Genomic DNA, 72,089 nt, shown 5'->3' on the forward strand with positions numbered 1-72,089 from the left:
AGTGGCAGTACAGTGAGTGAGAGGCAGTGCAGGGAGTGAGCGGCAGTGCAGGGATTGAGTGGCAGTTCAGGGAGTGAGTGGCAGTACAGTGAGAGGCAGTACAGGGAGTGAGTGGCAGTGCAGGGATTGAGCAGCAGTGCAGGAAGTGAGTGTCAGTACAGTGAGTGGCAGTGCAGGGAGTCAGTGGCAGTGCAGTGAGAGCCAGTGCAGGGAGTGAGTTGCAGTACAGGAAGGGAGTGAGTGAGTGGCAGTGCAGGGATTGAGTGGCAGGGAGTGAGTGAGTGGCAGTGCAGGGTGTGAGTGGCAGTACAGTTAGTGGCAGTGCGGGGAGTGAGTGGCAGTGCAGGGAGGGAGTGGCAGTGCAGGGTGTGAGAGGCAGTGCAGGATGTGAGTGGCAGTGCAGGGAGTGAGGGGCAGGGAGGGAGTGAGAGGCAGAGCGGGGAGTGAGTGGCAGTAAAGGGAGTGAGGGGCAGGGCAGGGAGTGAGGGGCAGGGAGTGAGTGGCAGGGCAGGGTGTGAGTGGCAGTAAAGGGAGTGAGTGTCAGGGCAGGGAGTGAGTATCAGGGCAGGGAGTCAGTGGCAGGGCAGGGAATGAGTGGCAGTGCAGGGTGTGAGAGGCAGTGCAGGGAGTGAGGGGCAGGGCAGGGAATGAGTGGCAGTAAAGGGAGTGAGGGGCAGGGCAGGGAATGAGTGGCAGTGCAGGGTGTGAGTGGCAGTAAAGGGAGTGAGTGTCAGGGCAGGGAGTGAGTATCAGGGCAGGGAGTCAGTGGCAGTGCAGGAAGTGGGTGGCAGTGCAGGGAGTGAGGGGCAGGGCAGGGAGTGAGGGGCAGGGAGTGAGTGGCAGGGCAGGGAATGAGTGGCAGGGCAGGGCAGGGAGTGAGTGGCAGTCCTGCAAGGAAGGCACTGATTTCCTCTGGGAATGTTCCTGCTCCCTTGGTTTCTGGTTCAGTTTTTTATTTTGTATAAATAACAAATGTGGTCTTATCGTGTTTTTCTTTTCATTTCTTGAGTTTTCTGCCTCTTCCTTATGGGGGCACCTTATGCCTGGTCCTGAAGCTCTGGAGGGGGCTGATGTCTGGTGTTTGCGTCTCTGACCTTTTCCGTGTCCTGCGACTTGAGGCCCAAACAAGGGATCCTTCTCATCCTCCGACCACTGGGGCAGTCAGCGCATGTGCAAGAGAGTAGTGTCAGTCCACTTCCGGCAACTACGGAAGTCTGTGCATGTCACGTCGGTGACAAGGGTAGTCTACGCATGTGCGAGAGAGTAGTGTTTATCAATTACAGCATGTTTGGGGCTGTCTGTGCCCGTGCGAGAAATAGTGTGTCTACTTCCGGTGACTGGTGTGGTCTGCGCATGTGCGGAAAAGTAGTAGGTGATAAGGTTGGATGGCAGAGTAAAGGTGTCACTTTCCGGGTCAGCAGCGGCAGTGTCAGCATTAGCACCGGATGTTCACTGCACTTACGGCCTATCCTTCTGTATTCAGCCTGCTGCAGAGGAGGAAGAGCCCCTGAGGGTCTGTACGGTTACCTTTATCTTCAGACCCTCACAGACCCCCCCTGACACCCCAGAGCTGCACCTGCCCCCCCCAGCCCCAGGGGGAGGAGAGAGCCTGGAAATGTCTGCACAGGTTTCTGCTCAGGTAGGAGATTGTCAGCACCTTCTGCTGTGTTTGTAGAAATAGACTGAATAATCCTGGAGGAAATCTCTGCCAGGAGCCGGGCTGAGCTGGGGTCTTCTATCCGGGGACCTCTGGGGGGCTTTCCTTCCGGCCCTGGGGGTGTTTGTGTCATCATTTATGTTAAAGAGGAGATATGTGCACTGCACTGCATCTTACTGCACTGTGAGGAATCTGTACACTGTATCTTACTGCACTGTGAGGAATCTCTGCCAGGAGCCGGGCTGAGCTGGGCTCTTCTATCCGGGGACCTCTGGGGGGCTTTCCTTCCGGTCCTGGGGGTGTTTGTGGTCATCATTTGTGTTAAAGAGGGGATCTGTGCACTGCACTGCATCTTACTGCACTGAGGGATCTGTGCACTGCATCTTACTGCACTGTGTGGAATCTGTGCACTGCAGCTTACTGCACTGAGGGATCCGTACACTGCATCTTACCACACTGAGAGGAATCTGTGCACAGTACTGCCTCTTACTGCACTATGAGAATTCTGTGCACTGCATCTTACTGCACTATTAGGAATCTGTGTACGCTGCACTGCATCTTACTTCACCGTGAGGAATCTGTGCACTGCATCTTACTGCACTGATGAATCTGTGCACTGCATCTTACGGCACTGTGAGGGATCTGTGCACTGCATTTTACTGCACTGTGAAGAATCTGTGCACTGCATCTTACTGCTCTATGAGGAATCTGTGTACGCTGCACTGCATCTTACTTCACCGTGAGGAATCTGTGCACTGCATCTTACTGCACTGAGGAATCTGTGCACTGCATCTTACTTCACTGGGAGGAATCTGACCACTGCATCTTACTGCACTGAGAGATCTGTGCACTGCATCTTACTGCACTATGAGAGATCTGTGCACTGCATCTTACTGTACTGTGAGGAATTTGTGAACTGCACTGCATCTTACTGCACTGTGAGGAATCTGCACTGCATCTTACTGCACTGTGAGGAATCTGTGCACTGCACTTCATCTTACTGCATTGTGAGGAATCTGTGCACTGCATCTTACTGCACTATAAGGAATCTGTGCATGCTGCACTGCATCGTATTGCACTGTGAGGAATATGTGCACTGTACTGCGTCTTACTGCACTGTGAGGACTCTGTGCACTGTAACAGAATCTTATTGCTCTATGAGGAATCTGTGCTTGCTGCAATGCACACTACAGCACTATGGGGAATCTGGCACTTCATTTTACTGCACTGTGAGAAATCTGTGCCCACTGCACTGCATCTTACTGCACTGAGATATATGTGCATGGTGCACTACATCTTACTGCACTATGAGGAATTTGTACACACTGCACTGCATCTTACTGCACTATGATGAATTTGTCCACTATACTGCATCTTACAGCACTATGAGAAGTCTGTGTGTATGGAGGAAAGTACCATCTTGCCTGGCATGTTACCCCCATATTTCACTGTATATATGTTGTTTTAGTTGTATGTGTCACTGGGACCCTGCCAGCCAGGGCCCCAGTGCTCATAAGTGTGCCCTGTATGTGTTCCCTGTGTGATGACTAATTGTCTCACTGAGGCTCTGCTAACCAGAACCTCAGTGGTTATGCTCTCTCTTTGCTTTCCAAATTGTCAATAACAGGCTAGTGACCAATTTCACCAATTCACATTGGCATACTGGAACACCCTTATAATTCCCTAGTATATGGTACTGAGGTATCCGGGTATTGGGGTTCCAGGAGATCCCTATGGGCTGCAGCATTTCTTTTGCCACCCATAGGGAGCTCTGACAATTCTTACACAGGCCTGCCCTTGCAGCCTGAGTGAAATAACATCCACGTTATTTCACAGCCATTTACCACTGCACTTAGGTAACTTATAAGTCATCTATATGTCTAACCTTTACCTGGTAAAGGTTGGGTGCTAAGTTACTTAGTGTGTGGGCACCCTGGCACTAGCCAAGGTGCCCCCACATTGTTCAGGGCAAATTCCCCGGACTTTGTGAGTGCGGGGACACCATTACACGCGTGCACTGTACATAGGTCACTACCTATGTACAGCGTCACAATGGTAACTCCGAACATGGCCATGTAACATGTCTAAGATCATGGAATTGTCACCCCAATGCCATTCTGGCATTGGGGAGACAATTCCACGATCCCCCGAGTCTCTAGCACAGACCCGGGTACTGCCAAACTACCTTTCCCGGGGTTTCACTGCAGCTGCTGCTGCTGCCAACCCCTCAGACAGGTTTCTTCCCTCCTGGGGTCCAGCCAGGCTTGTCCCAGGATGGCAGAACAAAGGACTTCCTCAGAGAGAGGGTGTTACACCCTCTCCCTTTGGAAAAAGGTGTCAGGGCTGGGGAGGAGTAGCCTCCCCCAGCCTCTGGAAATGCTTTGATGGGCACAGATGGTGCCCATCTCTGCATAAGCCAGTCTACACTGGTTCAGGGATCCCCCAGCCCTGCCCTGGCTCGAAACTGGACAAAGGAAAGGGGAGTGACCACTCCCCTGACCTGCACCTCCCCTGGGAGGTGCCCAGAGCTCCTCCAGTGTGCTCCAGACCTCTGCCATCTTGGAAACAGAGGTGCTGCTGGCACACTGGACTGCTCTGAGTGGCCAGTGCCAGCAGGTGACGTCAGAGACTCCTTTTGATAGGCTCTTACCTGTGTTGCTAGCCTATCCTCCTTCCTAAGTAGCCAGACCTCCTTTTCTGGCTCTTTAGGGTCTCTGCTTTGGGGATAACGAATGCAAGAGCTCATCAGAGTTCCTCTGCATCTCTCTCTTCACCTTCTGCCAAGGAATCTACCGCTGACTGCTCTGGATGCCTGCAAAACCGCAACAAAGTAGCAAAGACGACTACTGCAACCTTGTATCGCTGATCCAGCCGCCTTCTCGACTGTTTTCCTGGTGGTGCATGCTGTGGGGGTAGTCTGCCTCCTCTCTGCACTAGAAGCTCTGAAGAAATCTCCCGTGGGTCGATGGAATCTTCCCCCTGCAACCGCAGGCACCAAAAGACTGCATCACCGGTCCTCTGGGTCCCCTCTCAGCACGACGAGCGTGGTCCCTGTAACTCAGCAACTCTGTCCAAGTGACTCCCACAGTCCAGTGACTCTTCAGTCCAAGTTTGGTGGAGGTAAGTCCTTGCCTCCCCACGCTAGACTGCATTGCTGGATACTGCGTGATTTGCAGCTGCTCCAGCTCCTGTGCCCTCTTCCAGGATTTCCTTTGTGCACAGCCAAGCCTGGGTCCCCGACACTCTAACCTGCAGTGCACGACCTCCTGAGTTGTCCTCCGGCGTCGTGGGACCTTCTTTTGTGACTTCGGGTGAGCTCCGGTTCACTCTTCTTCGTAGTGCATGTTCCGGCACTTCTGCAGGTGCTGCTTGCTTCTGAGTGGGCTCTTTGTCTTGCTGGATGCCCCCTCTGTCTCCTCACGCAATTGGTGACATCCTGGTCCCTCCTAGGCCACAGCAGCATCCAAAAGCCGTAACCGCGACCCTTGCAGCTAGCAAGAGTTGTTTGTGGTCTTTCTGCATGGAAACACCTCTGCAAGCTTCTTCACGACGTGGGACATCCATCCTCCAAAGGGGAAGTTCCTAGTCCTCTTCGTTCTTGCAGAATCCACAGCTTCTACCATCCGGTGGCAGCTTCTTTGCAACCTCAGCTGGCATTTCTCGGGTATCTGCGCACTCCCGACTTGAGTGTGACTCTTGGACTTGGTCCCCTTGTTCCACAGGTACTCTTGTCTGGAAATCCATCGTTGTTGCATTGCTGGTGTTGGTCTTCCTTGCAGAATTCCCCTATCACGACTTCTGTGCTCTCTGGGGAACGTAGGTGCACTTTACACCTACTTTTCAGGGTCTTGGGGTGGGCTATTTTTCTAACCCTCACTGTTTTCTTACAGTCCCAGCGACCCTCTACAAGCTCACATAGGTTTGGGGTCCATTTGTGGTTCGCATTCCACTTCTAGAGTATATGGTTTATGTTGCCCCTATACCTATGTGCTCTCATTGCAATCTATTGTGACTGTACATTGCTTGCATTGCTTTCTATTGCTATTACTGCATAATTTTGGTATTGTGTACATATATCTTGTGTATATTTGCTATCCTCATACTGAGGGTACTCACTGAGATACTTATGGCATATTGTCATAAAAATAAAGTACCTTTATTTTTAGTATATCTGTGTATTGTGTTTTCTTATGATATTGTGCATATGACACTAGTGGTACTCTAGGAGCTTCACTCGTCTCCTAGTTCAGCCTAAACTGCTCTGCTAAGCTACCTTTTCTATCAGCCTAAGCTGCTAGACACCCTATACACTAATAAGGGATAACTGGGCCTGGTGCAAGGTGTAAGTACCCCTTGGTACCCACTACAAACCAGGCCAGCCTCCTACAGTGTACTGCACTGCATCTTAATATACTATAAAGGAATATGTGCCACTGCACTTCCTCTTACTGTACTATGAGGAATCTGTGCACCGTACTGCATCTTACTGCACTGTGAGGAATCTGTGCTACTGCACTATGAGGAATGTGTGCATGCTTGTAGGAGGCTGGACTGGCTTGTAGTGAGTACCAAGGGGTACTTATACCTTGCACCAGGCCCAGTTATCCCTTATTAGTGTATAGGGTGTCTAGCAGCATAGGCTGATAGATAATGGTAGCTTAGCAGAGCAGCTTAGGCTGAACTAGGAGACGAGTGAAGCTCCTACAGTACCACTTAGTGTCATATGCACAATATCATAAGAAAACACAATACACAGATATACTAAAAATAAAGGTACTTTATTTTTATGACAATATGCCAAAGTATCTCAGAGTGTACCCTCAGTATGAGGATAGCAAATATACACAAGATATATGCACACAATACCAAAAATATGCAGTATAGTCTTAGAAAACAGTGCAAACAATGTATAGTTACAATAGGATGCAATGGGGACACATAGGGATAGGGGCAACACAAACCATATACTCCAAAAGTGGAATGCGAACCACGAATGGACCCCAAACCTATGTGACCTTGTAGAGGGTCGCTGGGACTATTAGAAAATAGTAAGGGTTAGAAAAATAGCCCACCCCAAGACCCTGAAAAGTGAGTGCAAAGTGCACTAAAGTTCCCCAAAGGACATAGAAGTCGTGATAGGGGAATTCTGCAGGAAAGACACAAACCAGCAATGCAACAATGATGGATTTCCAGTCGAGGGTACCTGTGGAACAAGGGGACCAAGTCACAGGCAAGTCGGAGATGGGCAGATGCCCAGGAAATGCCAGCTGTGGATGCAAAGAAGCTAATACTGGACAGTAGAAGCTGAAGGTTCTGCAGGAATGACAAGGGCTAGAGACTTCCCCTTTGGAGGATGGATCCCCCACGCCGTGGAGAGTCGTGCAGAAGTGTTTTCCTGAAGAAAGACTGCCAACAAGCCTTGCTAGCTGCAAATCGTGCAGGTAGGGTTTTTGGATGCTGCTGTGGCCCAGGAGGGACCAGGATGTCGCCAATTGCGTCTGAGGACAGAGGGGGCGTCGAGCAAGACAAGGAGCCCTCTCAGAAGCAGGCAGCACCCGCAGAAGTGCCGGAACAGGCACTATGAAGATGCGTGAAACAGTGCTCACCCGAAGTCGCACAAAGGAGTCCCACGTCGCCGGAGGACAACTTAGGAAGTCGTGCAATGCAGGTTAGAGTGCCGTGGACCCAGGCTGGACTGTGCACAAAGGATTTCCGCTGGAAGTGCACGGAGGTCGGAGTAGCTGCAAAAGTCGCGGTTCCCAGCAATGCAGTCTGGCGTGGGGAGGCAAGGACTTACCTCCACCAAACTTGGACTGAAGAGTCACTGGACTGTGGGAGTCACTTGGACAGAGTTGCTGGATTCAAGGAACCTCGCTCGTCGTGCTGAGAGGAGACCCAGGGTACCGGTGATGCAGTTCTTTGGTGCCTGCGGTTGCAGGGGGACGATTCCGTCGACCCACAGGAGATTTCTTCGGAGCATCTAGTGCAGAGAGGAGGCAGACTACCCCCACAGCATGCACCACCAGGAAAACAGTCAAGAAGGCGGCAGGATCAGCGTTACAGAGTTGCAGTAGTTGTCTTTGCTACTTTGTTGCAGTTTTGCAGGCTTCCAGCGCGGTCAGCAGTCGATTCCTTGGCAGAAGGTGAAGAGAGAGATGCAGAGGAACTCGGATGAGCTCTTGCATTCGTTATCTAAGGAATCCCCAGAGACAGAGACCCTAAATAGCCAGAAAAGAGGGTTTGGCTACCTAGGAGAGAGGATAGGCTAGCAACACCTGAAGGAGCCTATCAGAAGGAGTCTCTGACGTCACCTGGTGGCACTGGCCACTCAGAGCAGTCCAGTGTGCCAGCAGCACCTCTGTTTCCAAGATGGCAGAGGTCTGGAGCACACTGGAGGAGCTCTGGGCACCTCCCAGGGGAGGTGCAGGTCAGGGGAGTGGTCACTCCCCTTTCCTTTGTCCAGTTTTGCACCAGAGTAGGGCTAAGGGGTCCCTGAACCGGTGTAGACTGGCTTATGCAGAAATGGGCACCATGTGTGCCCATGAAAGCATTTCCAGAGGCTGGGGGAGGCTACTCCTCCCCTGCCTTCACACCATTTTCCAAAGGGAGAGGGTGTAACACCCTCTCTCAGAGGAAGTCCTTTGTTCTGCCATCTTGGGCCAAGCCTGGCTGGACCCCAGGAGGGCAGAAACCTGTCTGAGGGGTTGGCAGCAGCAGCAGCTGCAGTGAAACCCCGGGAAAGGCAGTTTGGCAGTACCAGGGTCTGTGCTACAGACCACTGGGATCATGGGATTGTGCCAACTATGCCAGGATGGCATAGAGGGGGCAATTCCATGATCATAGACCTGTTACATGGCCATATTCGGAGTTACCATTGTGAAGCTACATATAGGTAGTGACCTATATGTAGTGCACGCGTGTAATGGTGTCCCCGCACTCACAAAGTCCGGGGAATTGGCCCTGAACAATGTGGGGGCACCTTGGCTAGTGCCAGGGTGCCCTCACACTAAGTAACTTTGCACCTAACCTTTACCAGGTAAAGGTTAGACATATAGGTGACTTATAAGTTACTTAAGTGCAGTGTAAAATGGCTGTGAAATAACGTGGACGTTATTTCACTCAGGCTGCAGTGGCAGGCCTGTGTAAGAATTGTCAGAGCTCCCTATGGGTGGCAAAAGAAATGCTGCAGCCCATAGGGATCTCCTGGAACCCCAATACCCTGGGTACCTCAGTACCATATACTAGGGAATTATAAGGGTGTTCCAGTAAGCCAATGTAAATTGGTAAAATTGGTCACTAGCCTGTTAGTGACAATTTGAAAGAAATGAGAGAGCATAACCACTGATGTTCTGGTTAGCAGAGCCTCAGTGAGACAGTTAGTCATAACACAAGTAACACATTTAGGCACACTTATGAGCACTGGGGCCCTGGCTGGCAGGGTCCCAGTGACACATACAACTAAAACAACATATATACAGTGAAAAATGGGGGTAACATGCCAGGCAAGATGGTACTTTCCTACAATGTTGTACTGCATCTTACTACAGTGTGAGGATTCTGTGCACTGCATTGCATCTTACCGCACTATGAGGAATATGTGCACTGCACTGCATTTTACTGCACTGTGAGGAATCTGTGCTACTGCACTATGAGGAATGTGTGCATGCTGTACTGCATCTTACTACAGTGTGAGGATTCTGTGCACTGCATTGCATCTTACCGCACTATGAGGAATATGTGCACTGCACTGCATTTTACTGCACTGTGATGAATCTGTGCCACTGCATTGTATCTTTCTACACTGTGAGAAAGATGCACTGCATGTTACAGCACTATGAGACATCTGTGCGCAATGCACTTCATCCTGCTGCACTATTTATTAGAAACTTTGCATACTACACTGCATCTTACTACACTATAAGAAGCTTGCACTACACTGCATCCTACTACACTATGAGGAGTCTGTTCCACTGCATTGCATCTTCACTGCACTATGAGAAATCTGTATGCACTGCACCACATCTTACTGCAGTATGAAGAATCTGTGCACACACTTCACCTTACTGCACTATGAGGATTCTATTTCCACTGCACTGCTTTGTACTATACTATGAGGGTTGTTTACAGAGACAGTGTATGCAGTGGTGTTTACTGCAGTATGTAGTATCCGTGCACACAAGCACTTGCTTAATCATTCATTTATCTGCTCTCTCATCCATTCTGAGTCATTGATCTATGAACTCTGAGTTTGCAAATGATCCATTCATCAATTTACTCATTCATTCATCATTTCATATAGTCAACCTTTCATCTATCCACTCACCCATTCATTCACATTGTCCACTTCTTCATTTGTCTATATTATCACTTAGGTGTGCATTCATGCATCTATCGCTGCACTCACTCATCCATCCATTTAGTTACCCATTGACTTCTGCACGTAGTTACCCACTCACCCTTCTAAACACCCCCACACACAAGATTGCCAATAAACAAATACACACTTTTGTTAATAAAAAAGCACACTTAGATTTTTGACTTTATCATTTCTTTATCTTTCTTAGAGCATGGATCTGAAGGGGCTATTATAATTCCTGGAGGTAAGGTCCTCCTAGGAAATTCTGATACCATGGCGTTTTGTTTTTTGTCACCTCCCCATTCCTATCATTTCCCAGGCCCTCAGAAAGGAATCCATAGTTATTGGATCTTAGCATTGAGAAAGACGGCACACATTCCAATTGAACACACAGAGCTTATTCATACTATTGCAAATGCAACAGACACAGAGGCTTCAGCCGGATGCTGCTCTCTAACAGTTTGTCTATGAAAGTCATTGATAAGTATAATACACATGTACAGGGAACACATTGGGAATCTGACTCAATTGCCTAAAATGTTTCATCAGGTCACGTACATCTGACTGTTTCTGAATTCATTTGATGTCACATGCTCTCACACAGGCACCATGAGCTCTGTGACGTGTGGCATGTATTTAAACATACCAAGAATTTACTCACACTGCTAACCAGCCCATCTCCTTAATCAATTATATATAGTGAAGAAAGGTAATAAATCGACCATCAGTAAGTGGATGAAAGAAACAACTGCCTCGAAGCACAGACGGGTATCTAATAAACTCATAAGGATAAATTGTGTTGAATTGATCCAACATATCTAGACTCATTGCAAGAACACAGTGATAGCTCTTCCTCCTAAAGGCGACATTGAATAGAAATTGAACACTGCGTGACACTCTACACCTGGCCCATATCTTGTCATCATTAGGGTATTACCTTTCCACACTCAGACCCAGCTCTGGTGGTTAGCCCTTCTACATCACTCCTAATGCGTGCAGTTACGCATCAGAACCTCCTCACCACTTCTCACTGACTGGCAAGAAGCTGACAACCTGGCTCTTCTATTAGTCCCTGACTTTTTTTTTATCTCTAATGAACCACTTAAGTGAGCGCTATATTCTGGAATCCCAACACCAAGACCCTTATCAAATGCATCTCAGAATTCAGTTTCTGTTCTGGGTCAAACTCCTGTAAATCACCCTCATGACTCAAGGACAAGTGATTGGGCTCCTGTCGGAATCATTCGCTCTAGAAATGAGATCCAGTCTGGGATGTCCCCTCTGTCTGTTGCTCTTTGCAGTAATAGAAGAAACTTTACCAAACTAGATAACAGTAGATGCATTGATAGAGCCCACAATGGGACAATATAGCTGTACGCAGACAGGATCCTTCCGGTCATCGCAGACCTCGCCACATGTATTGTCAATATGGGAAATAAACCTGGATTCAGCATTAATTCGCATAAATAGCAATATATCCTCTTTGAACCTAGGATCAAAGAGCAGGCTATGCCTCTCCCGTCCCAGCAAGTGACAGATACACATATCGGGTCTTCTACGTCAGTAAAAATGTGGAAGAATTTTATGAGTGTAATCAGTGCGACGCCTTCTCTGAGTTCCAGAGAGATGTTCAACTCTGGTGATTGCTTTCCCCTCATGTTTGCGAGGCATCCATACTTCAGAATGTGTCATATTGGGCACCTGAGATTTGTTTCTAGAGGCTTGATGCAACGAGGGTCCTCCACAAGCTGCTGTAGATTCATTGACACATGGAATGCATGATGGGTGAATAACACTGCCAGACATACAGCAGGATTGTCGCATGGGCAATCTTTTGGTAAGAAAGGCCTTGGGTGTGGTAGAGGCCGGCTACCAAACAGAGCAGTTATGGCACCACAGCACCAGAGTGTTTGCTGCAAGACACAGCCACAGCGATACAAGTGAAGAGGATGGCCTCCTGGAAGAGAGGGTGAGACATTAAATAACAGGTTATATACCCTCTGGACAAGGAGCGGACTGGGGTAATTGTGATATTAGTGTGGTTATTATGGTTTGGCATGTAAGAAATTGGGTTGTTTGTTAGCTGGGGTGCGAGCCCTGGTCATGCGGCGACCACAGTCCTTATCAGGGTGAGGCACAAGTCAACCATAAGTTAACCTGTGGTCAATCCTCTGGTAGCTTGGCACAGAACAGTCAGACTTAAATAGGAGGCAATGTGTAAAGTATTTGTGCAACACTTACCACACAAAAGGAATCCCACACCAAGTTAGAAAAATATTGGTAGTCGAATATGGATTGGCGTGTGCTTAAGGAAAAAGTTGCATATGACGTTAGACTCTGCCCTACAAAACACAAGAAAATCTTGGAACCCTGAATTAAATACAGAGAAAATACTAGGAGAAATGGCTGGAGATATTGCTTCTACTGCCTGCCGCAGTATGATTGTTCACTGGTAGCAAGGTTTGATTGTCCTTATTGTTCGGTTATGCCAGCAAAATGGTAGATGTGCCCGAAAAGGAATGCAGTCATTCAAATCTTATGCTTTTGTCTCAATGCTATTTGTTTGAAGAACCCATCCTTCTTTTGTAATTATTTCATGATTGTGTAAAAAATGACGAATTCTACGCCCTAAACCTAGGAGGGAAGAGAATTGATAACTAAGGGCCAGATGTAGCAAACTTTTGCGAGTCGCAAATGGCACGAATCGCTATTTGCGACTCTGCAAATTCGGAAATGGGATGCAAAAATCCCATTTCCGACTCGCAAAATGCGATGCGAGACGTTACCAACTCGCAAAATTTGCGACCCCATATTGCGACCCGCTAATAGGAAGTCGCAATTTGCGAGTCGCAAACCATATGCAATAGCAACTCGCAAATTGCGACTAGTCGCAAAAAGCCCAGTTTGCATGTCCCATTTACCACTAACTCAGAGCAGGTGGTAATCATTACCAAAGTATAAAAGGAGACCCAGAAGGCATCTGGGTTACACAAGATGGCGGAGATATACCTGATAGGAGTGAGGAGGAGAGCCCACGCCGCCCAGCAGAGGAGGAGGAGGGGCCACAGACAGGAAAAGATATATAGAACAAGGCAGACTCTTTTCCAGCAAACTGAGGAGGAATTGTATGACAAATACAGACTTAGCAGCGCAGCTATACTAGATCTAATAGAATTACTCAAAGCACAGCTAGAACGCAAGACTGTGCGCAGCTGCGCCATCCCTACACATGTGCAAGTGCTATGCTCACTGCACCTCTTGGCCTCGGGGAGCTATCAGGGGGTCATTGCTGTGGCAGGTGGGGTATCCCAAAGTGCACTATCAAGGTTCCTCAGGGTATTCCTAGATGCCTTACTCACACACATGTCCCGATACATATACCTACCCAGGAATGAGACAGAAATTAACAGCACCAAGTTAGACTTTTACCGAATTGCCAACTTTCCCCATGTCATAGGGTGTGTAGATGGGACACATATTCAAATCTGCCCTCCTGCAAACCTGGAATATCTGTTCCGCAATAGAAAGTGTACCCACTCACTCAATATTCAGGTGGTATGTGACGCCCATTATGTCATCACTGACATGGTTGCTAAATTTCCAGGCAGTACTCATGACTCCTGCATTTTTAGGCACAGTGGGATACACCAATGCCTGGAACGTGGGGAGTTTGGAGACGGATACCTCCTAGGTAGAGCTGCATGCACCTTGTAGACATGCACACAGATCAATTTGCAAACCAACCACGACTTGCTAACAGTGTACGTTTTGTGCCCAACAGGTGACAGTGCATATGCACTACGGCCATGGATAGTGACTCCTTACTTAACACCCAGCAATGAATGTGAGAGGCGATACAACAGTGCACATAAAAGGACCAGGAACTTGATTGAAAGAACCTTCGGACTGCTGAAAGCACGGTTCAGATGCCTCCACCGAAGTGGAGGTGCCCTCCAGTATACCCCCATAACGGCTTTCAAAATAGTTGTTGCATGCGCTATCCTGCACAACATTGCCACCCGACGTGGCCTACCTCTCACCCCTGCAGACCCAGATTCGGAGGATGAAGAGCAAGAGCAACCACATCGCCATCATGGAGATAGGAGCATCGCAAATCAAGGCAGACTGAGACGGGAACACATTGCAACCCAATACTTTGGAAGGTACGTGCCAACTTCTACCATACTCACCAATAGAACAAACACTCCGGGCCATATTTATACTCTGTTTGTGCCGGATTTGCGTTGTTTTTTTTTTACGCAAATCCGACGCAAAACGAACTCCATATTTATACTCTGGCGTTAGACGCGTCTAGCGTCAAAGTTCATGGAGTTTGCGTCATTTTTTAGCGTGGACACCTTCCTTGCGTTAATGATATGCAAGGTAGGCGTTCCCTACTAAAAAATGACTCCGAGGCATGTGCGTCGTATTTATACTCCCGGGCAAAAATGACGCCCGGGAGTGGGCGGGTCAAAAAAAATGACGTCCAGCCGTGTTTGCATCATTTTTTAACGCCTGCTCAGGGCAGGCGTTAAGGGACCTGTGGGCTCGGAAGGAGCCCAGAGGTGCCCTCCCCTGCCCCCAGGGACACCGCCTGCCACCCTTGCCCACCCCAGGAGGACGCCCAAGGATGGAGGGACCCATCCCAGGGAAGTTAAGGTAAGTTCAGGTAAGTATTTTTTTAAAAAAATAATTGTGGCATAGGGGGGCCTGATTTGTGCCCCCCTACATGCCACTATGCCCAATGACCATGCCCAGGGGATATAAGTCCCCTGGGCATGGCCATTGGGCAAGGGGGCATGACTCCTGTCTTTGCTAAGACAGGAGTCATTTCAATGGGGGTTGGGAGTAAAAAAAAACGGCGCAATTCGGGTTGAGGCGAAAATTTTGCCTCAGCCTGACTTGCCCCATTTTTTGACGCCCAAGCTCCATATTCCCCTACGCCGGCGCTGCCTGGTGTAAGTCATTTTTTTTTACGCACACCAGGCAGCTCCGCCGGCTAACACCGGCTAACGTCATTGAATAAATACGGCGCCCGCATGGCGCTTCAGAATGGCATTAGCCGGCGTTAAATTTTTTGACGCACAACTGCGTTGGCGCAGTTGTGCGTCGAAAAGTATAAATATGGCCCTCCATGTGTTAAGTGTAACGAACAAATGATTTAATATGTGCAAAAACCAAACTATATACAAGTAAAAACTGTTCAGGAACTTCAAATGACCACCTGGCATGGGACACATTGCCATCATGTGCCCCAACATCAGGGACAGTGTTTAGCTCACAGCCTACGGCGGGCTCGGCCAGCCTGGCTGGTACCAGGTTGCTCAGCAGTGCTCTGCCTTGTACTCCCACTCCGTAGCACCCTGGTGTCACCAGCAGACACACTGCTGACAGTGGAGCCCTCCTCACTGTCTTGTGGGGTGTCACCTGTACCCCTGGACACCTGCTGTGCCTCCATAAGGTCTATTGCATGGGTGATCCGGCCCAGTCCCCGTGCCACATGACCCGCAAAGTGGCCCATGTCAACCTGGAGGCTGACTGTTCTCCTTGACAGCCCAGTTGTGTTCACTGCCAGTCTGACAATAGAGGAGGCCATCCTGTCCAGCCTTTGGAGCAGCTGCGCACCCTCACTCTGCGTTAGCAGTCCAGCCACCAGTTCGCGCATTGACAGGGCTAGGTCACCAGTGTTGTTCCCAATGACCTCCAGTTATGCATGCACCTGCTGCATGCTGTTGGCATGGTTCCTCTTGAGGCGCTGCAGAACCCCACTAATCCGCCTTAACTGTTGATTTTGCAGGCGCTGACCCCGTAGCAGCTGGGCCTCCATTGGTGTTGTGGATGAAAGACCTGACTCTGCCTGCTGCCCTGCTCTCCTCATTCTGCGTCACCTGCGCAGCGGTGGAGTCCCTGTGATGTCTGATGTGGCACTCCGGATTGTACCTGGTGCAGGCTCCAAGACCACTGTTGCAACAGGTGTTGCCAGAGAGGGGATGGTGTTGGTGGTGCAGGTGTGAGTGATGGCTGGTCCTGTTGTCTCCTCTTGGGACTGGCTGACCATTGGCACCTGGCTACTTTGGCTGGTGGGGGTGTCTTGTGGGAGACCTGTGGGACATGGGGAAAACACTGTCAGTGTCTACTATCTGTTAAACACTTCCTAATAAACATTTGCTTATGAAGTGCCTACTTGACTACATTGCCTATAATGCATCATTCTGGTGTTTGCTACCATGAAATTGAGCTATCTTGGTTGTGCATGCCCCTGTGTACATGGTGGAGGTATGGCATTGATGGGGGTACAGGCATATCGCATGGTACTCACCGGTTGTCCAGGTCTCCAATTCCAGTAACAGCCTCTGCTCCAGGGTCTCCTCAACCCCTTCCTCCAGGGGTGTGGGTGGTGGTATGGAAGATGGTCCCCCTCCTGTGCCTCTCATCTCCCGGAGCCTTTCTGCCACCCTCTCCTTGGTCCGGGAGCGGAGGTCGTACCACCTCTTCTTTAGTTCATCCACACTCCTGTGGCTGACCCCCAGGGAGTTTACCTTCTCCTGGATTTCCTGCCAAATTCTTTTTTGTCAGAGTCTGGCACATTGAGGGTTGCCTTCCCAAAAAGCTCATCATGGTGCTGACAGCACTCATCTGTGAGCACCTCCAGCTCCTTCTCTGAAAACTTGAGCTTTCTCTTCCTGGGAGTGTCAGCCATGGTTGCTGGTACTCTGTTAGCTGTGCTGCAGTTAAAAAAGGGTGTGGTCCTCCCTCCTCCCAGGTGTATTTGTAAACTTCCTGGCTGTGATGTCATCATCATGTGCCAGGAAGTGTTTTCCTGAGTGTTCTGGAGTGTTCTGCAGCACCTGCTTTCAATTTTCAGCACAGTTGCTATTTGTGACACCCACTCGCAAATTGCGAGTCCGTTTTTTGCGCGGTCGCAAAAAGCGACCTCGCAAACAGCGGACTCGCTATCTGCGGTGCGACTCCGGGTGCGAGTCGCAATTTGTCTGCGCACTTTCTACCTGCATTCCAGTTAGCGACACGCAAATTGCGAGTCGCACATGCTCGCAAATTGCGAGTCGCTAATTTTTTTGTACCTACATCTGGCCCTTACCTTCTTGAAAGAAAGAGTTGCTGAATTTACACAAACGTTTCCATGTGGAAAGTGTCCTCTGTGACCCCGACTTCTGGACTAAAAGAAGAGAGCGCTCCTTTGATTGTCATTCCCGGTGCTTCTGCGACGGGGAAATCCTTTGTATAGTCTGGTAGGACAAAGGGCCCCTCCCAGCCCTAGTGAAAAGGTCGGGTTGGAAAACTTTGTTCAGAGCTGACTGAGCCTTATCCAAAGAAGTAACTATGTTGACAAATCTAGTTACTTCTTTTACAAAAGGATCTCCGAACAGGAGGCCTCCCCTTGTAGGGCTGGCACCATCAATTGCTAGATCACAAAGACTGGGATTAATACATAAAAATATAGATCTACAGCATTCAGCCAGTAGGGTTAATTGACGTTGCCAAAGTAACAAACGGCTCTTTGAGCCCAACCTTCTATAATTTGACTGAGTGTTCAGGGTATTGGAGAGGTAGTGGTGGGTGGGACTGGCCGAGCTCAGTGTCTAACACACAGTTAAAATTGCCATCAATTATCCATGGGAGTTGAAATCAGCGAACCAGTTGCACCGCCAGCTCTGACAGGAATTGCAACTGGTCTGTATTTGGTGAGTAGACACTTCCTAGTAATATAGCTGTGTCATATAAGATCCCTTCCACAAACAAGTAGCGCCCCTGTGCTATGGTATCCATGCATTTGAAGAGGCCCTGGGGTCTAATCCACGACCACCTCACGTAGCCTCCCTCATATAGGCAAAGTAGGTCATGCAGTAGTTCTGACCCTGCCAGTGTCTCTGTTATCTATGGTCTTCCCCCTTACCAGTGTGCGTTTCCTGTAGGAAGACGATGTGTGCCCCGGTACATTTGAGGTATGCATGTACCGAGCCACCCTGGGCGTTTACTATCCCATAACAAGGTTCGTAGGTCCCCCTCTATTGCTGGTGAAGGTCTCAGGGGGGATCAGGTAGTATGCTTGTTGGAGGGCATAAAGTAGCTTGGGTAATGATACCATCTTACACAAAGCTGCCCTCCCTAGCAGTGTAAGGGGCAGTCCACGCCATCTCTCCATGTCCCCTCTGCAGATACGAATAACTCGCCAAAAGTTATGTTAAAAACATACCCCTTTATGTAGCGTTAGAAATATTATCAGGTATTTAAACCCCAGTGTAGTATGAGTCAACCGATGTGGGAGAGGGGGAACCACAGCCGCTTTCTGCGGAAGATATAGTAAGGAGTTATCCCAGTTAATGCAATATCCCGAGCAGCCCCATATTCCTCCAACAGCTGGAAAAGCAAAGAGAGATACATAGAGGGTTGGATGATGTAAAGGTGGACATTGTCTGTGTATAGTGCGTTCTCCTCCTGAAGGCCGCCTCGCCCGTGATGTGAAATCCCCTGATGTCCAGGTGGTCGTGGACCCTACAAGCCAATGATTCTATAGTAAGGGTGAACAGGAAGGGGGAAAAGGGAGACCCCTGTCTCGTACCCCTACCAATCAAAAATTCTGAGGGCATCACTCCATTTACCCTGACGAAAGCTACTGGGGCCAGATATAGCAATCTTACTCATTGCCTAAAATGGGGATCAAATCTAAATTTCACCAGGGTATTCTCTAAGAAGGGCCAGTGGACCACGGCAAACGATTCTGCAGTGTTGAGTGTTAACAAAAGATGTGGATCTGGCTGATCTTTTATTTCATGTAGCAAGTTATGTGTGCATCTTAGATTGTAGTGGGTAGACCTTACAGGCATAAAGCCTGATTGGTTACTTGTATAAGCCTAGTAGCTAAAATCGTGGCCGGTATTTTTACCTCAGTATTCAACAGGGAAATTGGGTGCTAGGAACTACAGTGTTTCCTGGGTTTACCGTCTTTGTGTATCACTATTATGGATGCCCGCATGAGGTCAGGGGGAAGAGCCCCCATCTGGCCTGCTTCCAAGAACATGTTCAGGAGATGGGGTCCCAGGAGGTCCATATATTCCTTTTAGAATTCTGCAGGAATTCTGTTGAGACCTCGGGTCCTATTAGATTTAAGTATGGACATGGTAGCTTGGACTTCCTCCAATGTTATCTCCGCATCAAGCGCTTCCTGGGCCTTAGCATCTAAGGCAGGGGTTGTGATCGATTCCAGATATCCTGCTATCTGGGGCAATGGTTGCAGCGTCTGCAATTCTGCTGATTCCAGTACCTCTCCTTCAGGCCCCACCATCTGATGCAGTTTCTGGGAGTGAGTGACAGTGGTCTCTCTTTACTCACAGGTATTGAGAACTGGACTTTCATTGGTTTACAAAACCTTCAATGCAAAACATGCCAGGACAGACAGAGCTCTGGCGATATAGATGTACAGTGCTCATTCTGGTATTTAACAGCAAGTATCAGTTTCATTTCCAAGTTCTGAAAGTGACCTAGTCCCAAACTACTACTACTAGGAGATGGTAATGGTGGTCAGCAGCAGGGACTCAACACTTTATTAAAATTAATTCAGTGGAACTCCCCTGTTTCTACCATCTTTGGCTATTGAAGATGTTTCCTTTTTCTTTCTTCTCACATGAATATTTTGGCAGTGAACGCTCTCCTCTACGCAAGGCTGGGCTTTGAGAACACTGTATATTTGATGGCTTCAGCAACACAAAAGCAAATTTAAGATAATTCAGAAAGCTGCAGTCTTATCTGTGGTCTGAGAAAGTCTGAACAAACTTTCATTCTTTACTCACGAGGCAGCACATACTTTTTAAGTCATTTCATTCACCAGCAGAGTTTTAAAAAATGAGGGTTCCTGTTTGCTTGTAAACGCAAACCTGAATATCATTTGTGTTCCTTTTCTTCTCAATCCAGATTTCATTTCCAGTGCCAAGGTTCCAGAAAAGTATAGCAGGAAGTCTATAGTTCTGGATTCTAGCTTCTAAGACCTAGAATCCTTTACTGCTCAAGATTAATATTTTACTTAACTGTCAAGCCTTCAGAAACTTACTAAGAACTAAACTTTTCAACATCCTTTTCTCCTATCAATAATTTTGCCCAAAAACCTTTCAAAATCTTTTTCTCCTATTAATAATTTTGCCATCTTGCACCAATTCTATCCTTGCACCAGTCAGGATTTGGTGAAATGATTTTCTCAAAATAAGAAACTCATAAAATATATTTACCTGCAATTAATCTAACAATGAATCATTACGTAGTCAGTGATGAGCCGTCCAAACGCCCAAGGCTCCAGATGTTGAACGCCACTGGGGAAGTAGCACTATGGTGGGTGCACTTACAGATGCATGTGATGATGAAATAACTTCTTCCGCGTCAGATCTTGGGAGGCAAATGTCATTCACTTCAAGAATTAACACAGAGTTAGAACTCACAATGTCCTACTTCCACTTCTCATGCTTTTGGGCACTGTTCTCTGGTGCTGTTACAGAACCATCAATGTTGCATAAAGCACCCACACACCACAATCAGCTATGAATATTCTCTTGTGCATGATTGTTAAATCGGTTTGAGTATGTTAGGTTTATGTGTTTTAGCACTAAACCCTAAAGTTAGCTGAAAATACAGTTGTTAGTCCAAGCATTATTCATGCATAAAGGATCCGGACATTTCTGTCATTTCTTTATTCTGAGTGATTAACATGTGTCCTGTGTGTAGCGCCTAGAGTCTGGTATTAAATCGCCTCCGGTTTGATCCAGAGTCTTGCATCTAGCGCCTCTGGGCAGGTCCAGGGGAGCAGTGTCTCTCTTCGGGGCCTGTGCATAGCAGCTCTATGCAGAGGGTGGAGTCAGAGGCGCTCTATGGGGTGTAATGAACTCTGGGCTCCTCTGTCCTTAATGAGAATCCTTCACCAGGCTCAGGGCTGAGTCAGATCACTGGGACCAGGAGTCGCTTTAAAAAGCAGCGCCTAGTCTGTGCCCTGGCTCTCTGCATGTGAAGTGACAGCCTTGAACTGCCCCTGCAGCTCACCACAAAGCGCCTAGCCTGGAAGGCACACTCCCAGGCACTTGTGGAGGGTCAGAGTTCAGGTGAGTGATGCACTTCCTGTATGCAGACTCTGCACTGTGTCCATCTGATCTCAGCAGCATGTGCTTAACCTCCCATACTAGGCTGCAGTGAAGAAGTCTCAGGGCCTGGGGGCAACAGAGACATGTTTAATGATCTGAGGACACAAACCTTCAGTGGTGCTGCCTAGCGCTGCAGTGCCATGTTGGACACTTACATGTTAATGATGTCAATCTGTGCTTGGGGAGGCAGCCTGTGCTGAGGAGGGTGGGGACTGAGATATGTTTAATGATCTGAGGGCACAATCCTTCAGTTCTGCTGCCTAGTACTGCAGGCCCATGTTGGACTAGTTCCTATGCGTTAGTGGGACACTTACATGTTAATGGTGGCAGCCTGTGCTGGGGGAGGAGTCTGTGCTGAAGAGGGGGAGGCCAGGGAGGGCAGCAGCCGTGGGGCAGGATGTTATCACCAGAGTCCACCCCTGACCTCCAATCACAAACTGGGCCTTCCAGCAGGATGGCATGAGCATCACAGGGTGTATATGGGGCGCTGCCCATAATGGCTTTTCCAGCAGAGATCGGATGTGCATCATGGAAAACGTATGTGGGGTGCTGCCCATCATGGGCCTTCCAGCACAAATGGAGTGGGCATCATGCACGTGCAGGGTGTGTGTGGGTGATGCCCATCATGGGCCCTTCAGCAGAGATGGGGTGGGCATCATAGAGGGTGTGTGTGGGGCACTGCCCATCATGGGTATTCCAAGCAGAGATGGAGTGGGTGTCATGCAGTGTGTGGGTGCTGCCCATCATGGGTCTTCCAGTAGAGATGAAGTGGGCATCATGCAGGGTGCATGTGGGGTGCTGCCCATCATGGCTCTTCCATCAGAGATGAAGTGAGCATCATGCAGGGTGTGTGTGGGTGCTGCCCATCATTTGTCTTCCAGTAGAGAGGAAGTGAGAATCATGCAGGGTGTGTGTGGGTGCTGCCCATCATGGGTCTTCCAGCAGAGATGAAGTGGGCATCATGCAGAGTGTGTGGGTGATGCCCATCATGGGCATTCCAGCAGAGATGGAGTGAGCGGCATCATCGCAGGGTGTATATGTAGTGCTGCCCATCATGTGGTGTGTGTGGGATGCTCTGCGCACAGTGGCACAGGTCACTCCACTGGGAATTTGAAGTTTGCACTACACTAACTTTTAATTTCCTACAAAATATTTGAGATTGTCTGGCATTATCAAATAGGTTAATGACCTTCACTTCCAGGGTTTTGCATCAACTTCGAAGATATTTTTACAGCTTCTCATTACTCAAAAGCAAGGCATTTCTATTGTATTCATGTTTACTTGGACTTCATTGCTTGTCTCGCAGTGGCACTTACAGTGGCACACATTTGGTTGTAGAAAGTCATTCATATGTTCACTGAAATTATAGAAATTTCACTCATCAGCAATCTGGAAACTTGGCACCTATGCCACATCGAGAGCTCATGTGAGAGGTCAATGCAGCACATGCTTGTCCTGACCAGGCCCCGGCTCACATGCTGGTCCTCACCAGGCCCCGGCTCACATGCTGGTCCTCACCAGGCCCCAGCTCACATCCTGGTCCTCACCAGGCCCCGGTTCACATGCTGGTCCTGACCAGGCCCCGGCTCACATGCTGGTCCTCACCAGGCCCCGGCTCACATGCTGGTCCTGACCAGGCCCGGCTCACATGCTGGTCCTCACCAGGCCCCGGCTCATGTCCTGGTCCTCACCAGGCCCCGGCTCACGTGCTGGTCCTCACCAGGCCCCGGCTCACGTGCTGGTCCTCACCAGGCCCCGGCTCACGTGCTGGTCCTCACCAGGCCCCGGCTCACGTGCTGGTCCTCACCAGGCCCCGGCTCACGTGCTGGTCCTCACCAGGCCCCGGCTCACGTGCTGGTCCTCACCAGGCCCCTGCTCACGTGCTGGTCCTCACCAGGCCCCGGCTCACGTGCTGGTCCTCACCAGGCCCCGGCTCACATGCTGGTCCTCACCAGGCCCCGGCTCACATGCTGGTCCTCACCAGGTCCCGCATCACAGGCCCCGGCTTACATGCCGGTCCTCACCAGGCCCCGGCTCACGTGCTGGTCCTCACCAGGCCCCGGCTCACGTGCTGGTCCTCACCAGGCCCCAGCTCACATCCTGGTCCTCACCAGGCCCCAGCTCACATCCTGGTCCTCACCAAGTCCTGGCTCATTTCCTGGTCCTCACCAGCCCCTGAGTCAACATCCTTGTCCTCACCAGGCCTGGGCTCACGTCCTGGACCCCGCAGGCCCTGACTGAGCATCCTGGACCCATGGATCCATGGCTCACACCCTGGTAATCACCAGGCCCCAACACATGTCCCGGTCCTCACCAGACCTTAGGTACAGCATCCTTGTCCTCACCAGGCCCCGGCACAGCATCCTGGCCCTCCCCAGAGCCCGACTCAGCCATGCAAGAGGAATAACAAGTTATGCATCCTGGTCCGTACCAGGGCTTTTGAGGAGAGCGGATGTACTGCCATTTGATGGAGTTTGTTTTGACCAATGACTTTGTGTTTCACCACTGCGCATATTAGTTGCTCAATGTTCACCAGTAGCACATGGTATGTTTTGTTCAGTTTAGCCGCCTATTGGCTTTGACATGGCATTAGCCATTGCTTTCTGTATTCAGTTTAGCCGCCTATGGGCTTTGACATTGCATTAGCCATTACATTCTGTATTCTGCCTATTGGCTTTGACATGCTGTATCCAGTCTAGCCGCCTATTGGCTTTGACATTGCATTCCTATTGGCTTTGACATGATGTATTCAGTTTAGCTGCCTATTGACTTTGACATGCTATTAGATATTCTGCCTATTGGCTTTGACATGATATCATATATTACATTTTGTATTCAGCTCCGCTGCCTATTGGCTTTGACATGATATTCAGCTCCGCTGCCTATTGGCTTTGACATGATATTATACATTGCATTTTATATTCAGCTCCGCTGCCTATTGGCTTTGACATGATATTATACATTGCATTTTATATTCAGCTCAGCTGCCTATGGGCTTTGACATGATATTATACATTGCATTTTGTATTCAGCTTAACTGCCTATTGGCTTTGACATGATATTATACATTGCATTTTGTATTCAGCTCAGCTGCCTATGGGCTTTGACATGATATAAGACATTGCATTTTGTATTCAGCTTAGATGCCTATTGGCTTTGACATGACACTAGACATTGCATTTGATATTTAGGTTAGCTGCCCATTGCCTTTAACGTGGAGTTAGACATTGCAGTTGAGAATCCAAGCTGTATTTTTCCAAGCTGTGTTTTTGCACCAGAGAACCAAGATGTTTTTCTCACAGTAGACTAGACATGATAAGAGAGAGTACATGGGTGTTGTTTTCTCTTTGCTTGAGCTTGGGAACAGGAGTAGTCTTGGAGACCTGGCCAGTCTCCAAAAGGCTTGCTCAGTTTCCCAGGTCTGAGAGGAGGGGGCACACCTTTGTAACGAATGTAACAGGCTGCAGAGAGTCAGATTCGAATCTGCCGGACCTCGTGCTGGAGCTTGGCGCCAGCTGCCAGCATCCCGTGTGGGTAGATGAAACTCTTTCTCGCGGCTGACAGGGGTCATCAGCTTGCAGACCTTAGAAAGATGTAGCTGTAAATAGTTTCCACACGGTGAAGTATTTGTTTTGCTTTGCATTCAATATCTTATAAATATAACCTGCTGTGTATATTGCAAACTGATATATTTTGTTTGATTAACGCGGACTTGAAAGCTACTAATTCGTCATACATAAAATAACAATAAAAGTCTTCTTTGACCTCACAAGTGCATTTCTAGTGTGTTATGTTAGTGCTTAGAAACTAAATAAGAGGAAAGCACTACAGCGGAAGAAATATCTGCACAGCTTGATATGGCTGTACTGCTATCTCTTCCATTTCTTTGAAGCGAGAGCCGGCTGTACAGGCTGGTCTTTGCCTGGCTCTTCAGTTGAAAGAGAAACGCCATATCGTACCTTGTCTGCCTCTCTGAAGCTACTGGAGCTCCTAACACTTGTACCTTGGTGAAAGGAAGTGCCAGTGAGTCAGTCCTCAAAAGTCTTTCATCTATGTCTTCTGATGTAGTTTTGCTGATGTCATCTCCCTCTGTAGCCACTGTGCCCATTGTAGTGTGACACCATTTTCTGTAATGTTATGGACATCAGTAGGCTTATAGGGATGTGATGCCATTTCCAGGGATGTTGAGGAACTAATCTAAGCCACTGGTAATTATTTGGGGCTGCATCCTGGTCCATCATTTTTTGGCCCACCATGCCACCTCAGAGAGGAAGCAGATATGTGCTAACCAGGATTAGACTCCTTCCAATAGGAGCAGTGGAGCCTGAAAGGTCAGGCCAGGCCCTTTCTGAACCACAACATAAGCAACCCAAGACCGATTTCAGCCTATTTGAGCCTTGACTGTAGGATGTAGCTTGATTCCAATGGTTCAGCAAGTATGGGACCCATGTCTGGGCATATGTGGCATATTTAGCAATACGGAAAATGGTGGGTGGAATGTTTGAGTTCATTTCAGCCACTGGTATTTACCCAGGGATGCTTCCCAGTCCAGTCTTTTTGTTCTTGCCCTCCGCTGTACCTTGGCATGCAACCAATTGTAGAGTTTTAGGCAACATTACTTTGCAGTCTGGAACTTGTAGTGTTGTTTTTTGCTATTCTGGGCATGGGATTACAAATCCTGGCTTGCAAAGCTTTTGGGGTAAAATCACAGATTGGTAACGTTTTCAGCATTTGCGAGGGGCCTCTGGGCAGTGGTGTACAGCTTCACCTTCAATGAACGTCTGGGTGGGTGCGGCCCACTCTCTTCATGTTTTGTAAGGCAGGTGTGCTCTGCTGCTGGCTGTAGTCTTCCCATTTTGTAGGTGTGAGACTTGCACTTCTGTAGCTCATGCTTTTCATGTTTTGTATAAATGTGGAGCCAAAAACTCAAGAAGTACATGTTTTGTGAAGGAGACTTACAGTGTTTCTTCTGTTTTGTGTGAAGGAGGCCTCCAAAGCTGCCTTCTGTGCTGTACCTCTTTTGCTTGTGGGTTGTGTACACAGTTATTCACCAACCTCCAGTCACACACTGCCCGTTATGCCACACTTCCTAGACCACAACCTAACACTTCCCCAACATCTTACTTAGTTACTGGTTAGAGTCTGCCTAAACCCACCAGGGCCCAAGTGCACGTCACGTCAATATGCTACACTCCATCCCCCCTTGTTAAATAAAAGTGGCAGACATCAATTAAATTACATTTCTCCAGTCAGTCCGCGAGAAGCTCATATTTGTCTACCAACCTGGGTGATCTAGAGCGATTGAGGTTCACCTTTATTGGGCAACTGGAGCACAGGCTTGGGCTGTGGAGCTGGACATAGACGTTCACTTCCGAGGTACCTTTATGAGCTGGTGAGCGATGAGGCAGGTGTTTGAAGTGTGATGTGTCCTAGTGATGTATTTTCCTGAACGATGTGCTGTCAGGAAGTTTTTTTTGTGGCTATTTAATGTGGCACAAAAGCTGCTGTCCTCAAGACAGCCTCCTGAAGAGATGTGAGAATGTCTCTCAGGCAGAGGACCAAATGACCTGCTGAGGAAAGAGATGTGACCTCTCCTGGCAGGATAACCACAGTAGGTGTGCGCCCAAAGGCCGATCTTCAAAGAGGAAGTTGCCTTTGAAGGGCAAATGTTGGTCACACATTGAAATGCTGCTGGCTGGCAACTCGGGCAGAGAGAGAGAAGCCATTATGAAACTGTTTTTTCAATGGTGTTGCTTCCCCTAGGTTGCCACACCTCTGGGCTGTGCTAAGGCGCTCCACACAAGAAGAAAAGGGTAATCTCATGATTGGAGTGGGCTTCATCAGGCGGGAGGGACTTTGGTAGCCAATCGGCTAGTTAGTCACCACATCCCTAAGGCTAGTAGTAGGCATAAAAGTAGCACGCCTGACACCCAGACCTTAGATCACATCTGTACTAGAGAGAGGACCGAAGTAAGACTATCCTGCTGTTCTCACGACCCAGCAAGAAGATGCAACACCAAAGACTGGACTGTGCCTGTGGCACCTTGGACTGGCAAAGAAAGGACTGTGTTGGTGGTGGCCCACTTGTTGAAAGGTTGTCTACAATATTCAGATAGGATTGGTGACTCCAATACTCAGTTGCGTGACTCCCTGTTACAGCCACATGGCCATAAAAGCTGAGAAGTCTGCACCCTTGAGAGCCCAGCGCCAAAATGTCTGACAGCTAGTGGATGCAGAGGTGAAGCTTGGTAGGCAGAGTCCTCACCCTCGAAAGTTGCATCCGAGTCTGTTGGACCTGGGTGAGTTGTCAAAGTGTTTGTAACTCACAAGCACTGGCCTGTGCAGCTCCTCTGTTTGTACCTCACAAGCACTGGCCTGTGCACCTCCTCTGTTTGTACCTCACAAGCACCTACCTGTGCACCCCCTCTGTTTGTACCTCACAAGCACTGGCCTGTGCACCTCCTCGTTTGTACCTCACAAGCACCTACCTGTGCACCTCCTCTGTTTGTACCTCACAAGCACCGACCTGTTCACCTTCTCTGTTTGTACCTTTCAAACACCTACCTGTGCACCTACTCTTCTTGTATCTCGTAAGCACCTACCTATGCACCTCCTCTGTTTGTACCTCACAAGCACTGGCCTGTGCACCTCCTCTGTTTGTACCTCACAAGCACTGGCCTGTGCACCTCCTCGTTTGTACCTCACAAGCACCTACCTGTGCACCCCCTCTGTTTGTACCTCACACGCACTGGCCTGTGCACCTCCTTGTTTGTACCTCACAAGCACCTACCTGTGCACCTCCTCTGTTTATACCTCACAAGCACTGGCCTGTGCACCTCCTCGTTTGTACCTCACAAGCACCTACCTGTGCACCTCCTCTGTTTGTACCTCACAAGCACCGACCTGTTCACCTTCTCTGTTTGTACCTTTCAAACACCTACCTGTGCACCTACTCTCCTTGTATCTCGTAAGCACCTACCTATGCACCTCCTCTGTTTGTACCTCACAAGCACTGGCCTGTGCACCTCCTCTGTTTGTACCTCACAAGCACCTACCTGTGCACCTCCTCTGTTTGTACCTCACAAGCACTGGGATGTGCACCAGTGCTTGTTTGTACCTCACAAGTGCTTGTTTGTACCTCACAAGCACTGGCCTGTGCACCTCCTCTGTTTGTACCTCACAAGCACCTACCTGTGCACCTCCTCTGTTTGTACCTCACAAGCACTGGGATGTGCACCAGTGCTTGTTTGTACCTCACAAGTGCTTGTTTGTACCTCACAAGCACTGGCCTGTGCACCTCCTCTGTTTGTACCTCACAAGCACTGGCCTGTGCACCTCCTCTGTTTGTACCTCATAAGCACCGACCTGTTCACCTTCTCTGTTTATACCTTTCAAACACCTACCTGTGCAGCTCTTCTCCTTGTATCTCGTAAGCACCTACCTGTGCACCTCCTCTGTTTGTACCTCACAAGCACTGGGATGTGCACCAGTGCTTGTTTGTACCTCACAAGTGCTTGTTTGTACCTCACAAGCACTGGCCTGTGCACCTCCTCTGTTTGTACCTCACAAGCACCTACCTGTGCACCCCCTCTGTTTGTACCTCACAAGCACTGGCCTGTGCACCTCCTCGTTTGTACCTCACAAGCACCTACCTGTGCACCTCCTCTGTTTGTACCTCACAAGCACCGACCTGTTCACCTTCTCTGTTTGTACCTTTCAAACACCTACCTGTGCACCTACTCTCCTTGTATCTCGTAAGCACCTACCTATGCACCTCCTCTGTTTGTACCTCACAAGCACTGGCCTGTGCACCTCCTCTGTTTGTACCTCACAAGCACTGGCCTGTGCACCTCCTCGTTTGTACCTCACAAGCACCTACCTGTGCACCCCCTCTGTTTGTACCTCACACGCACTGGCCTGTGCACCTCCTTGTTTGTACCTCACAAGCACCTACCTGTGCACCTCCTCTGTTTATACCTCACAAGCACTGGCCTGTGCACCTCCTCGTTTGTACCTCACAAGCACCTACCTGTGCACCTCCTCTGTTTGTACCTCACAAGCACCGACCTGTTCACCTTCTCTGTTTGTACCTTTCAAACACCTACCTGTGCACCTACTCTCCTTGTATCTCGTAAGCACCTACCTATGCACCTCCTCTGTTTGTACCTCACAAGCACTGGCCTGTGCACCTCCTCTGTTTGTACCTCACAAGCACCTACCTGTGCACCTCCTCTGTTTGTACCTCACAAGCACTGGGATGTGCACCAGTGCTTGTTTGTACCTCACAAGTGCTTGTTTGTACCTCACAAGCACTGGCCTGTGCACCTCCTCTGTTTGTACCTCACAACCACCTACCTGTGCACCTCCTCTGTTTGTACCTCACAAGCACTGGGATGTGCACCAGTGCTTGTTTGTACCTCACAAGTGCTTGTTTGTACCTCACAAGCACTGGCCTGTGCACCTCCTCTGTTTGTACCTCACAAGCACTGGCCTGTGCACCTCCTCTGTTTGTACCTCATAAGCACCGACCTGTTCACCTTCTCTGTTTATACCTTTCAAACACCTACCTGTGCAGCTCCTCTCCTTGTATCTCGTAAGCACCTACCTGTGCACCTCCTCTGTTTGTACCTCACAAGCACTGGCCTGTGCACCTCCTCTGTTTGTACCTCACAAGCACCTACCTGTTCTCCTTCTCTGTACCTTTCAAACACCTACCTGTGCAGCGCCTCTACTGGTATCTCATAAGCACCTACCTGTGCACCTCCTCTGTTTGTACTTCATAAGCACCTACCTGTGCACCTCCTCTCTTTGTACCTCATATGCACCTACCTGTGCAGCTCCTCTACTGGGATCTTATAAGCACCTACCTGTGGACCCCCTCTGTTTGTACCTCATAAGCACCTACCTGTGCAGCTCCTCTACTGGTATCTCATAAGCACCTACCTGTGCACCTCCTCTGTTTGTACCTCATAAGCACCTACCTGTTGTGATGTATTGGAGCCGTGCAGCACGCGCGAGCCGCACTGCGCGCAGGTCTCCACGGAGATGCCGAGGAAGAATCCTCGTGCAGTCTCTGGGCGATTGCGGAGCTCGCGGCGGTGGAAGACGGTTGGAGGATTGACGGGCGCTGAAGGCAATTCATGGCTGGGGCTTTATTTTATGAAAAATAAACGTACCTTTCTTTATCGTGATGCCCATTGTTTCGTGATCGTTTGTTTAGCGATCTTACACTGGCGACGAGGTGGATTAAATTTTGCCCCAACATCGAGTGAAGACTTGTCCCATTTTTCTTGGAGGCAGTTGAAGGAAGTACACTTGGAGTAGAAGAAAGGAAGTGAAATCAGCCGGATTTCATGAAGAAAGGAAGTGGATCAGCCGGATTTCATGAGTTCACGGAGGTGTGGTTTCCTCTTAAAGGGATAGTCGTAAAGGAACTGCTGGAGAACAGTGTTAAAGGGGAAGTGTCTCTTTTCAGCAGGTTTGGAAATGCTTTCAAGACTTACAGGAATGGTTTCCTCTTAAAGGGATCGTCGTGAATCAGCGTTAAAGGGGATGTTTTGCGCTTTTGTTCAACAGCATTTTTCAATGATGGATCCAATATTGTGAAAAGATCTGTAGCATTTGTATGCGGTGATAGGCACACCATTGACTTGAAAGTGAATTTGCCTGTCACAAACATTGCACAGTGATAGGCACACCTTTGGGGGAAGGGTTATGGGATTCATTTAAGTATTTCAGAAAGTGTAAAATTGTGTGTGATGAATATTATATAGGAATTTGGAGAAGTTAGGATTCTGTTTCCAGCTTACACTAATGTAGTTTATGTATTTGTGTTAGTTGTTTAAATTATCTGATATTTAAAAATGCAGAATGTTACACCCCCTCCCTTTTTCTTAAGCAGTCCTGGTGATCCTACTTATTCTTGGGCTAAATGGAAACAAATGTTTGTTCATTATGCTAGAGTGTGTGGGCCAACACTCAGTGTAGAGAGAAAACATGCACTGTTAATGCACTGTTTAGGAGGTGAAGGTCAAGAGGTACTTGAAAATCTACCAGAGTTAAGTCTTGAAGAATCTAGAAATTTGAATGAATATGAGTTGTGCATTAAAAAATTGGACAAACATTATATACCAAGAGTCAATACGATAATGGAGAGGTATTATTTTGGTAGAAGAGAACAAGGAAAAGAAGAATCGGTGGAAGAATACATTACTTGTTTGCGGAAACTGGCAGCCTCATGTAAATTTGGATCTTCTGTAGATGAAAGAATTAGGGATCAATTTGTACTTAGGTGTAGTAGTGACAAAATTAGGGAAGAATTGTGGTTAAAGGATGAACCACCTTTAGAAGAAGTGGTTTTGGTAGCAAAAGGAGTTGAACATATGCTTAAATGTGTTAAAGAGCTAGGCAATAACAAGGTTATGACCTATGAATCTTCAAAGGTGGATGAGGTGATATGTGAAGTAAAAAGCAAAGAACTTAATACATTTGAGGAGAAAAGAGGAGGAGTCTAAGTTTAAAGGAGAATGTGAGTCTAAGTTTAAAGGGGAATGTTTTCGATGTGGGAAAATTGGCCACAAGGCTAATGCTAGTATGTGCCCTGCCTTAAATGTAGTGTGCAATGGCTGTGGTAGGAAAGGTCATTACTATAGATGTTGTCGTAACAAGAAGAAGAAGTATGGTTATGGCAACACTGTGAAGGAGATTAAAGAAGTGTCTCAGGAAGTGTTTTTCCAAGTTGAAACAAGAGAAAAAAATGAAGAACATCCAAGCGAAGTGATGAAAGTAGAGGGAGTTGATCTTTTGATGAGGTTTGATTCATGTTCGCAATTAACAATAATTTCCAAGGAAAGCTTTGACTTATTAGCAAAGAAAGTTAAGGGTTTAAATAAAATGGACGTACGCCCGGGTGGTTATGGTGGTCAACCAATAAAAATGTTAGGATTCTTTGAGGGTCATCTTGAATTGAAAGGGAGACATTTGGTGGGTAAAGTTTATGTGTCCAATAAGGGGGACAATCTTTTAAGTTGGGCACATCAAAGATTGTTGGGGGTAGTATTGAATCCCAATGCACAACCACAAGTGCAAATACAGTGTGTTAATGGTGTGGAAGATGAAGTAATCTCTGAATTTCCTGAAGTGTTTGTGGAGAAGTTAGGTTGTTTAAAAGGGTACAGACATAGAATTAGACTGAAGATGGGTGCCACTCCGGTAGTAGCCAAAGTGAGGAAAATACCGTTAGCACTACAAGAGTCGGTGAGGTTAGAATTAAAGAGATTGCAGGATGTGGGTATAATAGAAGAAGTGGAAGCAACGGAATGGTTGGCACCCATAGTCGTAGCAAGGAAGGGAGATGGTGACATCAGATTATGTGTAGATCTTAGGGCCCTAAACAGAGAAGTTGTAGTTGACAAATTTCCTCTTCCAAATATTGAAGAAATCGTGTCTACAATTGGAGGTGCGAAAATGTTCTCCACATTAGATTTAATGTCGGCATACCATCAAGTAGAACTGGAGGAGATTTCTCAGGAATTGACACCATTCATCACTCCTTTTGGTGCTTTTAAATTTAAGAGGATGCCTTTTGGATTAGTATCGGCAGCCTCTGTATTCCAACGTATCATGCACAAGGTGTTGGGGAATGTAAAGGGGGTGAAATGTTATCAGGATGATGTCCTAATTTTTGCAGACACGGTCAGTGAACATTGGGAGCGTGTGAGGTTAGTTCTGAGGAGATTAAGTCAAGCAGGGTTTACTCTTAAAAGGAAAAAATGTCGGTTTGGTTTAACGGAAGTCGAGTACCTTGGACATTTGATCACAGGGGAAGGGGTTAAACCCAAACCTGAGTTAGTCTCAATAATAAGAAATTTAGTAGCACCCAAAACCAAGGAAGAGGTGAGTTCATTTTTGGGGATGGTAGAGTACTATGGCAGGTACATTAAGAATTTGTCTGAGAAGACAGTGAACATGAGACTTCTTTTAAAGAAAGGGAAGGAGTTTATTTGGGACGCTAATTGTGATAAAGAATTTATTAAAGTTAAGGAGGAATTAGAGAATGCTCCGTGTCTTCAGGCTTTTAAACCAAACAAGCCTACCTTTATTGTCACTGATGCTAGTGCGAAGGGTTTGGGTGCTATTTTGATGCAAGAAGACAATGGGAATAAATGTTTAATTGCTTGTGCATCTAAAGCTTTGAATGGAGCTGAGGAAAATTACTCGGTAATTGAAAAAGAGTCCTTGGCCATTCACTGGGCACTGAGAAAATTCAAGCATTTCGTCTGGGGTACAGAGTTTGTTGTACTATCCGATCATAAACCTTTAGTTGAGATATTTCGCAGCAAGGGTTTGAATTCTATTTCTGCAAGAATTAGGAGGTGGATAGTTTCTTTGCAAGAGTTCAGATTTAAAGTAGAGTATCTGCCGGGAGCGTTAAATTTTAGTGCAGATTGTCTATCGAGACTGGTTGCAGAGGAAGTCAAGGAGAAGGAGTTAGAATTTCATGGACAGGGAATTAATGATTGTGAATTAATCTATGATGTTTGTGAAATTACATGTGGAGCGATATCTGAGTATGAGTGGAAAGATGCGGTGAAGGAGGATGTAGAACTGCGACAAGTGTGTGAAGCGTTGGAGAGTGGGAGTTTTGGATCACTAAACAAGGTGTGGTTTTTGGTAAAAAATGAATTAGCTGTGGATGATGGTATGTTGCTGAGAGGCACAAGATTGATTCCACCCGGGGTATTAATGTCAAAGCCCAGCTCACCTGAGTTCTTGTTCAGTTCTGATGGAGGTTGAAGACAATCCGACCCCACCCTGAAACTGCTTGTTCCAGCACACTAGTTTTTAAAACAGTGCACTAAGAACAGAAGCTCAAGGGAAGGGGGGAAGTGGATAAAATAAAAAAGAGAGACAACACCGTTCTTGCGTTTCCACTGTTGAAGTGCTGCACAAATCTGCGCCTCTTTCTGACTTCTGTAGAAACTGGTGCCTAATGAAACATAAACAAAGAACAGATAAGTGCAACCTATTCCTAAATGGGTTCCTGACTATCCCTTTATTTATTAGAAATTCTCTTCTAAAAGTACCTCTTGGATCCTGGTCTCTAGTTTCCAGGTTTGGAATGTGTTACTGCTCTGGGATGTGTTTTCTATTACTGTAAAGCTTCTAAAACATTAAACAAATACCGTTATCAGAATTACCTATATCAAACATTCATCATAATATAACTAAAGCCTAAATTCCCAATAGCAGACTCACTTTTCCCATATTTCCAGAATCTTTTATAAAACAAATACTGTACTTTTACATCAAAATACAGCATGTAATTTGTGCAAGTCCTTGATTTACTGTTTGCCTTGCTGTTAATGGTTTCCACTGTTCGATTCTTAAAAGTTCCATGAGAAAAAACAATGTTTGCTTCACAAAGTTCTGCAAAATATTCTTGTATCAAAGAGTTTGAATCACAATGTTCGTGGAAGGTATTTAGTTTCAAATTGTCTATACACGAATCCAGAAATTGTTGTCAAAGTTCTTTCAGGTAATAAAAAGTTTTGCACTTACTTGTTGCTGGCAAGAGATACTGATCAGTCTAACCTTGTCTTCTTTCTCTTTTGCAGGTTACTCATAGGAGAGAGGCTGAAGCAAGGAGGAACCGGAAACCGGAAGAAGGAAGAGCCAGAAGCTGCGCCCATTGAAGTTAATGAAAGTCTGTAAAGAGCAGGAGTGCCAGCGCCGAGGGATCTGTTCTCAGGTAAGCGGGAGGTAGACGAGCACAAGCACTGGGTGAGGCTCGGGGGATGCCTTTTATAGACAGGGCTGGGTGTGGTTTGAAGGGCTGGGTGTGGTCCTCACATGCTGCACATGTTCTTGGAAGGTGTGCAGAGCTGGGTGTGGTTTGAAGAGCTGGGTGTGGTCCTCACATGCTGCACATGTTCTTGAAAGGTGTGCAGAGTTTCAGTTATTATGCAAATGAGTTGGATTAACACATGGCCTAGGGAGGAGTGTTTTAAAGAAGCCTTGGTAAAAGCAAGGCCCAATGTGTAAACAAAACAGCACATTAAACAACATACACAGAAGCCTAGGGGGGGAAGGTGAGATAACAAGAAATGCTTTCAATAGTAAGTTTAAAAGGGAGCTATTACAGAACCCACTAGTGCAGTGAGAGGGGACATGCTCTTTGCTGTGTACAAACCCTAACAGTTCCCCCCCTCAAAGGCCCTCCTACAGGACGGGGTTTTCCTGGATTTTTTAAATAAAACCGTCTAATCAGCTGTGGGGCATGTACATATGATGCTGGTTCCCATGAATTCTCAGATTCATCATATCCTTTCCATTCTACTAAATAAAACAGACGTCCACTAATTCTTTTTGAGTCTTTTATGCTTTTCACTTCATATTCCAGATTTCCCTTAATTGGTATGGGTGGAGGTGGTGGTTCAGGTCGGCTTAAGCAAGGATACATGGAATGTAGTATGTACTGGATATTCTTTTGGTAAATCTAATTTTACTGTTACCGGGTTTACTATGGCAGTTATACTAAAGGGTCCAATGAAACGTGGTTGCAGCTTTCGGGATCCCTCTATGTTTAGGTTCTTTGTGGAGAGCCATACCTTGTCACCAATTATATACATTGGGGCCTCAGACCTGTGTTTGTCTGCTTGTCTTTTCATGCTTTCCTTGTACTTTAATAAATGTTTCCTGGCTTTGTCTTGTATGTCATCTAACCTCGTTAGTCTATCCGTTACTGTAGGCAACAGGGAATCTTCTAACAAAATGGGTATAGCTCTTGGATGATACCCCTGCAAGAAATAGAATGGTGAGCAAAGTAGAGCTGAATGCTCAGTATTATTATAAACAAACTCTGCTACAGGGAGAGCTTCCAACCATTCACTAGAATAATCAGCCAATAAACAACGTAGCGTTTGAAGTAAGGTTTGGTTCAGTCGTTCAGTCTGTCCATCTGTCTCTGGGTGGAAAGCAGTGGATAAGGCCACATCTATTTTCAGTTTTTCACATAATTTTTTCCAAAATCTGGAGTTGAACTGGCTCCCTCGGTCTGACACCACTTTGCTTGGCAAACCATGTAAACGCACAATTTCCCTTATAAACATATCGGCAAATTCTGCTGCCGTGGGTAATTTCCGTAATGGTACAAAATGTGCCATTTTAGATAAAAAATCCACTATAACCAACACTGTTGTGAAGGATTTTACAGGTGATAAACTGTAGGAGGCTGGACTGGCTTGTAGTGAGTACCAAGGGGTACTTGCACCTTGCACCAGGCCCAGTTATCCCTTATTAGTGTATAGGGTGTCTAGCAGCTTAGGCTGATAGATAATGGTAGCTTAGCAGAGCAGCTTAGGCTGAACTAGGAGACGTGTGAAGCTACTACAGTACCACTTAGTGTCATATGCACAATATCATAAGAAAACACAATACACAGTTATACTAAAAATAAAGGTACTTTATTTTTATGACAATATGCCAAAGTATCTTAGAGTGTACCCTCAGTGAGAGGATAGGAAATATACACAAGATATATATACACAATAGCAAAAATATGCAGTATAGTCTTAGAAAACAGTGCAAACAATGTATAGTTACAATAGGATGCAATGGGGAAACATAGGGATAGGGGCAACACAAACCATATACTCCAAAAGTGGAATGCGAACCACGAATGGACCCCAAACCTATGTGACCTTGTAGAGGGTCGCTGGGACTATTAGCAAATAGTGAGAGTTAGAAAAATAACCCTCCCCAAGACCCTGAAAAGTGAGTGCAAAGTGCACTAAAGTTCCCCTAAGGACAAAGTAGTCGTGTTAGAGGAATAATGCAGGAAAGACACAAACCAGCAATGCAACAACTGTGGATTTCCAATCTAGGGTACCTGTGGAACAAGGGGACCAAGTCCAAAAGTCACAAGCAAGTCGGAGATGGGCAGATGCCCAGGAAATGCCAGCTGCGGGTGCAAAGAAGCTTCTACTGGACAGAAGAAGCTGAGGTTTCTGCAGGAACGAAAAGGGCTAGAGACTTCCCCTTTGGTGGACGGATCCCTCTCGCCTTGGAGAGTCGTGCAGAAGTGTTTTCCCGCCGAAAGGACGCCAACAAGCCTTGCTAGTCGCAAATCGTGCGTTTGGCGTTTTTGGACGCTGCTGGGGACCAGGAGGGACCAGGAGGTCGCAAATTGGACCTGAAGAGAGAGGGGACGTCGAGCAAGACAAAGAGCCCTCACTGAAGCAGGTAGCACCCAGAGAAGTGCCAGAAACAGGCACTACGAGGATGCGTGAAACGGTGCTCGCCGAAGTTGCACAAAGGAGTCCCACGTCGCCGGAGACCAACTTAGAAAGTCGTGCAATGCAGGTTAGAGTGCCGTGGACCCAGGCTTGGCTGTGCACAAAGGATTTCCGCCGGAAGTGCACAGGGGCCGGAGTAGCTGCAAAGTCGCGGTTCCCAGCAATGCAGCCCAGCGAGGTGAGGCAAGGACTTACCTCCACCAAAGTTGGACTGAAGAGTCACTGGACTGTGGGGGTCACTTGGACAGAGTCGCTGGATTCGAGGGACCTCGCTCGTCGTGCTGAGAGGAGACCCAAGGGACCGGTAATGCAGCTTTTTGGTGCCTGCGGTTGCAGGGGGAAGATTCCGTCGACCCACAGGAGATTTCTTCGGAGCTTCTGGTGCAGAGAGGAGGCAGGCTACCCCCACAGCATGCACAAGCAGGAAAACAGTCGAGAAGGCGGCAGGATCAGCGTTACAGAGTTGCAGTAGTCGTCTTTGCTACTATGTTGCAGGTTTGCAGGCTTCCAGCGCGGTCAGCAGTCGATTCCTTATCAGAAGGTGAAGAGAGGGATGCAGAGGAACTCGGATGAGCTCTTGCATTCGTTATCTGAAGTTTCCCCAGAGACAGAGACCCTAAATAGCCAGAAAAGAGGGTTTGGCTACCTAGGAGAGAGGATAGGCTACTAACACCTGAAGGAGCCTATCAGCAGGAGTCTCTGACGTCACCTGGTGGCACTGGCCACTCAGAGCAGTCCAGTGTGCCAGCAGCACCTCTGTTTCCAAGATGGCAGAGGTCTGGAGCACACTGGAGGAGCTCTGGACACCTCCCAGGGGAGGTGCAGGTCAGGGGAGTGGTCACTCCCCTATCCTTTGTCCAGTTTCGCGCCAGAGCAGGGCTAAGGGGTCACCTGAACCGGTGTAGACTGGCTTATGCAGAATTGGGCACCTCTGTGCCCAACAAAGCATTTCCAGAGGCTGGGGGAGGCTACTCCTCCCCTGCCTTCACACCATTTTCCAAAGGGAGAGGGTGTCACACCCTCTCTCAGAGGAAGTTCTTTGTTCTGCCATCCTGGGCCAGGCCTGGCTGGACCCCAGGAGGGCAGCTGCCTGTCTGAGGGGTTGGCAGCAGCAGCAGCTGCAGTGAAACCCCAGGAAGGGCAGTTTGGCAGTACCAGGGTCTGTGCTACAGACCACTGGGATCATGGGATTGTGCCAACTATGCCAGGATGGCATAGAGGGGGCAATTCCATGATCATAGACATGTTACATGGCCATATTCGGAGTTACCATTGTGAAGCTACATATAGGTAGTGACCTATATGTAGTGCACGCGTGTAATGGTGTCCCGCACTCACAAAGTTCAGGGAATTGGCTCTGAACAATGTGGGGGCACCTTGGCTAGTGCCAGGGTGCCCTCACACTAAGTAACTTTGCACCTAACCTTTACCAGGTAAAGGTTAGACATATAGGTGACTTATAAGTTACTTAAGTGCAGTGTAAAATGGCTGTGAAATAACGTGGACGTTATTTCACTCAGGCTGCAGTGGCAGGCCTGTGTAAGAATTGTCAGAGCTCCCTATGGGTGGCAAAAGAAATGCTGCAGCCCATAGGGATCTCCTGGAACCCCAATACCCTGGGTACCTCAGTACCATATACTAGGGAATTATAAGGGTGTTCCAGTAAGCCAATGTAAATTGGTAAAAATGGTCACTAGCCTGTTAGTGACAATTTGAATGAAATGAGAGAGCATAACCACTGAGGTTCTGGTTAGCAGAGCCTCAGTGAGACAGTTAGGCACCACACAGGGAACACATACATATAGGCCACAAACTTATGAGCACTGGGGTCCTGACTAGCAGGGTCCCAGTGACACATAACAAACATACTGAAAACATAGGGTTTTCACTATGAGCACTGGGCCCTGGCTGGCAGGATCCCAGTGAGACAGTGAAAACACCCTGACATACACTCACAAACAGGCCAAAAGTGGGGGTAACAAGGCTAGAAAGAGGCTACTTTCTCACACAACCCCCCCCCCAAACGAAGGACAATAAGGCTAACCTTGGCCAGTTGAGACTTTATTGTCTAAGTGGTGATAAGTAGAGAGTAGCTCTGCAATAGACTGGTTACTCCCTTTATCATCCACTATATGGTTACTTCCCTGTGGGGATGTAAACCACCCTGTTTGAAGTTTTTTAGCTAAGCAACAATGTGAAGATGTATTTTCAGAGTTTCTATCAGTAAGTTTTAGTTTAGAGCAGTGGGAATTGTCCACTGAACCTATTTGTAGTGATGGAAATTGCAGACAGGGATGCTGTCTCAGAAAAGCCATGGCTGGGCAAAAACTTTGTCCATATGGCTGGAAGAGAGAACAGGGATGCTGTTTCTCTTGAGTTGGAGCAGGGCAGGGATGCTGTCCTATGAGCTCCACACTAGGGCAGGGATGCTGTCCTAAGTGTTGTGAGGCAGTGCAGAGTTTCTGCACTAAAGTTTCTCTGGGAGGGTTGGAGGGATGCTCCATGTTAACTAAAATGGTGCTCTTTTTCTCACCAATGTTAGTTATCCCACAGAGAGGTACTTCCACCTCAGGGAGTACAGTTTTGCCAACTGATGATTCCCTTGGAACAGGTGCCACCCCAGGAGAGGTTTCTCCCACCACAGGAATGGTATCCTGAATGGTAGGGTGGTTAGGGGATACTGTGATACCCTTTTTACCTGTTGATGGAGAGGGATCCTGAGTTTTCAGGCCTTCTCTCCTTTGCTTTTTCATTTCTGTAGAAATGAGAGGGAACAATTCCTCAGGGATGCCCAGCATGGCTGCATGGGCATAAAACTCTACATCAGCCCAACCTGAGGCCTCTAGGTCATTACCTAAGAGACAATCTACAGGTAAGCTAGGTGATACCACCACCTGCTTAGGGCCAGTAACTCCACCCCAACTAAACTGAATTATAGCTAAGGGAAGAAACTTAGTGGAGTTATGGACATCAATAATCTTATACTGTTGTCCAATGATGTGTTGATCAGGGTGCACTAGGTTTTCAGTCACCAAAGTGATACTGGCACCTGTGTCCCTGTAGGCCAAGGCCTCAACACCATTTATTGAAACTGTCTGCCTGTACTTATCCATTGTAAGGGGACAAGCAGCCAGTGTGGCAAGGCCAATGCCACTAGGTGTGACAGAAACTGTCTTGGGACTGACTACCCCAGTTTCTACTATGGACCCAAAAGTGAACCCAACTACACCCTTAACTTGACTGTTGCCAGCAGTCCCACCACTAGTACCACTACTGCTAGGGGCACTAGAGCTTGATGTATTAGTGGTGGTAGGCTCAGGGGGTTTACCTGGACAGCACTTATCCCCTGGCCTATGGCCTCTGTTTTTACACACAAAGCACCAAGGCTTTTTAATGTGTGTGGGTTGAGAAGAAGAGGAAGAATTAGTTTTATCCCCACCCTCTGAAGAGTGTTTAAGATTTGAAGTGGGATCTTTGGTTTTACCCTTGTCCCCATGCTTATCTTGAGATTTTTCACCATCTTTCTTCTTATTGCCATCTTTGTCACCCCCTGTATGAACTTTTCTGTTCACCCTTGTTCTGACCCATTTGTCTGCCTTCTTTCCCAATTCTTGGGGAGAGGTCAGATCAGAGTCTACCAGGTACTGGTGCAACAAATCAGACACACAATTATTAAGTATATGCTCTCTCAGGATTGTGTTATACAGGCTTTCATTATCAGTAACTTTACTGCCATGTAACCACCCCTCCAAGGCCTTCACTGAATGGTCAATGAAATCAACCCAGTCTTGTGAAGACTCCATTTTGGTCTCTCTGAACTTTATCCTGTATTGTTCAGTGGTTAAGCCATAACCATCCAGGAGTGCATTCTTAAGAACTGTAAAATTATTGGCATCACTTTCTTTCACAGTAAGGAGCCTATCCCTACCTTTTCCACTAAATGATAGCCATAGGATAGCAGGCCACTGCCTTTGAGGGACATTCTGTACAACACAGGCCCTCTCAAGTGCAGCAAACCACTTGTTAATGTCATCCCCCTCCTTATAAGGGGGAACTATCTTGTGCAGATTCCTGGAATCATGCTCTTTTGCAGGATGACTATGGGGAATACTGCTGCTGCCACCATGGCTTTCTAAACCCAACTTCTGTCTTTCCTTCTCTAATTCTAAAGACTGCCTATCCAAATCCAGCTGTTGCTTCTTGAGCTTCAGTCTGGTTTGTTCCACTCTCAATCTATTGAGCTCCCTTTCTAACAATCTGTCATCAGGGTGGGTGGGAGGGACATTCCTAGATACAGAGGTATGATGGGAATGAACAGAAGGAGACCTGTCCCTTACAGAAGCCACCCTAACAGCTTGGTTAACAGAAACATTACTACGAGTATGGTAAGAATAAATGCTTTTGCTATGATGTGAGACAACACTATTTGTATGGTGTGGCTCATCATCATTACCAACTATGCTAGACTGTCTAGTAATGGGCAGGCTAGGAAGTTTCTTTCCTGAATCTTTTCCTGGGGGAGTCCCTGAATCAGACTGAGAACTATTAGGTACTTTTTCAACAGATGAGGCACCTATGGCCTTATCCTGTTCTCTAAGCATGTTAAGTAACAGTTCCAAGGAAGGATTCTTCCCTACACTCAAACCTATCTCTATACAGAGACTCCTTGCTCTTTTCCAGCTAAGGTTGTCATATGCAAGTTTGGACAGATCAACATTTTGGCCTGTGCCAGACATTTTTAGAGAGAGTTAAAGTGATAGTAAAAGAAAAAAAGTTTGTCAGAGCTTTTAGAAAGACAGAGAAAAAAACTTTTTTAACTTTTTAGAACTTTTTAGAAAGTTAGAAGTACTTTTCAGCACTTAGAAAAGAGTGAAAAGAGGAAATGCAAAACTTTTTGGCTATGTGTATATACACTGACCTTGTTTTGTATATTTTTCTCTTATGAAAAGTACAATGACAAGAGTGGTAAGTAGTCTCAAAGCACTTATCCCACCACTGCACAACCAATGTAGGAGGCTGGACTGGCTTGTAGTGAGTACCAAGGGGTACTTGCACCTTGCACCAGGCCCAGTTATCCCTTATTAGTGTATAGGGTGTCTAGCAGCTTAGGCTGATAGATAATGGTAGCTTAGCAGAGCAGCTTAGGCTGAACTAGGAGACGTGTGAAGCTACTACAGTACCACTTAGTGTCATATGCACAATATCATAAGAAAACACAATACACAGTTATACTAAAAATAAAGGTACTTTATTTTTATGACAATATGCCAAAGTATCTTGGAGTGTACCCTCAGTGAGAGGATAGGAAATATACACAAGATATATATACACAATAGCAAAAATATGCAGTATAGTCTTAGAAAACAGTGCAAACAATGTATAGTTACAATAGGATGCAATGGGGAAACATAGGGATAGGGGCAACACAAACCATATACTCCAAAAGTGGAATGCGAACCACGAATGGACCCCAAACCTATGTGACCTTGTAGAGGGTCGCTGGGACTATTAGAAAATAGTGAGAGTTAGAAAAATAACCCTCCCCAAGACCCTGAAAAGTGAGTGCAAAGTGCACTAAAGTTCCCCTAAGGACCAAGAAGTCGTGTTAGAGGAATAATGCATGAAAGACACAAACCAGCAATGCAACAACTGTGGATTTCCAATCTAGGGTACCTGTGGAACAAGGGGACCAAGTCCAAAAGTCACAAGCAAGTCGGAGATGGGCAGATGCCCAGGAAATGCCAGCTGCGGGTGCAAAGAAGCTTCTACTGGACAGAAGAAGCTGAGGTTTCTGCAGGAACGAAAAGGGCTAGAGACTTCCCCTTTGGTGGACGGATCCCTCTCGCCGTGGAGAGTCGTGCAGAAGTGTTTTCCCGCTGAAAGGACGCCAACAAGCCTTGCTAGTCACAAATCGTGCGTTTGGCGTTTTTGGATGCTGCTGGGGCCCAGGAGGGACCAGGAGGTCGCAAATTGGACCTGAAGAGAGAGGGGACGTCGAGCAAGACAAAGAGCCCTCACTGAAGCAGGTAGCACCCGGAGAAGTGGCAGAAACAGGCACTACGAGGATGCGTGAAACGGTGCTCGCCGAAGTTGCACAAAGGAGTCCCACGTCGCTGGAGACCAACTTAGAAAGTCGTGCAATGCAGGTTAGAGTGCCGTGGACCCAGGCTTGGCTGTGCACAAAGGATTTCCGCCGGAAGTGCACAGGGGCCGGAGTAGCTGCAAAGTCGTGGTTCCCAGCAATGCAGCCCAGCGAGGTGAGGCAAGGACTTACCTCCACCAAACTTGGACTGAAGAGTCACTGGACTGTGGGGGTCACTTGGACAGAGTCGCTGGATTCGAGGGACCTCGCTCGTCGTGCTGAGAGGAGACCCAAGGGACCGGTAATGCAGCTTTTTGGTGCCTGCGGTTGCAGGGGGAAGATTCCGTCGACCCACGGGAGATTTCTTCGGAGCTTCTGGTGCAGAGAGGAGGCAGGCTACCCCCACAGCATGCACAAGCAGGAAAACAGTCGAGAAGGCGGCAGGATCAGCGTTACAGAGTTGCAGTAGTCGTCTTTGCTACTATGTTGCAGGTTTGCAGGCTTCCAGCGTGGTCAGCAGTCGATTCCTTATCAGAAGGTGAAGAGAGAGATGCAGAGGAACTCGGATGAGCTCTTGCATTCGTTATCTGAAGTTTCCCCAGAGACAGAGACCCTAAATAGCCAGAAAAGAGGGTTTGGCTACCTAGGAGAGAGGATAGGCTACTAACACCTGAAGGAGCCTATCAGCAGGAGTCTCTGACGTCACCTGGTGGCACTGGCCACTCAGAGCAGTCCAGTGTGCCAGCAGCACCTCTATTTCCAAGATGGCAGAGGTCTGGAGCACACTGGAGGAGCTCTGGACACCTCCCAGGGGAGGTGCAGGTCAGGGGAGTGGTCACTCCCCTTTCCTTTGTCCAGTTTCGCGCCAGAGCAGGGCTAAGGGGTCCCCTGAACCGGTGTAGACTGGCTTATGCAGAATTGGGCACCTCTGTGCCCAACAAAGTATTTCCAGAGGCTGGGGGAGGCTACTCCTCCCCTGCCTTCACACCATTTTCCAAAGGGAGAGGGTGTCACACCCTCTCTCAGAGGAAGTTCTTTGTTCTGCCATCCTGGGCCAGGCCTGGCTGGACCCCAGGAGGGCAGCTGCCTGTCTGAGGGGTTGGCAGCAGCAGCAGCTGCAGTGAAACCCCAGGAAGGGCAGTTTGGCAGTACCAGGGTCTGTGCTACAGACCACTGGGATCATGGGATTGTGCCAACTATGCCAGGATGGCATAGAGGGGGCAATTCCATGATCATAGACATGTTACATGGCCATATTCGGAGTTACCATTGTGAAGCTACATATAGGTAGTGACCTATATGTAGTGCACGCGTGTAATGGTGTCCCCGCACTCACAAAGTTCAGGGAATTGGCTCTGAACAATGTGGGGGCACCTTGGCTAGTGCCAGGGTGCCCTCACACTAAGTAACTTTGCACCTAACCTTTACCAGGTAAAGGTTAGACATATAGGTGACTTATAAGTTACTTAAGTGCAGTGTAAAATGGCTGTGAAATAACGTGGACGTTATTTCACTCAGGCTGCAGTGGCAGGCCTGTGTAAGAATTGTCAGAGCTCCCTATGGGTGGCAAAAGAAATGCTGCAGCCCATAGGGATCTCCTGGAACCCCAATACCCTAGGTACCTCAGTACCATATACTAGGGAATTATAAGGGTGTTCCAGTAAGCCAATGTAAATTGGTAAAAATGGTCACTAGCCTGTTAGTGACAATTTGAATGAAATGAGAGAGCATAACCACTGAGGTTCTGGTTAGCAGAGCCTCAGTGAGACAGTTAGGCACCACACAGGGAACACATACATATAGGCCACAAACTTATGAGCACTGGGGTCCTGACTAGCAGGGTCCCAGTGACACATAACAAACATACTGAAAACATAGGGTTTTCACTTTGAGCACTGGGCCCTGGCTGGCAGGATCCCAGTGAGACAGTGAAAACACCCTGACATACACTCACAAACAGGCCAAAAGTGGGGGTAACAAGGCTAGAAAGAGGCTACTTTCTCACATAAACCTACAATAAAGTCTACGCTCACAGTGTGCCAAGGTTGTTTGGGTGTTGGCATTGGTATTAACAAGCCGTCAGGAGCCTTATGAGAAGATTTATGTCTTGCACAAATTGGACAGGTAGTGACAAATTGCTTAATGTCCTTTCTTATAGTGTCCCACCAAAAGTGTTTTTGCACATTTTCCAGGGTTTTTACCCAACCAGGATGACCTGCCAACGGTGAGGCGTGATGCCAAATTATCACCTGTGTTTGTAATTCAGAGGTGGGCACTAACAGCATGTTGTCGTGATACAATAAACCTCGTTGTATTGTGTTATGGGAATCCTTTAACCAATCCTGAGGTGCTATTTGCATGTGTGCATTATATAGATCTGTGATGAAATCCTTCTGTTGTACTGGTGCCAACAACTTTTGGGGAGGAATAATGGGTTCTCCTATTTTATCTTGTTTCATGTCTGAGGTATGTCCGTATCTAGATAACACATCAGATTGAATTTGTTGTGCACCTGGTCTATAGGTTATAACAAAGTCAAATGTGCTAAAAAAAAATTACCAGCGCATCTGACGTGGTGTTAGTGCTTTAAGTGATCCAAAAAACTGTAGGTTCTTATGGTCAGAAAAGATTGTAACTGGGTACTTGGCTCCCATTAAATGGTGCCTCCATTCTGAAAAGGCTACTTTGATAGCTAGTAGTTCCCTTTCAGCCACAGTGTAATTTTATTCAGCTGGCAATAACTTTTTGGAATAGAAGGCTATAGGATGTAACTGGCCATCTACTGCATCTCGTTGAGAGAGAACTCCTCCTAAAGCTACTTGTGAAGCATCCGCTTCAACAAAAAAGGGCAAGTCAGGATCAGGATGTTTCAGAATTGGGGCTGAAGTGAACTTTTGTTTTAGGAGTTGAAAGGCGTGTGCCGCCTCATCAGTCCAAAGAAATCGTTGCCCTTTCCGCAACAAGGTAGTTACTGGGGCCGCAATGTCTGCAAAATGTGCAATAAACCTCCTATAAAAATTGGCGAAACCCAGAAATTTCTGAATATCTTTTACAGAGGATGGTTCTGGCCAATCAGCAATAGCACTGATTTTCTTTACATCCATAGTTATTCCTTGAGGTGACAGGCAGTATCCTAAAAAGTCCACCTTGTTGACATTAAAAGTACACTTTTCTAACTTAGCAAAAAGATGATTTTCTTTTAACTTTGATAATACTGCACGAACATGTTGGGTATGTTCTTCTGAGTTCTTAGAGTAAATGAGGATGTCGTCTATGTATACTATGACACAAACGTCCAGGAATTCGTGTAGGACCTCATTTATAAAGAACTGAAAGGCCGCAGGGGCATTACATAACCCAAAGGGCATTACTGTGTACTCAAATAAACCAAACTTTGTCTTGAAAGCTGTCTTCCACTCATCCCCCTCTTTTACTCGGACCAGGTGGTAAGCTCCCCGCAGATCTAGTTTAGTGTATACAGTAGAATGTCTTAATTGATCCAACAACACAGGTATTAGAGGAAGAGGATATTTATTCTTTATTGTAGCCTTATTTAGTCCTCTATAATCGATACACGCGCGCAGGGATTTATCCGGCTTCGGGATAAAAAAGAGTGGAGATGACACCGGAGATGTGGAATGACGGATGAACCCAGACTATAATAGGTCATCTAGGTAGGTTCTTAAGTATTTGGTTTCTTCGTCAGTCAAAGCATATACTCTTTTATTAGGTAAAGGGGCCCCTGGGATAAGATCTATACGGCAGTCATAAGACCGATGTGGGGGCAGCACACTAGCCTTTACTGGATCAAAGACGTCTTTAAAGTCAGAATATTCAGGAGGGAGACTTGGTTCATCTTGTGTAACACTAGCACAGTGTAATACTGTGCTCTGTTCTGTACCTGCTTCTTGATAGCAATTGGTTCTACAGAAAGAGGAATCCAAAGTAACAGTTCTATTCACCCAATCAATTTTTGGGTTATGAGTTGTTAACCAGGGTACCCCGAGAATCAAACCAAAATTAGGAGTATCTATCAGATCAAAGCTAATCACCTCTGTGTGCCCGTTCTGACAGACCATAACAAGTGGACTTGTTTGTTTTGTGATTAATCCAGAGGTCAATTCTGACCCATCCACTGCACATACTGCTTCTGGACAAGGCTTTAGGCACATAGGAAGTCCTAAGATTTCAGCTAACTTATTATCCACAAAATTTCCTGTCGCGCCTGAGTCCAGTAGGACAGGGAGAGAATGCCTCACTTGGGTAGTAACAATTAAAACGACCTGAATTATGAAATGTCTAGGTATGTGCGGTACGCTGAAGGCTGCAGCATTAGAGGTTTGATTAAGATGTTTTCTCGAACAAGTAACCTCTCCCCTTGTCGAGCTTAATCGTTTCCCGATTCAGTTGAGGAGGTGGAGGAAACAGCACCCTTTCGTGGAGTTTTAGGCTTTACTGGACATTCTCTGGCAAAGTGACCTGCCCTGCCACAATATAAACATAATTGAAATTTTCTCCTTCTTTCTTTTTCCTCTGATGTGAGTGGACCTCTGAGTGTCCCTATTTGCATAGGCTCTGGTTCAGGGAGTTTATTATCTGTGTCTTTCTTCTCGTGTCTAATAAAAGTTAACCGTGATTCCAGTTTGTATTTATCTCCCTTTCTTTCTCCTAGTCTATGTTCTAATTTCACAACTAAATCTACAAAGTCCGAATAGTCTTTTGGCAAATCAACGATATGAGCCAGCGCGTCTTTTAACTCGTCTCTCAAACCTTTATAAAAAAGAGAGACACGCTTTTCTTCTGGCCACTGTGTCTCGGTGAGTAAACGATTAAAACTAGTGAGATAGGTCAATAAATCCTTGTTACCTTGTTTAAGATTTAAAAGCTCATTATCACTTGCCTGCATGAATGTGTGTTTTGCAAAAAGGCTGGTCATGGTACGTTTAAATTGATTCCAATTATGGAGGATGGGATCAATCTATCCACGAAAGGAATTGACCAATTGGCTGCTGTGCCACCCAAATAAGACAAGACGAATGCCACTTACGTATCATCAGTAGAGAACTGTTGTGGCTTACAAATGAAGTGTAATTGACATTGATTGATAAAAACATGGAATTTGTTACTATCTCCATGAAAACGTTCAGGTGCTGCTAAGGGCACAACATTAGGAACATTAACAGTAACCTCAACTGGGGAAGGCAAAGTTGTATGTTTTGATGGCGCCCCTGTCTCTGAGGAGGTTTTAAACAAAGGCGTAGAAGCTGTGTTCCACTGAGATCCCCTAAATTTATACCTGCTTAAATCCTGTTTTAAAGAGGTATTCTCCATCTTTAATCTCTCTATTTCCTCTTGCATATGTTGCAAGATGCCAGACACTGATACATTATGAGCCAAGTCCTCATTTAGGGCCTGCGCCATATCCGTGACGTCAATGCCCTCTATTTCTTCCCCAGTATTCATCGTCCACCAGAACGAAAAAAAAATTGGGGCTTGTGCTTCTGTCAAAGCCCAGCTCACCTGAGTTCTTGTTCAGTTCTGATGGAGGTTGAAGACAATCCAACCCCACCCTGAAACTGCTTGTTCCAGCACACTAGTTTTTAAAACAGTGCACTAAGAACAGAAGCTCAAGGGAAGGGGGGAAGTGGATAAAATAAAAAAGAGAGACAACACCGTTCTTGCGTTTCCACTGTTGAAGTGCTGCACAAATCTGCACCCCTTTCTGACTTCTGTAGAAACTGGTGCCTAATGAAACATAAACAAAGAACAGATAAGTGCAACCTATTCCTAAATGGGTTCCTGACTATCCCTTTATTTATTAGAAATTCTCTTCTAAAAGTACCTCTTGGATCCTGGTCTCTAGTTTCCAGGTTTGGAATGTGTTACTGCTCTGGGATGTGTTTTCTATTACTGTAAAGCTTCTAAAACATTAAACAAATACCGTTATCAGAATTACCAATATCAAACATTCATCATAATATAACTAAAGCCTAAATTCCCAATAGCAGACTCACTTTTCCCATATTTCCAGAATCTTTTATAAAACAAATACTGTACTTTTACATCAAAATACAGCATGTAATTTGTGCAAGTCCTTGATTTACTGTTTGCCTTGCTGTTAATGGTTTCCACTGTTCGATTCTTAAAAGTTCCATGAGAAAAAACAATGTTTGCTTCACAAAGTTCTGCAAAATATTCTTGTATCAAAGAGTTTGAATCACAATGTTCGTGGAAGGTATTTCGTTTCAAATTGTCTATACACGAATCCAGAAATTGTTGTCAAAGTTCTTTCAGGTAATAAAAAGTTTTGCACTTACTTGTTGCTGGCAAGAGATACTGATCAGTCTAACCTTGTCTTCTTTCTCTTTTGCAGGTTACTCATAGGAGAGAGGCTGAAACAAGGAGGAACCGGAAACCGGAAGACGGAAGAGCCAGAAGCTGCGCCCATTGAAGTCAATGAAAGTCTGTAAAGAGCAGGAGTGCCAGCGCCGAGGGATCTGTTCTCAGGTAAGCGGGAGGTAGACGAGCACAAGCACTGGGTGAGGCTCGGGGGATGCCTTTTATAGACAGGGCTGGGTGTGGTTTGAAGGGCTGGGTGTGGTCCTCACATGCTGCACATGTTCTTGGAAGGTGTGCAGAGCTGGGTGTGGTTTGAAGAGCTGGGTGTGGATGAGTTTCAGTTATTATGCAAATGAGTTGGATTAACACATGGCCTAGGGAGGAGTGTTTTAAAGAAGCCTTGGTAAAAGCAAGGCCCAATGTGTAAACAAAACAGCACATTAAACAACATACACAGAAGCCTAGGGGGGGGAAGGTGAGATAACAAGAAAGGCTTTCAATAGTAAGTTTAAAAGGGAGCTATTACAGAACCCACTAGTGCAGTGAGAGGGGACATGCTCTTTGCTGTGTACAAACCCTAACAATTAAGGGCTAAAATAATAAACCAAGCTCATGAAGGCCATCTGGGAATTGTGAAGACAAAAGGGAATTTGAGAGAAGGTTTTTGGTGGCCAGGGATGGATTCGGAGGTGGAACGTGTGGTCAGAAACTGTATACAATGTTCACATAGTGATAAAATTTTGAGGACTCGAAATGTACCAATGTTTTGTAGACAATTGCCATGTAAACCATGGGATGAGATTGCAATAGACATTGTTGGTCCATTAGCGGGAGAACATTCCACCCCATATCTGATCGTTTTGATTGATCTGTTTTCCAGATGGGTGGAGGTCAAAAGTGTACGTGATGTTTCCTCTTCCAATGTTATATGTTTCTTGGAGGACATTTTTAGGAAAGAAGGTTTTCCTAAATCACTATTATCTGACAATGGTCCGCAGTTTTGTTCCTCAAATTTTGAGAAATATATGAGTGAATGTGGGATCAAACACAAAAGATCAGCGATATTTCATCCTGAGACTAATGGTGCAGTAGAGAGGTTTAATACATTTATTAAAGAAAGTATTCAGTTGGCAAAGGTGAACGCTTTAAATTGGAAGATGGAGCTGTTGAAGAGGATCACAAATTATCGATTTTCACCGCATGCCACCACTGGAAAATCTCCTTTTGTTTTGTTCAAGAGGAGGTTACCTAACACCAAGCTCTGTCCTGGATGGATGGAGTGGAGGAAAAATTGTTTTAATTTAGACAATTCTGATTGGCGGGACCCAGAATTAAGACTTATAGAAAAGAGAAAGCAAGAATTTGATACAAGAAAGAAAGTTTCGGAATTGAAGCTTGTTGTAGGTGATGTGGTGAAGATTAAAGCACCTACTGGATGTGTAAAAGATTCAAGTTTCACAAGACCCTTGGTGGTGATCAAGTTATTTAAAAACGCTATAAAAACTTCTGATGGCAGAATTTGGAACATGAACCGCGTTGTTAGGTTTAATGAGTTTGTACAACCGGATTCATGTAATAGAAATTACAGTAGTAATGGTCTTGAGCCAAGAACACAAAGTGACAGATCTTATGGTGGTGGTACTAGGGATGAAGGGATAAGGAGAAGTTGTCGGAGCAAGAATTCTCCTGAACACCTGAAAGACTATGTTCTATCCTGAACAGCTGAATGACTATGGTCTAATTCTAATGTTATTTATCTAAAAGAGCTTATGGTGTATCCGTTTGGAATGCAGTTAATTTATTTAATTTAATTACATATGGTTGTGTTTGGTCAATGTTCATGATGTATATGTATTAAGATATGTTCCTGTGTTTAAATATTTGTTCATTATAAGTGGGGGAGATGTGTGATGTATTGGAGCCGTGCAGCGCGCGCCGAGCCGCACTGCGCGCAGGTCTCCACGGAGATGCCGAGGAAGAATCCTCGTGCAGTCTCTGGGCGATTGCGGAGCTCGCGGCGGTGGAATACGGTTGGAGGATTGACGGGCGCTGAAGGCAATTGATGGCTGGGGCTTTATTTTATGAAAAATAAACGTACCTTTCTTTATCGTGATGCCCATTGTTTCGTGATTGTTTGTTTATCGATCTTACACCTGTGTAGCTCCTCTACTTGTACCTCATAAGCACCTGTCTGTGCACCTTCTCTGTTTCTATCTCCCATGTGAGCTTCTGAAGTGAAGCTGGTAATCCTGGGCTGACAACCATGGCCTCTTGACTTACAGGCCATTATTTGACTTCTACTGAACGCTACAGAGTGAGTGCAGACATAGGGGAGCTGAAGGACAGGAAATGAAGTAAACTTGAATATTAGAAATATGGAAAGGTAAAAATGCTGCATCACCTGTGGATAACGGACACCTCCTCCCGCTCTGCCAAATGCCCATTCAGTCACAAAGTAGCATCCTGGGCCCGAAAGGACATCATTAAGTCAGAAGCAACGTAAAGGTAGAAAAAGGGGGAAAAAGATTATTATGCACACATCTGTTACAGGGATATGTCAGGTAAATTATTGGTTGTGATGGATTCTCCATAAGGACTAAATGACTGATATCTTTGAATATTAAATAATATGGATCAATCTTTGCCTCTCTGTTTGTATAATCTAAAGAGTGGGCATTACAATGAACCCCTCATTCTGTTTTACATAAAAAGCCCTAGAAGGAGCTGCAGCTAGCAGAACTTTATCTAACTTTGGAAGAACTAAAGACTTTCTTTTTAAGTTGTCTTTGAGGGCCAGAACCAGGCCCTGTAAGCTATGCTAGTTTAAGGGAGATGGACAGATGTTATAGCTATTGGAAACCCACTTCACAATGATGCTCCAATCTTCCAGGTTAGAAAAAACCAGAAATGCTTGAACCAAGAGAGCTGTTGAAAGTGTCTAAAGTTGATGTAATGAACAGCAAGGTAAAGATAGGAATTGGCATTTGAGCTGATCCGATGTGAACAGGAAAGCTCTGAAGAGTTACCTTTGTTATATTTTCCCTGAAGAGTTACCTTTGTTATATACCTCTTTAATAGTTAACTTTGTTATCTACTTTCTGAAGAGTTACTGAAATAACGACAGCCCTTCCTGATCCCTCTCTTTTTCCACAGTGTTTTCTTGTTTAAATGAAATTGTGTCCATGTGCATCTGCCTAAAACTGTACCAGTAGCTGTAGGTGCTCCGTTACCTCCCTTTCTTTACTAAGTTGCTCTGTGAACCCTGGTAAATCACCTTCTTTTCTGAAGTTAATGAGATGTGACATGTTCAACACAACATTTGGTTAAATATCCATGTATGGTGAAATATTTCTTGCTAAGTTTCAAAGATGGTAAAGAATAGATGTTATTTACAACCAGTTAAATATTGCCTATTCACGTTCCATTATGTTTCCATTTAGTAATTGTAAATATCTTTATATCCTACAGAAACAAGCCTTGGATGCAAGAATCATAATGAATAATGAAGATAAACTGCAAATCTGCAAACAACAGTCACCAACAATGAGCTCCGGTATTCAAGAACACATCAGTGAAGTCAGTGACAGAGTGGCCTGCACGTAAACAGACAGATCCTGGAAAAAGCACTCAAGGGCCGTTGAGTGATTGGAAGAGTCCGAGCTGTGCAACCCCAGAGATGATCTCTAGAAAATGATGGCAACAACTGTAACAAACCACCTCCTGTATAAATCGGTGTCCAACACCAGCTTTGTTCAAGGGATCGGTGTGATGTGGTCACAGCAGTGATCTGTCTTCTAAAGGGATAACAGCCCGTCATTCAGTGCTCAAGGTGTATTGTAAACTCTTTCTGGAGAAAAGCACAACGGAGTAGAGCCAGACAACTGAAGGGTAAATGAAAGACGAGTACAGTGGACTGTCCCAATTTGCACCAGCCAGAAGGAAGATGAATATTCACCCTTAAGCGTGCATAACCATAATCCAATCTAAAGGCACAATCACCTACAAAGAACCTTATTCATATTATGAAAGTTGCAAGTATTTAATGACTATTGCATGTTATTGTTAAATCAGAAATCAAACGTGCAAATTATCACACACATACAGGACTTGTTCGAATAACATAAGTGGTTTATCAGCAATGTTGGCCCGTCACGAAGCACAGTCTTGGGATGCAGACAAATATATACCTGACCCACAGACACTAACCAAGAGAGGAAAATCATACACATTTAGTGAGAGCTTTAGTTCTGCATCTCTATTAAAGCACCATCAACGAACAGACAGAGGAGAAAAACCATTCAACTGCAGTGAATGTGGGAAGAGCTTTAGTCACTTACCAACCCTACAATGTCAACAAACCCACACATCAGAAAGAACATTCAAGTGCAGTGAATGTGGGAAGAACTTTATCCAGTCAGCAGACATAATAGAGCATCAACGAACACACATAGGGGAAAAGCCATTCAAGTGCAGTGAATGTGTAAAGAGCTTTAGTCGATTACAAAACCTACAAACACATCAGCGAACTCACACAGGGGAAAAACCATATGACTGCAATCAATGTGGAAGTAGTTTTGGTCGTTCCTCAACATTAAGGAATCATCAGCGAACACACACGGGAGAAAAACCATACAAGTGCAGTGAATGTGTGATGTGCTTTCGTCAGTTATCAAACCTCCAAACACATCTGCGAACACACACTGGGGAAAGACCATACCCTTGCAATGAATGTGGATGTAAGTTTAGTGATTCCTCAAATCTAAGGATTCATCAGCGAACACACACAGGGGAAAAACCATTCAAGTGCAGTGAATGTGGAAGTGGTTTTGTTGACTCTTCAGGATTAAGGATTCATCAGCTAAAACACACAGGGGAAAAGCCATTTAAGTGCAGTGAATGTGTGAAGAGCTTTAGTCGATTAGTAGAACTACAGAGACATCAACGAACACACACAGGGGAAAAACCATACAGTTGCAGTGAATGTGGGAGTCGTTTTAGTGATTCCTCAAATCTCAGGATTCATCAGCGAACACACACAGGTGAAAAACCATACCTTTGCAATGAATGTGGGAGTAGTTTTAGTGAATCCTCAAATCTCAGGATTCATCAGCGATCACACACAGGGGAAAAACCATTCAAGTGCAGTGAATGTGTGAAGAGCTTTAGTCAATTATCAAACCTCCAAACACATCAGCGAACACACACGGGGGAAAAACCATTCAAGTGCAGTGAATGTGCAAAGTGCTTTAGTTGGTTATCAAAGCTACAAGTTCATCAGCGAACACACACAGGGGAAAAGCCATTTAAATGCAGTGAATGTGTGAAGAGCTTTAGTCAATTATCAGACCTACAAAGACATCAACGGACACACACAGGGGAAAAACCATTCAAGTGCAGTGAATGTGTGAAGCGCTTTAGTCAATTATCAGACCTGCAAAGACATCAACGAACGCACATAGGAGAAAAACCATTCAAGTGCAGTGAATGTGCAAAGTGCTTCAGTCAATTATCAGAGCTACAAAGACATCAACGAACACACACTGGAGAAAAACCATACAAGTGCAGTGAATGTGTGAAGAGCTTTAGTCAATTATCAAACCTCCAAACACATCTGCGAACACACACTGGGGAAAAACCATACCCTTGCAATGAATGTGGAAGTAGGTTTAGTAATTTCTCAAATCTCAGGATTCATCAGCGAACACACACAGGGGAAAAACCATTCAAGTGCAGTGAATGTGGCAGTGGTTTTGTTGACTCTTCAGGATTAAGGATTCATCAGCTAACTCACACAGGGGAAAAGCCATTCAAGTGCAGTGAATGTGTGAAGAGCTTTAGTCGATTAGTAGAACTACAGAGACATCAGCGAACACACACAGGGGAAAAACCATATGATTGCAGTGAATGTGGGAGTTGTTTTAGTGATTCCTCAAATCTCAGGATTCATCAACGAACACACACGGGGGAAAAACCATTCCAGTGCAGTGAATGTGTGAAGAGCTTTAGTCAGCTATCAAACCTCCAAACACATCAGCCAAGACACACTGGGGAAAAAACATTCAAGTGCAGTGAATGTGCAAAGTGCATTAGTTGGTTATAAAAACTACAAAGTCATCAGCGAACATACACAGGGGAAATGCCATTTAAATGCAGTGAATGTGTGAAGAGCTTTAGTCAGTTATCAGATCGACAAAGACATCAACAAACATACACAGGAGAAAAAACATTCAAGTGCAGTAAATATGCAAAGTGCTTTAGTCAATTATCAGAGCTACAAAGACATCAACAAACACACTTGGGGGAAAACATTCAGGTGCAGTGAATGTATGAATAACTGTAGTCAATTATCAGAGCAACAAAGACCTCAGCGAACATACACTGGGGAAAAACCATACCATTGCAATGAATGTAGAAGTAGTTTTAGTGAATGTTCAGAGGCTCGGGAAGGGGGATACACAGTACCCCTACCTATAAAGTAGAAAACAGTCCTGCAGAGGTGCACGCCCCCTTCCCTAAGGAACTGAACATGGCCTTGGGGATGGAGTCTCTAGGGCCTGTAAAGGCTTGGGGAGAGGAGCTGCATGGAACATACAAAATAAAAAGAACAAAATTAAAAAGAATAATGAGAGGCAGGAGGCACACGTTTACTATTAACTGCTCCTTGAAAGAGAGCCGCTGAATACCCTGCATGAGATTTTTAAGCATATTTTTTACAGCTTGACAGTGGCCCTAGAAGGCACAGGGAGACCATCAAGCATTCTTTCAATGTTTGTGGGAGGAACCTCATAGAGTGCGGCAACTTTCCAGCAACATTTTTTAGAAAACAATAAGTTCATGGGGTCTTTGAATCCATGACCCCAGGAGAACTTACCATATTTTTTTAAAACACTCATAGCTAGAGCTTCATGGTCTCCAGCTTGAGCACAAGGTCCTCTTGTGTTTTTTTGTTTTTTACTTCCTTTTTGTGACCTGAAAAAATGTTAAAAGAAAGACTAAGAGACACATTGGTTTTATTAAAAAAATTTCTCCAGGTCTTTCTTTTAAAATTTTCCAGACCAAAAACGTTTATTATAATAAAACCTATGTTAAGAAAAGACTCACAGACATTATGATTTTATGATTTTTTAATTAAAACTGTATTAAACATTTTTGTAATAATCACTATTATTAAACATTGCATTGTATGAATTCCTGAAATGTTGATTTGATTAAAAATAATGATTTTTGGAGAAGGATTAAAATACCTTGGAAATTCACTGTTTAAAGTGCTTTTACAGTTAGGTGAAAATGTTTGTGACAACATAACGTTTTAAATTTTAAAAACACTGAAATTCACCAGTTATAATTATCACTAACAACTATAACTCGTGCCCTGAAGTAACTGTAAGACACACCATCACCATGCACAGCCTAGTACATCACTCATTACATGTTCAGTAGCATCATTGATACCATCATTGCAACATTTGAAAGGACATCATTGATAACAACTGTGCGTGGTGGGGCGTGAGTCTATAGTACAATATTAAAGCATTATTCATTTACAGACGGCACATCTTCCATCCAACTGACCGCTGAATTTGCAGACATATAGCTTTACTGATAAAGCTATATAGCACGTAAAGGATAATGTATGGAAATCGAGTTACAGTGAATATCCTTTGTGCATCACCCAATTTAACTGTCTTGGTTTATTCTGATCCTTTTATAATCTTTGTTGCCATCACGCTTCAAAATTACACAAAAATGTGTTTCTTTTTTGCTTTCCTAACTGGTGATATATTCTGAAATATATCAGCACTTAAGAAAGGTACAGGTATTTAAATGTTGTTGTGTGTTACAGAAAATGACATTCTACCCCCTTTTCTTTCACACTGCATGTACACCAGCAAGGTTGTCACATAGTGTACTTCAAAAACTCCAATCGCTTTGCAGTAAGAGTAAGAAAAGTAAACACCAGTCTCTATGTTAACAGAATAGGAAGGAATTCGTCAGAAGACATTTCCTAACATTTGACCTTTACCTTTAAAGCACAATGATTGTGACCAGATAAGTACAACATGTAAAGGCACCATTGATTATTACAAAATAAAATAAAATGATAGACGGTGTAGGAAAATGGCTCCCTGTTGCAGTTACCACCCACTTTTTGCCTGAAATTGATGCTGACTTGAATGAGAAGTGTGCCGGGACCCTGCTAACCAGGCCCCAGCACCAAAGTTCTTTCACTAAAAATGTACCATTGTTTCCACAATTGGCACAGCTCTGGCACACAGATACGTCCCTTGTAAAAGGTACCAGTGGTACCAGGGGCCCTGTGACCAGGGAAGGTCTCTAAGGGCTGAAGCATGTGTTGTGCCACCCTAAGGGACCCCTCACCTAACACATGCACACTGCCATTGCAGATTGTGTGTGTTGGTGGGGAGAAAAAGGCAAAGTCGACATGGCATCCCTCTCAGGATACCATGCACACAAAATACTTCCTGTGGCATAGGTAAGGCACCCCTCTAGCAGGCCTTATAGCCCTAAGGCAGGGTGCACTATACCACAGGTGAGGGCATAGCTGCATGAGCAATATGCCCCTACAGTGTCTAAGTCCATTCTTAGACATTTTAAGTACAGTGTGGCCATATTAAGAATATGGTCTGGGAGTTTGTGAAAACCGAACTCCATAACTCCATAATGGCTACCCTGAATACTGGGAAGTTTGGTATCAAACTTCTCAGAATAATAAACCCACACTGATGCCAGTGTTGGATTTGCACACAGAGTGCATCTTAGAAGATGCTCCCTGTATTTTACCCAATCCTTCAGTACAGGACTGACTGTTCTGTGCCAGCCTGCCTCTGAGACGAGTTTCTGCCCCCCTGGGGTGAGAGCATTTGTGCTCTCTGATGACCGAAACAAAACCTATTATCTTCTGAAGTAAGCCTTTACTTCTCAGATAAGCAACCCAAATATTTCTGATCTTGCATATTGGAAAAAAGGTTGCTTATCTCTCCAAAAAAACAACTCGTAACAACCGACCAAAAAGGGTTTCCAAGGTTCAGCTATAACTGCAGCGGTCTAGGGAAGATTACTTCTCCACCTTGAAAAGTCTGACCGCATCCGGTGCCCTAGTTATCTGTAGATTATCAATAAATGAACTTGTGGGTGTCTAGTCACTGTCGGTCATAAGCATAACGCCACGCCCTTCCAGAACAAAGTCTGCTGTTCCCTGTGAACACCAAGCATTTCTGGACAGAAACCAATGAACATTTAATCACACATGAGACCAAACTAGCCCTGGCAGACCTCTAGGACAAGACACTCTGCACTTGTCTCCTACAGGTGCTGCATGGGAGTGTGTGAAGGAGATTAGGTTTAATATAGAGTGCCTCATGCTCACCCAGCAGTCTCCTACAGGTCCTGCTGGGTAGGTTTAGAGTAGGTTGTGTTTGACGGAGAGTGTCTACTGTTCACCTACCCATCTCATGCAGGTGCTGCTGGATGTAGAATAGGGTGTGTTAGATTTAAAGGTGCAGCTAGCCTCTGTCATGTCGGCTCTCATTATACTATTGAGGCGGCTCGGTTTCGGCTGCTGCATCATCTGAATTGTGGGGAACTGAGTTCAATCCCAAACCATGCGACAACTGTTGGCCTAATCCATTTCATTCCAGGTAGCAGGGCCTCACCTATGCCCAAGAACAAGGGTGATCTGTGGCAATCGAGCGTATGACGTTGTGACTTTTCAGGGAAATTGTGGTGGTTCAGATCTCATCCTTTTCTCTCAGTTACATTCGTCTCACACATGCAAAGACAAACAGAAGCACAGTATGGTTCGATAAGATTTATTGAATCAGCTGCGTATTAGATAAAATTTCAGCATAAAGTTTTAGCACTCCGTCCATCATCCTTTTGTGTTGCTAAAGTTGCCCTAAGTGGGAAAACTATGCCCAGACGTGGGTCCAGGCTCACTGTGCCACTAAATTCAAGCTAGCTTGGCTTATGAAGGGTGTTTTGTGATGTTGCCTTGTGCACCCCAAGTGGCTATTGTACGCCCAGGAGGGGGTCCCTTGCTTGCTGCGCCACTGGATTCAATTTAGCCGGGCTGAAAAAAGGTGATACCCTGAAACCAGGCCCAGGATGCTTGTTTCCTGTCCAGGGAGGTCTTGGCCTAGCAGTTCATGCCAGACTGTTCCCATGGGGAACGGGGTCAAGACTGATTAGCATGTGGCTGGGTTCATGACTTGGCAAGCAAATTAACGATGGATTAGACCCAGACCTGTGACTGAGGGTGAATGTTTGAAAAGTTTCAGCACTCCGTCTGTAGGAAGTTGGCTCTGTATATACTATGTCAAAGTGAGAGACAGTGCACACAGAGTCCAAGGGTTCCCCTTAGAGATTGGTAGTGGCAAAATCAGATAATTCTAATGCTCTGTTTTGTGGTAGTGTGGCCGAGCAGTAGGCTTATCAGAGGGTAGTGTTAAGCATTTGTTGTACACACACAGGCAATAAATGAGGAACACACACTCAAAGACTTAACTCCAGGCCAATAGTTTTTATATAGAAAAATATATTTTCTTAATTTATTTTAGAACCACAAGATTCAAGATTTGAAGTAAATACATAAAATGTAAGGTACTCCACACGGGTAAGTAGGGAACTTTGAATTAAAGCAGTAATATACACAGTATAGGTTAAAATGGCAATAAGCTATTTTAAAAGTGGACACTGCAAAAATCAGCAGTTCCTGGCGGAGGTACGTATTGTTAGGTTTCTCAGGTAAGTAAAGTACTTACACAGTCAGTCTCCTGGGCATAGGCAGCCCCAAAGTCATCGCACCAGCAGCTCAGGGCCGGTCAGGTGCCGAGGTCCAAGGAGGGCCCAAAGCACACAGGCGCTGGCTTTCCTGAAGCTGGAGGGAGGAGACCTGACAGTGAAGTGAAGAACGAGGAGAAAGGGCTCCCTTTAACCGCTGGATTAACTCCTTTTGCTTCAAGGGCCTGCAGATTAGTCTTCTTGAGCACTGATTATTAGGAGTTTGTGGAAGTGAAAGGTGGAACTCTGTTGTCTCACAGTGTGAAGGATCCTTTAGCTGAGGCTGGCCTTGTGTCAGTTTCCTGTCACTGATCTGCTCGCTGCTGATAGCCAGGTGCAGAAAACGTACACCCCTTTGTGCCTCTGTTGTGGGTGATCTAACCTGGAGACGACCCTGGTGTGAGGAGCATCACTTTAAACAAAAGCTGTGTTTGAAAGACAGCCTGGAGAGGACACATGAACGAAAAACCAAACTAAACATGCTGTGAGAGTGCAGACAGAGAATTCACATCCCTTGTCTGCTTTGGCTCTACAAAGTGGAAGGTGCTGACCCACTTGTTGTTCCAGGTGCAAGTTTGTTCCAAACGCTTCTTGAAGGAGGAAGAGAGTAATCCATAGAATACTTATTGGACTACTGTGCAACTAGTGCTGGTGCCTGCCTGACAGAGAACTTCACAGAGGTGGGGGACTTCATCTTGCATCTGACCTGGAAGGAAGAGCTATTGCCTTGTACTGAAGCACCTACAGACTATCCTGCTTCCTGAAAAACAGAAGCTGTGATCATTCAGAGTGAGCAAAAGCAGCTGACCCCAGACATGAGGGTCCATCTACCGGCAGAGAGATTTCCATGCTCCAAGGAGCCGAGTACCGGCTATTCTGCTTGAGCGGCCTATATTGTGGCATGGTACTGAGGTGGAGTCTGAGAAGATCATGCATCTGCTATCAGGAAGTTGTGCCTGAGGGGCCTCTCCCGTTGCACTGTCTTGAAGTTGTGCCCAAGTGGTCTGTGCAGCTGTGAACCTAAAATTATGCCAAGCAGAATGAAATGCTGCAAATCCTCGGAGTTGTGCCAAAGCTGAGTGCATCACTGTGATGACTGAACTTAAACAAATTACACCACTGTCCCATAATAGAGAGCTGAGTTGGGTTGCTCCGCAGGCAAAGATGTGCCCTGTTGCATTTTGTGACCTCTGATCCCATAGCTCACTGTCCAACTCATCCAAAGCCAAGAAGAGGGTCTGTCACCAGAGAGAGACCTTCAACGTGCTTCAACCTCTGGGCAGCAGGCTGTGCTGCTGTTCCTGCAGAGTTGATGCGAGTGCCACAGCACTCACAGGCTGTGAGTCTCTTAACAGAATAGGGAGAGAAAGCCAGACGCATGACCTTGGTCCCTGCTGTGGCCAGCACTTTCACAGAGCTTTGAATTGGTGAGATATTAGAACATTTGGGACTGAGGCAAGTAACTGGGTGCAGGAACTCCAGAGAGGGGGTAGCACTGCACCTGTGCCTGATACCTGCACCTGGTCATACCACACTCTAACCAAGGGGAAGGGGAGAGAGTGAGGGTCAATAGGGAGAGCGGGATTGCCAATCCTAGGATACAGTGACCTTCTACCAGTGAGATATTCATGCTTGCATCCTGTAGGGGGCAACATTGAGTTTTTTGAGTGTATTACTGAGCTATTCTTTTACAAAAGACAAGTACTCGCATGGACACTCATTTATGCATTGCTGGGTGATTGTTGAGTTCTGAGCTTGAATTGTCCCCAAACTACCTCCCTGAGAAGCCTGTGAATGCTTGATATCGCAACCTCTGAGAGCCAAGAGCTGAAACGGATGTTCTTGGCCCAACTGCAGTGGCATAGTAGGACATATCCTGGGATGTCAGAGGCAAAAGACCCAGGCCCCACAGCTAAAGTCTAATAGCCCCTGCTTGTCCCATGGACCCCTAAACAGAGTCTGACATTTGGCAGCTAGCGGTGTGGAAGCCTCCAACGCCAATTCCAACTTTCAACCACAGAGTAATAAGTTCAACCTTTAGGCTTTAATACCTACCACTACATCCCAGCTGCAAGGTTAGTTTGGGTAGACCTTGGCATCCTGTCCCAAGGTCAGTTTAGGGATCTCTGTTGAGAGGAAGGGTGGCAAGCTACAATGAACAAGGGCAAGCAGTGTTTGTGAGTTTCATAGGAGATCAGTTAGAGATTAGACGGTACAAACTGTGATGGACTACAGGAAGGGTACCATGATAGGGAACCTCAGTGTAAATGTTGGAGCACCAGGCTCGGTTAGCCCTTTAGCACCGTTTATCCCCAGACTCACCCAAGGGTGTCCCCAAATTAGCTTTTCAGTGTTTTCCAAAGGTAATATTCTCCACTGATTTCTAGTGTACCATTGACACCAACTCAATATGTTATTCCCTTGGGTGTGTTAAGTCTAGCTAAGACCCTGCACTTGAAGTTGGGTCTCCAGGCGAATAGGGCTGAAAAAGAGAAAAAGACCAGGGAGTTGAAGAGAGAGATGCTGAGATTAGCTCACCAGGAACAAGTGGAAAGATGGAGGACGATACAGGAGGAATTGGCTCATGAGGAGGGCAGTAATGAGCATGATGGGTGGGAAATGAACATACAGGAAAAGAAGAATTTGAGGGGGAGAGAGAGAAGCTCAGGATAGCAGTGAAGACAGCTACATCTGGGAACAATGATTCCACCTCCAACTCTACTACGTTACTTTCCAAGGTACCAAAAGAGTTTGATCACACACATGTGGATTGACAAGATATTTTGGAATGATTTGTGTGCTTTGGGATTGCTAGTAAGGCTCAGGCTTTGAATGATGTGTCAAAGGCAGCTACTCTCATGAGTTGGTGCCCATGGAAGGTACCATAGTAGTTGGAAGGATGACAGTGACTGAGAAAATGAATTATGAATGAATGGAAGAGTCTCTAATTAGAAGGTTTGGGCTGAAGCCAGCTCAGTACCTACAAAGGTTTAAAGATAGGGACAGAGCAACTAGTGTAGCATTTGGGACCTGGATTCATGGTGTGTTGTCTGATTGCAGTGAGTGGGAGTGATTGAGGCCAAAGGTTTTTATTCCCTTAACCTGTTAATTGTAACAAAGAAAGACCCAGGGAAGGCTGCTTTATCCCAGTTAGGTAATAACGGATAGATCTAACAGGGAGGAACCTAGAAGAGGTTGCAGTGGTGGCTGACAAGTGTTCAGTTACCAGGGTTTACTAAAGGGTGGCCAGTATGGCTTTAAGACAAAGGGAAAGAATAATTCCTAACAGAACTTTTTCCAGACCTGAAGGTAGGGCCAGGGCAAATCTCAAGGTTTCATAGATGGAGAGAATGGAGCAGGAGTTGGGTTTCAAGTCGGGAGCAGTACTAAGAGAAGCGTGTAAAGGAATTTTTTTCCAAACTGAAAGTGATTACTTAAAGTGTCACAAGAATGGGCATTAAAAGAGAGACGGTCAGGTGAAAAACCTTCCACCAGCTGTACCCATCATAGTAAGAGTATTGGCTTTGAGTGAAGGGACTTCACAGGATGCTGTTGCAGTGAACCTAGTGGCTATAGCTTTTTGAGTTAGGAACCCAGATGTCTTGAAGTACAACCACTCAACCATGATGGGGTTTGTGCTGGAAGCTAGTGGAAATGGGGGGAGTTCTCCTGCCTGAAGAGAGCGCAAAAACGATTGAAAACCATAACAGTTTTTCCTGATGGCAAAGTATAGGGAACATTTTAAAATAAATATTAATAAATTGTTTACATTAAATATTATTGTAAAATAAATGTATATATTTTTACCAAAATAAAACAAATCCTGCAGCAGTATTAATTTTGAAATACATCTTTAGTTTGTGGAAATATAATAAATTAAATTAAAATTGTTTTCTGAATTTTAAATTAAAAATAAATTCCCACCTAAAAAGAAAAAGCCCATGCATTAATGTTTTTTTTTTTTAGCATTAATGTATATGTATTTAAATTGTTAACTATTTCAAATAATGTAATTTCATTTTAACATTATTTCTTATGGGGTTTTATTTTAATTCAATTTAACTTCAATGGGAGCGTGTTGTAGTACCAGTGGTTGGCCATGTGTAGTGCTGGACTTACTACTGTTTTTATTTAGTAGTAGCTTACACTTGCATTTGGTGAATACCAAAATGTAGTAAAGCTACTCAAAAGTGTAACTTACCTTTGTGAATTAGAACAAATACCGACTGGGATGATGGCCTGCTACATAGCGAGCTGTTGAATCCCGAGCAAGGTGCTAGGAAGAGGCTAGTGGTTTCACTTGTGCAGAGTAATTTCCTGCAGTAACTAGTCCACAAAGTGCCCTTGGATGGACACTTGGGCATTAGAGAGACCCAGGGTAGGTTGGGCACTCCGTTCTATGACCTGCAATACTCAAGAACACAGAGAGATTCTGCAAAACATGAAGGTAAAATCAAAGCACCATTGGTGCCTGCAGCACGTCCAGGTATTTGGTTTGAGTGGGTGGAGAAGAACATTGTTGGTCCATATTAATCGCCCACCCTCAGCATCAACACATTTTGAATGTGGTGGATCAAGCCTCTACCATCCAGAGGTGGTGCCTTTGACTAGTACAACTCCAAAGGTGATATCTAACTCTCTTCTATGCATTTTTCTAGGGTTGGATTTCCTAAGACTATGATTTCCGACCAGGGAACCAATTTCATCTCCTCTTATATGAAAGAGAAGAGGGAACAAGCTTGTGTGACATATTACTGTTCAACTATACACCTTCCACAGACCAATGAGTTCAGTTCAGTTTATTATAAAGTGCATAGTTAATTAAAACTGCTGCACCAATAAAGAAAAACAAATTGTCAGGTGCTAAGTAGGGGTGGGTGTTAAACTCTGCTGCTCCGGTGGAGTTCGTTGAGTTTTGCCCACTCCGCTCTCTAAACGGAGCACAGAGTTTTGGAAACACTCCACCAACCGCCTTGTGGCAGAGTATTTCATTCATGTGTGGATTGCCAATGTTAAGTTGGCAAATGAGAAAATCAAGCACTAGACCTCCTCCCGGCAAGATTTCTCAATGTGGGTGGTCTCAGCTCGCGTAGAGAAAGCTGCCACTCACGTCGAGAAGGCTGCCACTTAAGTAGAGAATCTACTCAAGTGGCAGAAAGAAGTAGCACCTACTGGTGCGCCACGTGATGCAGTTCACACTGATTTTACAGCCTGAAACAAGAGCCTGGTGCTAAAAATCAGTGCAAGCAGCTCACAAACTAGATCTCCACCACTCACAGAACTCTGTGGAATGTCACAGAGTTTTTAGGTAACTCAGTGAAACTCTGTGAGTACCGCACAGGCCTAGTGCTTAACGTTTTCTCTTGCATTTAATTTAGAAAGCTTTTGTTACAAATGTGGTTACTGGTTGGCTAGGGTATGCACCTCAGCCACGTAGAACCCACCACTCTAATCAGGGCGAGTAAGTTACACACTAAAGATAACCTGTGCTCACCCCCTGGTAGCTTGGCACAGAGGTCATGTGTAAAGCCTTTGTGCAACACACTCACAGCAGTGACACAATTAATACACCACAAAAGAGACTCCAAACAGGGTTATATAAAAATTGATAATTTATATTGTGCAGGTAACATGGAACAACCAGGGAAGGCGGGTGTCAGCACTTAGCACGTGTTAACAGCAGTTCAGATGAGTCCCTTGTGCAGTCCAGCAGTCCTTCTGGCAGAGGTACAGTCCCAGTTTTAAAGTGCTCTAAAAATCATTGGGTGAGAGCCCATGTACTCATACTCTAGGTGCCCAGCTTCTAGAAGTAGGGAGAAAATAGCAGCCAGATCTGACCAGTTACAAGAATTTCCTTTCTTCCCTGCTCTGGCTCCAGACATCAGCAGGAGGTAAACAAGCCATTTGTGTGAGGGCAGGACACAGCTTATTTAAGTGTAAAGTGTGAACAACCCTCTCTGACTTCCAGCCCAGGAAGACCATTAGTATGTAGATGAATGCAGATGTAACCCTGTCAGACCTAACCCTTCCTGATGGATGTCTGTCTGGAGAATCTGCACAAAGTGGAGCCGTCACTCTGCCCCGGACGTGAATTGGAGTCAGGTTGCAAAGCACTAGAGTTATCAGCACAGAGAAATGTCCACTTTCTAAAAGTAGCATTTCTAAAATAGTAATGTAAAATCCATGTATACCAGTAAGCAGGATTTCTCACTACCATCCCAAACATACCAAACATGCCCATGCTACTCCTTACAGATCAGACATTACCACTTAGACATATACAAGGGAATTTCCAACAAGAACCTATCAGAGGGGCAGCTCTCACAGTACTGAAAAATTAGGTTGTCTGTCACTGCAAAGACATGTAAAACATAAAAGTATATGTCCTATCTATTACATAGACAGCACCCTGCTCATAAGGCTACCTAGGGCCTACCTTAGGGGTGATTTTGGTGTAATTAAAACTGAGTTTACGCATTGGCAAGTAGTTAAATTGGCTGAGTCGATGTGGCAGTAACATGCGCACGCAGGCACTGCAGTGGCAGGCCTGAGGCAGGTTTGAAAGGCTACTTCTGTGGGTGGTGCAATCTGCGCTGCAGGCCTACTAGTAGCATTTAATTTACAGGAACTGGGTTTATGTTATACCATTTTACAAGGGACTTACAGGTAAATTAAATACGCCAAACAGGCATCAGCCAATTATACCACATTTTAGTGGAGAGTGCACATGCACTTAAGCAGTGATCAGCAGTAGTAAAGTGCCCAGAGTCCCAAAACCAACAAAAAGAGGGTCAGAAAAATAGGAGGAGAAAGGCAAAAAGTTTGAGGATAACCCTGCAGAAAGGGTCATTTCCAACAGCTTTCAAATAAATATAGCATCATAAAATGCAATATTGATGTAACTTCTGTAGTTGTGCTCTTGAAATAAAACATGTTATGGTATCGTCCCTCTTTGTATAGGTTATTGAGGTGGCTGTGTTGGTGTTATGGCTGAGCTTCACCGCTTCTGCCAGTGTGAGCGATGTTCAGCTGAGCTTCAGTTCTAGGTTTGCTAAAGTGTAGGTACCTGTCGCTGATTCAATACAGACTGAGTAGCAGCAAATAGTCTTAAGCGACGGGTGGCCCGGAAACCCCGTTGTTACAGTATCTTTGACAGGGCAAAGTGCATAAAGTGACCGTCCTCATCAGCCCTTGATGTCCAAGAATGCAGGAGTGACCGTGCTTGGATCTCCCCTGTCCTGCCTTGTATTTGCTTACTGGGAGATTCCAGAGAAGGGTGTTGGCTTCAGTCCCTTTGAACCTTGGCGTGGGCACCCTGTGTGTGTCCCAACTACCTCGACCAGAGAAGAGTGGGAAGGAATGTCCAATCACAACAAAAGGATGTGTTGGACGATGTGACTGGCTGCAGGAATACATTGGAAAGCATTCAAGCTATCCAGGAGCTAATGAAGGAGGGATATGGCAAGAAAGCAGCAGTGAGTGGGCATCAGGAGTGTCTGGAGGTTTTGGTGTTGAAACCCATTTCTAGCAAATCTTTGTATGATAAGTGGTGTGGACCACGCAAGATAGTGCAGAGAGCATCTCATGTGAACTGCTTGGTGGCCACCGGTATCACACGGGAACCTGGAAGGGTGTTTCATGGGAGTCTGCTGAAGCCTTTCCTTGGGATTAAAGCACAGTAAACATTACGGCTCTAGCAGAGTCATTTGAAGAAGATACTGAGCGTCTTCCATGGTTTGCTGCATAGTGACACAAAGGAGGGATCTGTGGAAGGGGCGCCGCACGCCCCTGAGTTTATATCTCACCAATAAAGAGAGTGTCGGGTGGTGCTAGGATGATTTTCCCTCTTGTTCTCATTGACATGAGGATTGCTACCAGTCTGTGTTGGTAAGATTGGCGCAGGAGACACTCTGACTTATTGCATGTCAGACCGAGTCCAGGAATGGAGCTTCCCGGAGCCTCACATTAGTGAGACATAAGAACATTTGAGACTGAGATAAGTAACTGAGTGCATGAAGTTTAGTGAGGGGTGGGGGGCGACGTAGCACTGCTTCTGCACCTGATACCTGCACATAACAGGCTCACACTGGATAGGAGGGCTCACTGATCCCAGGACGCAGGGTCTTTGCACCAGTGATGCGTGCGTACCTGCACAGTAGCTGTATGTTGTAGTGTGCAGTATTACCTTTTCTGAGTTTTTTCTTTATACAGGAGCCAAGCACTGGGCCGGACAACAACAATCAGTCGTTGCTGAGTGATTGTTAATTTCTATGCTTGAAGCAGCCTTACACTTTCTCCCTAAGAAGCCTGTGAGTGCTGGCCTACACTACTGCTGAGAGGGAACTGCTGATGGTGTTCTACTTGACTCAGGTTCTAGAGCCACAGGAGGACAGACCCTGGGTCACCAGAGGCGAACAATCCCAGCCCCCACATTGGGGGCTCAGTGGCCCTGCGTGCTCTGTGCCCCTCGCCCCCAGCCCCACATTGGAGGCTCAGTGGCCCTGCGTGCTCCGTGCCCCTCAGCCCCCTCATTAAAGGCTCAGTGGCCCTGCGTGCCCCTCACCCCCAGCCCCCACATTGGAGGCTCAGTGGCCCTGCGTGCTCCTGCCCCTCGCCCCCAGCCCCCACATTGGAGGCTCAGTGGCCCTGCGTGCTCCGTGCCCCTCGCCCCCAGCCCCCACATTGGAGGCTCAGTGGCCCTGCTTGCTCCTGCCCCTCACCCCCGAATGAGGTCTGGTGATCAGTGAAGCATTCGCTGCATTCCCCCTCCACCTGCGCTGCTCCTTAGACCACCCTTTACCTCTTGTATTGTTTCTGAAGCCAAGTTCACCTGCAGGCTTTACTCAAACAGAAAAAGGAGAGAGAAGATATTTTGTCAGACTTTGCTGAAACCAGCCCAGGTCAAGCAGTCTAGAGTGTAACTTGGCCAGAGCAGCATTTTAACAAAGTTCATTGCACACACAGTGGGGCAGCTGTGGGGACGTTTTCCACGGTGGCCAGCAGTGTTTGACAAGTATCCCTTCTTCTGGACAGATCAATTGAAGATAAACAAATGACTGTGAACTACAGATGTAGTAGTAGGGATGCTGTGCCCTGTACCATGTAGTGGCTCCTGGTGAGGAAAAAAAAAGAAAGTAAAGATCTCCACCTGCCCAATCTTAGAAAAATAATGGCCACCACCGCCCTCATGGAATTGGCAGAAGCAAGCATGGTGGCCCCCTGAGAGCGTGGAGGGTGTTGATCCATCTGGAGGTGTTCTACGGTGTGCCATGCTTTGGAGGGTCATATTGTGTAGCTCCCAACTTGTGGGGGGTGCAGCAAGGAAACGTAAAGTGGGATGAGAGCTGAGCCCTATTGCAGGGACAGAGCCATGAAACTTGGTGCAGCAAAGAGAGTTGGAGACAAAAGAGCACAGGCTTGCTGGACAGGCCACTCTATCCCTTCCCGCAACTGCCTCGTGCAGTACAGCGTGTGGCTCCAGTAGCAGCGCCACGGTTCCATCTGTGTTCCCATGTGAGATGGAGGCATGTGAGGAGGCCAGCCTGTGGTAGGCCCTCTTAGGCAGCAGATAGATTAGGGCAGAAGATTTGCCTTTGCTTAATTTTATTGGAGGGGACTCTGTTACCATTGTGACTGAGTACCTTTTCTACCAAACTATAAATCATGCCTAGAGACATATAAACTTTGGGTGCATGGAGGTAGGTTAAGGAGCCCTGACATCTGACTCAGTAAGGCTGGTGCATTTCTGAATCCAAGGTGGTCAGTGGTGGGAATCTACACAAGAGACATTCTACAACTTCACCCAGAGGGGAAAACAAGAGATGAAGGCTTGAATGGTGCATTGAACACATTTGAAACAGATTAATAATTTTCTTCAGTGAGTGAAATGGCCTCTCTCGGTGGCAACACAGTGGCGCTGAAGTGAGCTGCATTTAGAAAACTCTGAGTCCCAGATAACAAATTCACTGATGGGCTCGCGGTACACGTCTTCTATCAGGGGAAGAGTGCCACCTCTAATTAGAGGAGTCACAACCCTACAATGATGATGGTGGGATAGAGAGTGTCAGGATCTAATAAATCAAAAGAGAAAGTATGTAAGGGGCAACAGTGTCTAGATCTGGCACTTTAACTAAAGGACACAGAAAAAACGTGTTCTTCAATACATGAGTGGAGTATGGTGCAAACTAGGGAGGGACAAGATCAGGAGAAGGATTCCCTCGGGATCCTACTTCAGGAAGTGAGAACAGTGAAGGGGAAGCAGTAGGTTTACAGAAAGGATGAAGTGACCCGTTGATCACATCTGGCAGATGAGACGGTGACTGATGAGGCGAGTCTTCATGAAGTCAAGAGTTGATGGTCTGGAGCAGAGGGTGGAGGAGATCCTCGACCTGGATGTTTCTTGTGCTGTGTGTTTTTTTAAATCATTTCTTTATTGATTTTTAGCTTTAAAGCAACATAAGGATAAGGCTAATTCTTAAAAGTGCCATCCTTGCCCTCAGAGAGTATCACAGTGACATTATACTTCTCTCCAAAGAGCACGGCCATCACATTTATCCGCACTTCACTATTAACCCTTCTGTATCTCTAGTGCTGACTTCAGTAAGATACACAATTTGAACAAGAATGGTTATAAAATGTAACAGTATCATGTCAAGAATGTAGTATTCACAGCAAACACGGGAGTAGTCAAGAAGGGAGGGAAGAGGAAAAACAGAAAGAGAGACCGTAGAAAGGAGAAAAGGAATTGGCTCTATGAAGGTGTCTGAGGTGGGTAGTCAAGGGGAGGTCCCTCTTTACACCCTGAAATACCTCCTCTTTCTCATTTCACTTGCTGGAGCCAGAGCATATCTGCATATAGCCTCTATCAGGCCCATCAATGAAATATAACAAGAGACAATAACATGAAACAGAGCCTGGAGTATTATCAGGAACAGTGACAACACATGGACCGATGTCCCATCCTGGGTGACGCTTACCTCTCAGATCCCTCACATGCAGTACCCTGTGCTATGGTCCCTGGTGCATTTTGTTGGCCCATTGTCAGTAGCTCTTAGCTTTTGTTGTGTTTGGGGTCATCGAGTGCGGCCGTTAATGGTCATTACCTGATGGATCTGGGGGGTGTAAGCATGGGCCCCAAACTCTATCAGACACTGTGATGCATGCTTGTGCTTTGTATCTGTTCCTTTCATACCTGGTGTAAAGAGTCCCTCGATCCTTCTAGGTGGGTGTGCCTGAGTTGCATCTATATTTTTGCCACCATGAAGGACATGGATATCATCGTCGCCGGTGTGAAGTGGCTTCACGTGGGCTTGAAGTGTTGTGTAGTATTGCTAGCCTGGCCAGTCCTACCAATGCACAAAGCCTGGTGTTGTGCAATGCAAGGCAAACTACTTTGTGTCAAGTCGTGGGCAGGACCACA

At 46.1% G+C, this 72,089-nt stretch overlaps 1 protein-coding gene across 3 annotated transcripts; it reads left to right on the top strand.

Annotated features, from left to right (window-relative positions):
* Positions 1-1,399: 1,399 nt before the first annotated feature.
* Positions 1,400-57,120, top strand: LOC138287271 (zinc finger protein 268-like). Of its 3 annotated transcripts, XM_069227631.1 has the most exons (4): positions 1,402-1,639; positions 34,771-34,904; positions 49,905-50,038; positions 53,339-57,037. In XM_069227631.1, exon 4 carries the CDS (start codon positions 54,009-54,011, stop codon positions 55,968-55,970), a length of 1,962 nt encoding a protein of 653 aa, XP_069083732.1. In that variant the 5' UTR covers positions 1,402-1,639; positions 34,771-34,904; positions 49,905-50,038; positions 53,339-54,008; the 3' UTR covers positions 55,971-57,037. The 3 variants fall into 3 exon arrangements, 2 of the variants coding, with proteins under 2 accessions (XP_069083732.1, XP_069083734.1); XR_011202185.1 differs by lacking the exons at positions 34,771-34,904; positions 49,905-50,038; positions 53,339-57,037 and adding exons at positions 13,795-14,176; positions 15,811-16,158 and having other exon boundaries at positions 1,400-1,639; XM_069227633.1 differs by lacking the exons at positions 34,771-34,904; positions 49,905-50,038 and having other exon boundaries at positions 53,339-57,120.
* The last annotated feature ends 14,969 nt before the right edge of the window (positions 57,121-72,089 follow it).

The sequence above is a fragment of the Pleurodeles waltl genome, chromosome 4_1 (genome assembly GCF_031143425.1).
Source record: "Pleurodeles waltl isolate 20211129_DDA chromosome 4_1, aPleWal1.hap1.20221129, whole genome shotgun sequence".
NCBI classification, from domain to species: Eukaryota; Metazoa; Chordata; class Amphibia; order Caudata; family Salamandridae; genus Pleurodeles; species Pleurodeles waltl.

Coding starts and splice junctions, on each gene's coding strand:
- LOC138287271 (XM_069227633.1), top strand. CDS start 54,009: ATGTTGGCCCGTCACGAAGCACAGTCTTGGGATGCAGACAAATATATA.